Source organism: Humulus lupulus, chromosome 8, assembly GCF_963169125.1.
Source record: "Humulus lupulus chromosome 8, drHumLupu1.1, whole genome shotgun sequence".
Taxonomy (NCBI): Eukaryota; Viridiplantae; Streptophyta; class Magnoliopsida; order Rosales; family Cannabaceae; genus Humulus; species Humulus lupulus.
This window is the reverse complement of record NC_084800.1, coordinates 129,184,726-129,239,339: the sequence shown is the minus strand read 5'-3', so window position 1 is coordinate 129,239,339 and position 54,614 is coordinate 129,184,726. Positions and strand designations below refer to the sequence as shown.

Sequence of the window (54,614 nt, the reverse complement as noted above, 5' to 3'; positions counted from 1 at the left end):
TGTCATGGTCATGTTGCATATTTAATTTATTTATAACAATTAAACCATAATAATTAGGCACAATATATAATTCGTCCTTAAACAAGAAGGATCAATCAATCGAGCATGCCAGTTACTTGTACTCTAAGATCGGATCAATGTCAAAAGGTCTACAACTTGATAACCAGTTGATCATATAATAGCTTATAATATGTACAATATAATTTTGTTATAATAAGCTTAAATTTAGCTTAGTTGATTATTTAAATTAGTACTATATATCCTTTTCTTTTATGTAAAAAAGTTGCACAATATTTTATCGGTCATCTTTGATAATGATAGTGTGTTTATCAATTCGGTATCGGTACCAGATAGATGCCGATAATTTTTTAAAAATATCTCTTCTATGTAAAAAAGTGGGTAGATAAAAGAAATTTTTTATTTTAATCGTTTTTTTTTTTTTACTTAACTTGAACTAAATATTATTATATTTAACAAAATATCCTTATATTTAACAATTGATTGTAAATATAACTTAAACTTAAATAAAATTAAATAAATAAATAATTAAACAAATTAAAATACGATTTTTTTTTAATATTTTACAATGATAATTATTTAAAAATAATAAAATTATATATTTTATAACTTAAATAAAATTTAATTAAATGTAAGCTTAATATTATTATATTAAATATATAATATATAATCTTTTGTTGTGACTGCTGTTATCCAAAAAGCAGACGTTGATGACGTGACAGACATTTTTAAACACGTGGCTGACACCTGACAGAAGTTCTGTTCGACCATCGACCAGTGAGATTCCCCTGACATGATATTTGGATTTTATATACGACCAGCTTGGTTGTATACTCCGTATTTTCTGAGATAATATTGTACAATTGTAATCATATCCGAGATTATCTCCCATGATCCCTGATTATTCGATTATTTAGGAAAGAATATCTGTAACTAATTGATGTAATCCTCCTTGAGCCTATAAATAGAGGAAAATAGCTCAAGGAAAGGACTTTTGGGCTGATTTAAGTTTATACTTTACAAGAGAATTAGAGCTATTATCTTACGATTGTATTATTTATCCCTCTAAGGCTTGTGAAACTCAGAGAACCCTAGTTCTTTGATCACTCCTCTGAAAATTAATATCAATAATAACTTAAGTGGACGTAGGTCATTACCAATTCGTGGGGCCGAACCACTATAATTTGTTGTGTCATTTATTGTTCTTTCTATTAGATTTATTTCAACACCTTCCATCACATCAAGCATTTGACTCCATGTTAGTTGACTAAAACGAGGGTCAACATTCTTGTGCTTTCATTGAGAGCTTGAGACGAGGTTGTTGAAGCACTAATGGCAAAAACAACAAAGAAGACTGGGCAAACAGCTGGCGCTGCACCATCTCAACTTCCTCCTCCGAACATGGCTGAAAATGAGCCGCGCTTGGAATTTGATGAGGAAGAACTGGACTCCGAAACGCTGAGAAATACCCTGGGAGTATTGCAGGACAAATTGGGCAATCTGAGGGCCAGTCAAGAAAGTGATGCGGAGACTATGGCGCGACAGCAGCAAGAAATAGAGCGTCAGCTCTAAGAGTTGAGTGAAAGGCAGGCGGAGATGGACCGTCGTCAGAGGGAGGCCATGGCAGCCCTCGAAGCAGCCCTGCAATTGGCTAGGAATCAAGCTGCACCTGCCTCGCAGTCTGATCAACCCTCGAATGGGCCACCTCAAAGGGGTCCCATTCCTAGCCCTCTGATCCAGCCAACGAGCCCTCAAAGGCCGGAGCAACCACCAATGCCTCAGGATGATGTCCCACCTAGGGATCCTGAGATGCAACCCCCATCCCAGGCTGGTCAAGGCAATCCCCCACAACCAAGGCAGAATAGGGCCGGGCAGCAGCCCCGCAGTCCTAGGCGCCAAGGGGGTGAAGAGCCACACCCATCGAGCAGGGGACAACGTCCTTCTGGCAACAGAAGGAACTCAGAGATAAGCTCTGCGGTCAGGGGCCCCCCACGGCATGATAATGCACGGGGACCTACCGACCAGCGCAGGCCTCCCCCTAATGCTCGGGAAGTTCCAGCCCGAGGAGGCAACCGAGGGGACAGTCGGTCCCACCATAGCCAATCGAGGTTCAGAGATGGCCATGGCTACAATGAGGCTGACTCAAGCAGAGGGAATGCCGATCGAAGAAATGAAGAGAGAGGTGGAGGTAGAAGCCCACCACCTAGAGAAGACCAACAAGTGAGACGTAACGCTGGGGGGCAGCCCAGACAAAACAATGTCTTTAACCGGCTTGGAGCAAGCGAGCAACAGTGAAGAGACGAAGACTTAAGGGATATACTCAATGACCGCCGGGAACGACATGATGAGTACATTCCCCCGGCATCAGAGTCCCCGGCGATTCCTGAAGCCCTTCTGGCCCAGATAGATGCCCTGAACCAAGCAGTGCAACAGCTGGTCGGGGGAAGAACGTCTCACATCGAGTACGACAGGAGAAGGGGCACTCCTTTCGTCCAAAGGATTGTTGTGGCAGAAACTCCCAGCAAGTTTAAAATGCCCACACTTCCAAACATTGACGGGTATGGTGACCTGGTATCTCATGTCAACAAGTTTGAGATACAGGTGGACATTCAGAAGGTGTCTGAAGACGCTCGGTGCAGGATCTTCCCTACAACACTTTTTGATGCTGCACAGGAATGGTTTTGTAAATTCCCTCCTGCAAGTATTGTATCTTGGGAGATGTTCGTAAAGGAGTTTTACGGACAATTCTATGCGGGTCGTGTGCACCCAACTGAGGCAAACCAGCTGGTTGAGATACGCCAGCAAGAAGGAGAACCACTGAAAGACTACGTCCAGCGTTTTATGCGAGCAGCTGCTGGAGCCAAAACAGTGGGAGACGAAGGCAAGATGATGGCCCTAATTGCAGGAGTTAGGCGTCGTACGCCTCTTTGGAGTAGCCTCAGGAAGCATGGGGTTAAAACTACCCAAGAATTCTTGGATCGAGCTGATCGATACATCAAGCTCGAGGATGCCATTGCCAGCGAGGGAAAGACCCCAAACAAAGATAAGGGGACTGAAGACCCCGCCAAAGCCGCCAATGGGTCAAAACCCAACGGCAACGGTAAAGGCAATGGGAATGGTAACATCAAAAATGGGGGGAAGAGACCCCACAACAAACCTTCTACCTCCGAGAATAAGCGCGCTAAGGGCAACCATTATGAGCCACGGTTCACTAACTACACTGCCATTGTCAAGTCTCGAGCAGAGGTGTATCAGGCCACAAGTTCTAGTGTTCCTTACAAAAGACCCACTGTCATTCGAAAGGATATTTCGAAAAGGGATACCACCAAGTTCTGTCGTTTTCATAACGACTACGGACACGATACGAACGAGTGCAACCAGCTGAAAGATGAAATCGAGTTCCTTATTAGACAAGGACACTTGAGGAGATACGTACGGGACTCGGGGGCTTCCCAACGAGAGGCTCCAGGTGGCAACGAGCAGGCGCCTGCACGCCAACGCATGCCACCTTTGCAGCCTGACCCCGTGGCTGATACTTTACTCACCATCTGCGGAGGCCCGCACCTTGCGGGAAACAGCGAAAAGGCGAGGGAACGATATGCTCGGACCCTACGCCACGACCAGGACATCGAGATAATGACTGTGGAGGACCGGGCATCAAAGAAGGCTCAGTCAGAGGACGATGAAATAACCTTCTCTAATTGCAACGCCCAGCATGTTCGGTTCCCACATTCCGATCCGCTGGTCGTGGATGTTCAAATTACCAACATGATGGTGAAGAGAGTGCTAGTCGATATAGGAAGTTTAGTTAACATCCTGTATAAATCTTCACTAGAACGAATGAAGCTGTCCGTCAAGGACTTGGAGCCCTACAACCAAAAAATTTACGGTTTCTCTGGTGAGGGACTCGCTCCAACAGGGTCAATCAGGCTTCTGGTAATAGCAGGTACAACGCCCACTACCAGGACATTACTCACTACTTTCATAGTGGTTGATTGTCCTTCGAATTAAAATGCTGCAATTGGGAGACCTATACTGGTTGACCTTCGGGCTGTCATCTCAATATGGCACCTAGCCATGAAATTCCCAACAGACGCAGGGGTAGGATGCGTGTTGGGAAACCAGAGGGAAGCAAGAGAGTGCTATAATGCCTCAATTACTAAGGCCAAGAAGGGAATGTCGAGGAGCGCTCCCCCAGAGAGGTTGCAGATGGCCATTGATATACAAGCCCAATCAGGTGATGAAGTCACCAAATAGGGTGCTTCCCAAAGTGAGGATAGAGACTTGGATCCTCGCTTTGGGGATTTTGAGGAAGATGTTGGACCTATTGAGAACCTTGAGGAGGTCCAGTTTGATGAAGAGTTTCCGACCAGAGTTGTAAAGGTCGGCAAAAATTTGGAAGCAACAACCAAGCACGCACTGGTGGAATTTTTGAGGAAGAACCAGGAAGTTTTCGCTTGGTCACATAAAGACATGGCTGGGATAGATCCTGCAGTCATCAACCATGTCCTGAACGTCAACAAAAGCTTTCCACCCGTGCAGCAGAAAAGAAGGCTGCTCAATAAAGACAGATCGAAAGCCTTAAAAGAATAAGTTGAAAAACTAAAGGAGAATGGGTTCATCAGGGTGGCGTTTTATCCATCATGGGTCTCTAATCCAGTACTGGTTCCCAAGCCTAATGGCAAATGGCGAACCTGAGTGGATTTCACAGACCTTAATAAAGCCTGCCCCAAGGATTGCTTCCCACTCCCAAGGATCGACCAGCTGGTCGATGCAACTGCAGGACATGAGATCCTCTCTTTCATGGATGCATACTCAGGATACAATCAGATCAGCATGCATCCCCCTGACGAGGATCACACTAGCTTTCGAACCGATACAAGGCTATACTGTTACAAAGTAATGCCCCTCAGATTGAAAAACGCTGGTGTGACTTACCAGCGACTAGTTAACCACATGTTTAAGGAGTTGATCGGAGTAAACATGGAGGTATACGTTGATGACATGCTGGTAAAGTCAAAAAAGGCAGAAGGACATGTGAATGATTTACAAGAGTGTTTCAATGTTTTGAATAAATATCAAATGAAGCTAAATCCTCTCAAGTGTTCCTTCGGAGTAGGATCAGGGAAATTCTTGGGGTTCATTGTCAATTCAAGGGGAATCGAAGCTAATCCTGAGAAGATCAAAGCCCTGATTGATATGAAATCGCCAATAAAGATCAAAGATGTGCAAAGTTTGACTGGAAGGATTGCCGCACTCAGTAGATTCATTTCAAAATCGACGGATAAATGCATCCCTTTCTTTAATATACTTAGGGGCAACAAGAAGTTCGAGTGGACTGAAGACTGTGAACAGGCTTTCCAATCCTTAAAAGCCCACACGGCGCAGCCTCCTGTTTTATCAAAGCCTATAGATGGGGAAACTTTGTTCATTTACCTGCCGATCACCGAATATGCTGCTAGTGCGATGCTAGTAAGAGAAGAAGAAGGAGTACAAAAGGTGGTGTATTATGTGAGCAAGAGGTTAGTCGGGGCCGAATTGAGGTATCCTCCCATTGAAAGATTAGCCTATTGCCTAATTTTGGCCTCGCGGAAGTTACGTCCTTACTTCCAAGCCCATCCAATCACAATCCTGACTGAGCAGCCCCTTCGACAAGTTCTACAAAAGTCGAAAGTTGCTAGTCATTTATTGAAATGGGCAGTCGAACTCGGACAGTTCGATATAACATACTCACCGCGAGCAGCAGTAAAAGGACAAGTCTTGGCTGATTTCATTGCCGAGTTTACTTAACTCCCAGACAGCGAACAGAGTGAAAAGCCTAGTGCGCCTGAGACTCAAGTTGAAGCTCCTTCGTGGAAGCTATTCACTGACGGATCGTCCAACGAATCTCACGCAGGAGCAGGGGTGATATTGATAACGCCAGAAGGGCATCGATTTCACTGTGCAATTAGGTTTGATTTCACCGCTTCAAACAACGAAGCCGAGTATGAAGCTCTACTCGCTGGGTTAAGGTTGGCCAAAGACATGAGCATAAAAGTGTTGTATATTTACAGTGATTCACAACTGGTAGTGAATCAAGTCTTAGGGGAGTATCAAGCACGAGGGCTGAAAATGGCAGCCTATCTAAACAAAACCAAAGATCTGTTGGCACAATTTGAGAAATATACCCTCCAACAATTACCTCGAGATCATAATTCAAACGCAGATGCCTTAGCCAAACTCGCGAGTGCGAAGGATGCTGACACTTTAAATATAGTGCCAGTTGAACGGCTACGCGAGCCGAGCAGATGAAACCAATATGGAGGTCCGGTTAGAAGATACATGGATGGCACCATACTTGGAGTACCTCAAGTGTGGTGTACTACCAGCAGATAGAAACAAAGCCATGACTCTTCAGAGACAGGCTGCTAGGTATATACTGATCGATGGTGTTCTATACCGAAGATGACACTCCACGCCACTGCTCAGGTGTGTCACACCAGAAAAAGCTAAAGAGCTAATGAAGGAGGTGCATGAAGGCTTCTGTGGAGATCACGCTGGGGGGCAGAGCTTATCGAAGAAGATTCTAAGGCAGGGTTATTTCTGGGCGACCATGAACGAAGACTCGATGGAGTTTGTGCGAAAATGTGATAAGTGTCAAAGGTTTTCCAAGATCCCATGGGCAGCTCCTAATGAGTTAAAGCAGATGCAAAGTCCATGGCCCTTCGCAGTATGGGGTATAGATTTAATCGGGTCCTTGCCGACAGGAAAAGGCGGGGTGAAATACGCAGTGGTGGCGGTCGACTACTTCACCAAATGGGCCGAAGCTGAGCCACTCGCTACCATAACGACAAAGAAAGTGCTTGACTTTGTCATCAAGAACATTGTTTGTTAATGTGGATTACCCAGAAAGATTGTCTTAGACAATGGCACCCAATTTGATAGTGACCTATTCGCAAACTTCTACGAGAGACATGGGATCATCAAGAGCTTTTCTTCAGTTGCTCATCCACAAGCAAATGGGCAAGTCGAAGTAGTAAATAAGACATTGAAGGATACCCTGAAGAAAAGGCTCGAGGAAGCTAAAGGAGCATGGCCAGAACAGCTGCCTGAAGTACTCTGGTCGTATAGAACTTCTCATCGAACAGCAACACGTCATACCATGTTTTCCTTAGCATACAGGTATGAAGCTATGTTGCCAGTCGAGTTAGATCCGCCCTCACATAGAAGAATCACATATGACCAAGACCAGAATAGCCAATTGCTGATGGAGTCCCTAGACTTGATTGAGGAGAAATGAGAAAAAACCCAAATCCGAGTAGCTGCATACCAGCAAGAAGTCGCTCGATATTTTAACTCCAAAGTAAAAGAGAGAAAGTTCAACGTCGGAGATTTAGTACTTTGAAGAGTTTTCTTAAACACCCATGACCCAGCTGCTGGAGTATTCGGACCAAACTGGGAAGGACCTACCAGATTGAAGAAGTCTTTCATCCAGGCACATACAAACTTGCACGCTTAAATGGAGATCTTGTTGCGCGCTATTGGAATGGAGAACACTTGCGCAAGTATAATCAGTAAACAGTCCTTCTTAAAGGACTGGCTTGTATTAATTTTTACTTTTTACAAGTTTTGAAAAAAGGTTAGTCATGTTATACGACTAATCGCTTATAAGTGTAAGATCTTTCAAAGATCACTCGTAAAGACATGTTTAGTCCATTTAAATACGAGATTTAATTTTTTACAAGTTTTTGTTCATTACGTGTGTTGTTTTGTTGTATTATAAGTTTTGCATTTTATACCGAGCAGTAATGTTCGTACAGGTTGTGGTCAAGGCAAGTGACCAAGGACCTAAAGCTCCTCACTCACTTGGAAGGCATATAAGGCACATAGAAAGCAAAGCATACCAAGAGGTATGTAAACACATGAACAAAATAAGTGAAAGCATGCTACGGTACTTAGAGTATTTTTCAAAATTTATGTTTTGATAAATCAAACCAAAGTACTATGCTAAGTTCGGTCATGCGAATAGATATTATAATTAAACAGAAATATTATAATGTCAAAGGAATCCTTTTACACTGCGAGCAGTATTGCTCGGATGTAAATGTTAAATTAAAAGGTAAAGCTGTCCGTGCAGCAATATAAAAGTAAAAATTGTCTTAACATCATGACCTGTGGGTCATGTAAGGAAAAGAAAAAAGAAATAACATAATAACAGATTAAGAAGCAGCAGGAGGATCCTGGGGAGAATTCTGGTCGATTGCGTCTTCTGCAGCTTCCCCTCCTTCCATCCCCGTGGCCAGCGAAATCTCTGGGGAGGCAGGAACTCTTGCCCTTTCTTCAGCAGCCAACCAAGCAGCACAGCGAGCCAACTCAGATGTCCTGGCATCCTCTGGAAGGTAGCCAAAGTTGGCACTCTGATTATGTTTCCAGAAATCATAGAAACACTGAAGTGTTGCATTCTTGTACCTTTCCAGGTCTTTGGCATTTGTAAGCCTAAGCTACTCCACTTGGCTCTTGAGGACAGCGATTCTCCTGTCCTTCGCGAGATTCTCCTTCTGAAGCCTCTTGACTTCGCACCAGTGGGTTCGGCTGGCCTCTTGGTATTCATCTCTCTATTTTCTGGCATTTTCCAGAGAGGCTTGCTTCTCCGCCAGCTCCGCAACCAAGGAATCCTTCTGCTGGGTTATCACCTCCAGCTCCCCCGCGTGCCTGGCCTCCGCGACTTGAAGCTCCTCTGTTAGCTTCACCTCCCTGGCACGGGTCTGCTCGATGCTTGCATCCGCGCGGACACGAGCGGCCGTCATGGTCAGCATTGCCTGCAATCAAAGGATAAGAGTTCTACTGACTTCAAAAGGGAAAATCAGGACCATGAAAATAAAAGAGAAGAAGGATTACTTACACTGGCCACTTCGTTGAGAGCTCTATTGAGAATCTGGTCGACCCCCATTGTTTCCACGTCAGCCATCGCCTCCTTGCAGCGGTCATGCTTAAGGATGTGAGCAAGGCGATCCTTGGCAGACCTTAGGGCACGACCTGATAGTTTGGCCCCTGGGGGAACCCCCTCAGTTTGTTGGGTCTTGTTAGTAGGGGCCGGAGGAGAAGAAATCGGGGCAACAGGAGCAGGAGGAGGCAGAATTTCCTTCTCTGCAGAAGCAGGAGGCTAGGCAGTAGCTTGGTTAGAGGGCCCATCCTTCGAGGGATCAGTACCTCAATTCTTCTTGGCCGAAGGCGCCTGGCTGGACTCACCGTCGTGTTTCCTGGCCGATTTCCTCCTTCGGACCAAGGGAACCTCTTCCTCCTCCTGAGTGCTATATACGTCGAAAACGTTTGCAGAGGCCATTTCTGCAAAAGAGATCAAACATGCAGACAGTAAGCCAAAAGTAGATGACGAGTCATGTTACATCAGAAAAGAAATATAGAAAATTACAGAGTCAAATACCCGAGCTATTACTACTGATCGCTACACTATTGACTCTACTAGTCATACACTCACTCTCTGGCATGAAGAAGTATGGCCCTAGGTTTGGATCATATGTAAAATTTTCGTCCCCGTCGAATAAATGACAGGGAATTGGCAAGTTATCTAAGAGTGAAATAACAATACCGTTTTCGTCAGAGGATTCGTCTAAATCTACGACAGTCTCAGCTGCCTTTTGTTTTCCCTTTCCTTGAGGGGCAGAAGACCCTTCTGCTGGGGGAGTGCCAGTAGGTTCCCTGATTGTAACCCCAGTCGGTCTTCGTCGAGGAGGAGATGCTGGTGGTTGCTGCTCGGGATGATTTTCCTCACAAGTGGCACTTACTGCCGCAGGTTCCCTCACATCCTGGTGAGGGGCCAGGAGGCCAGCTAACCTCAAGTTGGCCTTGGTGACTAGAGACTTGACACTCTTCTCAATGTCCGTCATGCTGGACAGCATGGCAGACCTCAACACCATGTCTGGTGTTGGGTCTGGTCGTAACCATGGGCCTGAAAAACACAAGATGTTTCAGAAAAGTGCAAGGAAATTTGCTAAGTAAAAACAACGACCAATGGAAAAAGGCATTTACCTCCACGAGCGAAGGCCAAGTTATCCGCGACCATGTTAGGCGTGAGGAAATACTCCTGACTGTATTTCCCCACGTTGGAGATGTGGGTGGTGTCACTCAGGAAGGTTCGGGTGGTCTCCTGGTGACAAAAATGAAAGAACCCCGTACCAGACTGTTGGGGGTTGGATTTAAGGTCAAAGAGATAATTGACCTCGTGGGGGGTAGGCTCCGGCCATTTTTTTATGATTATAGAGGATATAGAGTGCAGCAAGCATTCTATATCCGTTGGGTGTAATTTGGAAGGGGGCGACACCAAAATAGTTTGCCACCCCCTGGAAGAATGGATGAAGAGGAAGGGTAGCCCCAACCTCTATGTGGTACCTCAACCAGGCCCTGTAAACTCCTCCAGGAAAATTTGCTCTCTGATCCGCAGTAGGGATTTTGAGAGTTACCCCAGTTAGGCCATACTTTCTGAAGTAGTTGGTCAGCATCCTGGGAGTTACTTGGCTAAGTGGGGAAAGATACCACTCAACATCAGGAAGAATTGAATGCCAAGGGCGGGCCCTAATTTATATGTGGGGGTCTGGAACAATGTTTTCTCGACCACTGGTTGAGGGAATCCCAATCTGCGAATCAAGACGGGCTGGAGAGTTTGAAGGGTGTTCAGGTTTTTTCTTCTTTTGGGCAGTGGACTTGACACGACCCATTCTGATTGGAGTTGGTGGGGTTCTGGCAGGAGAAATTCTAGAGAAAGGAATCTCGTGGACGCACTCAGCTGGCTGTTCTTCGCCCTCGAGCAGCTGCGCAAGAAGGTCGTTGTCGATCGGCCTCTCACCTCCCCACAAATCTGGCATTAAAATCTGTGGACAGAAAAATGGGGAGGTGAGGAAGAATAGCCTTAAAAAGTCAGTTAGAATAACGCTGCTCGTGCATAAAAGTCCAACTTTTATGCAGCAACATTCTTAAAAAAAACTAAATTTTTCATGCGAACGGTTTGAAAAACAGATCAAAAAGTGAAAGCAAACAAAATTTTCAATATTTTTTTTCTGAAAAAGCTTTTTCAACTTCAGTAAGGGCGGGAAAAACTCAGTTTTTCAACTAGCATAAAAATCAAAATTTTACTTCGATTTTACATCCTAAATTCATGATCTCGACTATCAAACTAATTCATAACTTATAAATGGATAATATACGCCACCATATCTAGCCTCACTCGAAAAATACCCTATTTTCATGCATCTTTATCCAAGAACACAAAGCAATATCAGAACCTAAAAAACTAGCCTAAATCGGCATGCACGGCAAAATGAAGGGCACAAAGTTCTGAAGCTTACCTATATGGAGATTAGGAAGTGCTTTCGAGCGTAGGTGTGCGAACGGCCGATTTCTGGAAAGTCGAAGAAAGTTCTTCAGGGAGATTCGGGGTTCTGACTTGGGAGTTCTTGACAAGAGAATAGCTTGCGTAAAGTGAAAAGAAAGTTTTGGAAGCTATATATTTTGTCTGAGATATGGAAAAAGAGATAATCATAAGTTCCTTTTTTTCAGGGCATGGGGAAGAGTGATAGCCGTCATAGGATTGCTTGGGAACTGAAAGGGCATGATTAGATGTGAGTAGATCACTTTTTCCGAGGGGGCATGAACTACTCTGATAGATTTGGTGGGGTAATGAAGAGTCGTTCTCCTAAAAAGTTTACTTATTACTGGTCGTAATAAATAAACTTGGGGGGCAAATGTTATTCAAAAAGCAGACGTTGATGATGTGGCAGACATTTTTAAACACGTGGCTGACACCTGGCAGAAGTTCTGTTCGACCAGTGAGATTCCCCTGACATGATATTTGGATTTTATATACGACTAGCTTGGTCATATACTCCGTATTTTCTGAGATAATATTGTACAATTGTAATTATATCCGAGATTATCTCCCATGATCCCTGATGATCTGATTATTTAGGAAAGAATATATGTAACTATTTAATGTAATCCTCCTTGAGCCTATAAATAGAAGAAAATAGCTCAAGGAAATGACTTTTGGGATGATTTAAGTTTATGCTTTACAAGTGAATTAGAGCTATTATCTTACGATTGTATTATTCATCCTTCTAAGGCTTGTGAAACTCAGGGAACCCTAGTTCTTTGATCACTCTTCTGAAAATTAATATCAATAATAGCTTAAGTGGATGTAGGTCATTACCAATTCGTGGGGCCGAACCACTATAATTTGTTGTGTCGTTTATTGTTCTTTCCATTATATTTATTTCAACACATTCCATCACATCAAGCATTTGACTTCGTGCCAGTTGACTAAAACGAGGGTCAACAACTGCCAAATTCAAAATCTAGAACAAATATAAACTTAAACAAATTAATTAAAATATGACATTTTTATGATATTTTATGGTAATTTAAATAATTAAATCATATTTATTTAAAAATAACAAATGCATACATATCATTTTTTTTTATCTTATGTGATATTTTACTTTTTATCAAGTGATTTGAGTTTTTTTTCTTCATTAAATTCACCAAAAGATTGCGAGATACATTAGAAACTAAAAATAGTTCATGTATGTATACAACTATCTACACTATGATTTTTTTTATTCTTATTGTATTTCTATTATTAATCTATTTTTAAATATTATTGTATTTTATATATATGTCATGTTGCTATGTAAATATATATATATATGTTAACGTTATGTTTAGATGTCATATATGTAAAGATTATTGATATAAATATTATATATACTATAGAACTATAATTCATTCTATTATATAAATATATATATATATTTAAAAAATAATAAACCTGATTTTATTAAAATTATAGACAATGTTTATAAGTTTAAAATTAAACCAACATACATTACACGTTGCTTCTACCTGGTATATATTATAAGCAGCTAAGTTTATAATATTTTAATACAAAACACATGAATACACAAGCTTGTATAAAATATTAACAATTATTATTATAACAAACTTTCCGAGAAATATCTGGTAGAAGATTACTATTTGTTTATATGCATTAGAATATATTATATGTATATAAATATAAATGCCAGAAGCTTTGGAGAATATATATATATATATATATATATATATATATCAATTTGGACGTTTCTACTTTAGATTAGCCACCTCCACAATATTAAAAGACTAAACACCATCTATATGTATTAGATAAACAGTTTTAGAATATTTTTATGTGAATGAGATAAAGATGTACAATTTTTTATATTTTATTCAGTAATTTTTTTGCTTGTAATGATATCATCAGTTTATATATTAAATAGTCAGTATGTATTAATACATATTTATGTAGTACGTACACATGCCTGTGCGTATGTAACATATATTATAATTTTTTTCGTCTATATATTATTTTTTTCCTAGTTAGAACCTGTATAATTTGTATCAACATCGAGTGATATTTTATTAATTTTTATTTTTTTTAAATATAATAATATTTTTAAATTAAACATCAAGTTTCTGTCCATTCTTACCCATGGAGTTTAGAAAAATCATATGGAAAAAATAAATTTACAAAGAATGTACATTTCCAAATACTACTAAATACTTTTTATAAATATTTACTTAATAATAATATTGTTAGGGACACTTATTTTGCACAAACTTAGCAGTGTGCGCTTCAAATGAGGGCAAAATTTGGTGAAACATAACCCAAAAATGTAATTTGTTTAATAGCTATTATATTTTTATATATTAAAAAAATGTAAATTTTTGTCGATATTGTATTTTATCTCATTACTTATATGGACTATGTGTTTTGTAAAATGATTCAAATAAATCTCTAAATCTGATTTTAATTAACAAAAAAATGAATATAATATTGTTGTTAGGTTGAATAATTGTGTTTTTATTATGATTGTTAGTTTGGTGAATTATTTATAATTTTAGTTCAAATTTTTTTTATCAAAATCAAATTTAAGGGTCCATTTGAACTATTTTATAAAACACAAGGTCCAAAAAATAATTTATCAAAATACGTAGTCCAAACAGATAATGAAACAAAACACTAGATCCAAAAATGTATAATAAAAAAAAAACCTAATTGTAGAATCAACAATATTGTGATACTAAAAGGAACGAAAATTATTATTATTATTATTTTGTAAAGAAAATTATTAGTCCTCATTAATATAATAACTAGTTAAAAAAAAGAAACATATCATTTATGTAATTACCTACTAAATGTATATTATTTACCCAAATTACACATTTTTATACGTTATAAATGTGAGTTTAATGGAAATTATAATTTTTTTGTTAGATTTAATATTTTTTTAATTATTTTCTAACACCGTTAATTCTAATGTCATCAAAATAAGGCAAATATTTTTTTTAAAAAAAGTAATAAAATCATCTAAATAAGGTAAATAAATTGACAAAAATAAAAATATAATAAATGAGTTATATATTTAAGTATTTAAATTACTCTATAAATTATGTTTACAAAACTATAACAAAATATTATGTGCTCAAATTTTTTTCTTCATTTTATTAATTATTTATTTTGTTATTTAACGTAATTTGTTCATCCAAAACATATATGTAATAGTAAAATAAGATATAAATATATATATATTTATATTTTGTTTTTTTTTCATTTTGTTTTTTTAATAGGAAATTACTTATTTTAACTCTTCTAACCATTAATTAAATAATATATATTTATAAAAAAAAAATAGGTTGCCTTTAAAAAAATATTAAATTAAATAATTAAAATTTGGTCAAATAAACTTTTTAAGTTCATAGTTTTAATTTATAATTTTTTTAATATTTTATTATATTAAAATTCATATGTATTTTTTCTAAAAAAATTATTTAATTTTATAACTAGAATGTACCCTATATCTTTATACATAAAACGTGTGTATATAACGATTTTTTTTTTACTTTTTTAAAACTATAGACAATGTTTTGGTTTTATTTTTAAAAAAAAATATACTCATTTCAATATTTTATAATAGGAAAAATACTAGTTTGGCCCCTATATTTTGATCGAATACTCGATCAGCCCCAATGTTTGGTTAAATGACAAAACTGACCCCATGTTTTGCAAAATGGAACAAAATGATGCCCAAAACCCAATTTTGGTCAAACAACTTTCAATATGACAAAAATACCCTCAGATTTGTGAATTGATGAATTTATTAAATAATAAAATATATTTTTTAAAATAAAAAATCAAATTAAATTAATTTTAAAATAAAATAAATAAATAATATTATTTATTTAATTAAAAAACTAAAACTAAATAAAAAAAAATCAAAAAATCGAATCTTTATTTCTTTCATTCGTTCTTCTTCTTCTTCCTCCTTCTCCTCCTCCTCCTCCATGTTCTTATTTTATAGGTACCTTGATTCCGGCGGTAAAGCCCACATCGACGACGAACATGGTGATTGACCAGATGCCGGACACCCTGAAGCATGGTTCACATCATAGGTGAGCTCACTCTGAAACCTCCTTCCATTTCCCAAACCTCGACGATTTCAGCTCTGGGTGTCCATAGCACAGGTTTATTATTAAAAATTTCTCATTTTGTTGGATGTGTTTCAAATCTGGTTGTGGTTGTTGGATGTGTATTTCATATCTATATATTTTTTTATTCATTTGTTGTAGCTACTTGATGTGGATCTAGACTGTATATTGTATATGCTTCTGGATGGGTAAAATTTGTTCAAGCAATCATAAACTATTGGTAACTTGAAACCGGAGAGCCCACATTAGTCACTGTTCGGCGAACACTCAGAATAGAAACGTTTGTCTTATAAGGGAACACAATTGAGATAGCAGGGTAGTTCAAGTCCGTTGGACCTGCGAGTGTGTGTTGGCAAGTTCTGTTCGAGTACTTGGCGAAAACTTCTAACTGGGTTGGAGATAGATTTTGAGTACAGAGGAACTCAAAGTAGTCCTGAGGCTCTATGTCGTAGACCAAACCCGAGTCAAGTGCTTTTCTTGGGTTTACATGACCCGCTCCGTGGTCATACAGGCTAGAAGGAATCATCGAGGAGGCGTCTTTAAGAGGATGAAGAGTTTTGTCGTTGACATAAGCAGTGGTCATAAAAGCTTATTTAATGGCGGTCGGGCTCCATTCGGGGTGTCTAGCCTTTAGCAGTGTAGCAATGCCACTTACGTGAGGACACGCCATTGAGGTACCAGACAATATGTTGAATTTTACCCTTCGATGATCTGTTGGTAAACTCGATAGGCCCAAATCCCTGGTTCAAGCGGTGAGAATGTTGACTTCGAGAGTGTTGATGCCGTTTTTTGCCAACAGTGAATTATGAAAATAGTTGGGATGGATTAGTGTTTAATGGTAAACCGTAATAAGAAAATGATACTTAAAAAATACTAGAAATGAAATATCAAGAACACTTGTCCCTATTTACGTGGTTCGGAGGTTAAAATCCCCTAGTCCACAAGTCTGTATTATAATGTATATCTCTCTATATTTTGACAGAGTTTTTTCATTACAGGAAAAACAACCCCCCTTCCCCATATCCAATGTCTTAGTATTTATAGAGAAAATCCTTGGATAGGCATTGGGGTCATCACGTTAATCCAAATCCCTCGTGTGTCCTGTCTCACACTAATGATAAATATTATAATTTATATTAAGGTATGGTCTAGTCATTAGGTAAAACTGATCATGGGTTGTCAGGGATGAACGGACATGTGATGTCTGATCATGCACGATTATCTTACGTGTCCGGGAATTCAAGGATTTGTGGACATGTAATGTGTGTCCACGCAAGTTTATATAACGTATCCAAGTTTATAAAGATCCAGGGAAATGGCGGATCTTTAGCGTCCCTCGAGCTGAGTGCAGCATCAGCTCGTGTCTCAGATGCTATACTTCATAAGTGTTTCCAGCTCGTGCCTATTGCTTTGTATTCATCAGCTCGTGCTATTTGCCTGGGGAATCGCACTGTCTTTACAGAGGAAATATGAACTTGTGGATCATCTATTACAGTTCTTGGCTAGCCAGCTGTATCCGAGTTGTCTAAAAGACTCGTGCTGAATTTCAGGACGTACATTTGCCCCTCAAGTCCCTGCTCGTGTTCTATGACGTCATTTTCTGACTTACACAGCGGGGACTTTTAAACTTCTGTCGCGATTATCCAGGTTTTCCCATTACTTGAGTACTGGACACGTGGATCGCCGCTATTGGCGTCTGTTCGAGTTTCGAGGATTGTGTTGATGGCCTGGCCAACTTTTTGCCGTCGTTTCATCTTTCGAAACACTGTCCTCGGATCTTGCACCAGCTTGATCGGACGGTCCACATCATTTTATGCCATTTACGTATAAATAAGGTTGGAAATTTCCAAGATTCACCGCCTTTCATTCGAAATCTTTCTACATTTTCTCTCTTCTGCATTTCCAAACACTTCTTCTTTCTCAGAAGAATCCAAAAACCATTTGTTGCAAAAATCCTCGGAAACCCAGTTACTCAGCTACTCAGGAGTCTTCCAGGAACTCTCCCCTAGAAAGTCTACTTCTTTTATTGAAGAACATACTGTAAGTCTCTTGGTTTTGAAGAAGCTTTTCTTTTACTAGTTTCAGTGTTTTTTTTTTTTTTATATCATGTTCATCCGCACTTCACCGTAGTCAATATTAGGTTGTTCTCCAAATGTTTTTGGCACATAGGCTTCGACTTAGGTTTATTAAGTAGGTCTTCAAATATCTCCAGAACTGTGACATTCATAAAATTGGGTAATTTCTGGGTAAACCTGGGCAATTTATGGCGAAGTTTAGGAAATATCCATTCAGGATATAGAAGATAAAGAGTTTTTAGGGTTCGAAACCAGGTTGCTTAGGGTTTACGCTTCTTGGGTGGTTTTGCTCTAAATCGTCCCCCAAGGAGAATAGTGGTCTGATTTTCTGACACACGGATCCCTAACACATCAGAGGTTTATTGGGAAACCTAGGCGTGTAGCGTAGGTAGCGCGTGGCATCACGCCGCGGGCTGAGATTACCTCAGCTTGTGTATTGAAAGCCTTACCCTTCCTTCATGCTTTCTTGCCTTTATATTTCTAGGTTGCCTACTAAGTGATTCATCATTCTTGTTCGTTAGGCGATCTAATGGCGCCCAAGAAGAACGTACCAAAGAAGAGTGCGAGCGGCGCATCATCCCAACGAGCCAACAAGGGAAAAGAGGTCGCCCCCGAGTCTCCTATTCCCCAGTTTGGCCTCGTGGTGGAGGAGGAGGTCATGGTCGGACCTGACGCAATCTTCGAGGTATAGAGGATTGTCTCCAAGGTCACGACCCAAGGAAGGGTCAACAAGATTATGCTGTCCCACAATATTGAGGTCGGGACTGGCGTCCTCATTGCTCGACCTCCATTTGAAGGGGAGTGGAGTTGCGCACCACTCCAGGACAACTTTGCGGCCTGGAGTGACAAGCACCTAAAGGCAGGGGCCTTCCTTCCCCTTGATCAGTACTTTGCCTACTTCCTCCATTATGTGAAGTTGGCGCCCTTTCAACTCCCCCCGAGCTCGTACTGACTGCTGGCGAGGTTAAAGTACCTTTTCCTGAAGCACGAGTCGGAGGTCCCCACCCCCACGAACATTCTCTACTTTTTTTGCCTCAAGGCCAGCCCGGATCAACGAGGGCGAGGTGATGGGTTTTACTACTTTACCTGATTCCTGAACTCGCTCACAGTCATCGAGCTGCCCAGTCATCCCAACGACTATAAAGATCAATTGTTTATGTCAAATGGGTTTTGCAACTGCGAACATCGATACTTCAACCGTCTTTGTAAGTCTTCTTTCCTTTCTTAGCTCGTGAAATTATTTTCATCGTATATCATAGTCTTCTCGTGTGTATATTAACTGAGTAGTATCTTTGTGCAGCCATTTTTGCGAAGACGGCCAAATCTTTGACCCTCAGGGGTCAATATGATACTCTCTCGAGGCTCCCACCTAGCAAGAAGGATTACCGCTAGCTCGTGTCCGATGACACAATGTTGGCGTGTAAGCTAATAACCGAAGGTCAGACTCTAGCCTTGAGAAGAACTCGGGCTAACTTCCCGATAGTCCGCGAGCTAGCGCCTATCCTCGAAGGAGGTGCTGAAGCCGACGAAGGCGAAGAGGAAGAAGAAGACGAGGTACCCTTCATGCGGAAGAGGCGAGCTCCCGAGGCTGCTCGGGACCTTGATGAAGAGCGAGCTTCATCGGAGGCAGCATTCAGCCCCTCCGGCCAAGGTAACCCATACCCCTTTAGGGACTTAGATAGGGCTATCGCCGACCTTAGGCTGGTTAGGTTTAACCCAAACCAGCTCGTACATCGCCACCCCAATGATCCTGACCATAACATAACCTTACTTCAGTGCGTTGATCACTTAGTGTTACGCCACGACATGGACCATCCTAGGGGCACTGTAGTTGTAGACAATACCCTATCCTTTAGGTCGGCCCTTTTTGAAGAGTATGAGACTAACCTTAGGTCATGGCCTTCCCTACTCCAGGGTATCCTTGCCCCTGGTCTTAGGCAATACGTAGAGGAGTCCAGCCCTGAGGTAGAACCTGAGCCTGAACCTCCCCTAATCCAAGAAGTTGTAGACTTAGGCTCCCCTTCTCCTATAGCGGTTCCAAGGCCGGAGGTCATGGCAATAGACTCCTCCTCTAGCTCAGAGGGTAGGACTTTTTGTTATATTCTATACATGTATGCACATTTTATGCAAACTGATGACTTTGTATGTATATTAACGTCCTTCCCACTCTTTTTTAGGCGAGGAAATGGCACAACACGGGATTCCTGATATCCGCGCAATTTTCCAGGAGGGAAAATCCAGCTTCAGGCCACTCGTAAAGAATCCCCGACCTACACCAAAAAAGGTGCCTCCTGCTGCAAGGATGATCTCCAAATCCTCGACTAAGGGGAAAGGCCAAAGCTCAACAGCTCCAGCTGCTGCTACTCAGGAGAAAATGGTTCCGCCTCCACCTCCTCCCCGATTTCCTTCTGGCCCTTCTCGGGATCAGGCAGCATCGGCCAATCCCCCAGCTCCGGTTGTCCCTGCCACTACCGTACGCATCCCGGTCAATGCCCAGGACCTGGAGAAGAACCCAGACACCTTTCGGGGGACTATCTATGAGAGAGCGAACCATACGGTGGAGCACTTTTACAAAGCCAATCCGAAGGATCTGAGGCTGATCGAGGAGAGGAGCCTGGAGAACGTTATGGAATTTGCGTTGGGGATGAACCTTATAGTAAGCCCACTTTCCTTAGTCGAACATATTCTTTTGATTTTATCCCAGTATGCATCTAACTTGCTTTCTTACTCTTTGCAAACAGTCCTGGCTCAGTACCGTAGTATAGCTCAGGCTAGGGCCAGGAACGAAGAGCTTAAGGCCGAGTTCCAGACCACTCAGGTCGCCCTGACCGCTGCCCAGGGCGCCCTCACAACTGCTCAGCAAAATGAATTAGGTGCCAAGGCTGCCCTAGCAGCGGCTCAAGAGGGTGAGCAGGCTACAAAGACTTCCCTAGCTGCTCTTCAAGCCGAGGTTGCGGAGGCCAAGGCCAAGCAGTTGGAGGCCGAGACTGCTACTAAGGAGGAAAAGGCGGCCTCGATATCCTCCATGGAGAGTATGCTATATCACTGCTGGGCCTCCAACCAGGATGGCAACTTCTCCTTCCTGGGCTCCGAAGTGTGGGATCCCTACCTTGAGAAGTTCAAGGCTCAGATTCAACAAGAGTCGTCCGAGACCGGGGAGGCCAACACCGCTGGCGAGCAGGAGATCGAGGAGGTGACGTCCTCGGAGCGCCCTGGAGGGTCCTAATTTTTCTTTTGTCTTTCTTTTTTTGTAAATATTTGTCATTTTGGCTCGATACGAGGTTATTCTCCTCAAGACAAGTTATTTATAATTAGAATACCTACTTTTTTATCCACCTATCTTTTCCTTGATTTTTCTTATGTTTATCTTGTGCATTCAAAATCTTAGGAAATGACTTTTAGATCGGGATAGATATTTTAATTTCAGTTACAAGAAAAATTAATGTTTGATTTATATCCTACCTATTAAGTATCAGGCCTTGGACCCAGTTATATCCGAGATTTTGAATATTTTAAACTTAGTTCTTGTTAGGTTTTATTGCTATCCTGAGCTTCTAAGGAAGCCATCAGATCTTTAATTTTGCTAACTTCTAAGTCGTGGGTCTGGTCATGTCCAGTATTTTTAATCAAAACTTAGTTCGTGCTAGACTTATTGACACCTCGTATTTTATTAAAAGAAAACATCGGTTTATCAATTTTCCTAACTTCCAAGTTTTGGATCTGGTTACGTCCAATATTTTTAATTAAAACTTAGTTTGTGCTACACTTATTGACACCTCGTGTTTTCTTAAAAGAAAACATCGGTTTATCAATTTTACTAACTTCCAAGTTTTGGACCTGGTTAAGTCCAGGATTTTTAATTAAAACTTAGTTCGTGCTAGACTTATTGACACCTCGTGTTTTCTTAAAAGAAAACATCGGTTTATCGATTTGCCTAACTTCCAAGTTTTATCCTTCTCGAGTTGTATGCCCCCCAAGTAATCAGAAAGTGAGCTTTCTTGGTTGCTTGGACAAATGTTATCACACGAACTAGTACATAAATGAATTATATGAAAGACAACAAGTACATAATGATTCCTTTATTTCTTAATCAAACAGCTTTTATAATTAAGCCTCACTTAGATGAGTGGTATCATCATTAATAATACTTCTTTAGGTGCATAGCATTCCAAGTCCGTGGGACTGTTTCTCCATTAAGCCGAGCTAACTTGAAGGTTCCCACATGTAATACCTCCACTATTTGATAGGGTCCTTCCCAACTCGGACCTAAAGCACCATCTTTGGGGTCCTTACTTGCCAAAAATACCCTTCGGAGTACCAGGTCGCTTAAACCAAAGACATGCCTCCTGACCTTGGAATTAAAATAACGAGTGATTTTTTGTAGATAATGTGCAAGCTGTAGATGCAAATCCTCTCATTTTTCATCAATTAGGTCAAGAGACGCACTGAGTAACTCATCATTTCGCTCCTGGTTGAATGTTTGGATCCTGTGCGTGGTTATCTTCGTCTCGACGGGAAGGATGGCCTCACTTCCAAAGGTCAAGGAGAAAGGGGTGTGCCCCGTAGAAGTTCGGTGGGAGGTCCGATACGCCCATAGCACCTGCAGGAGCTACTCAGGCCAGACTCCCTTGGTCTCATCTAATCTCTTCTTAAGGCTCACTTTGAGGGGCTTATTCACGGCCTCGACCTGCCCATTGGCTTGTGGGTAGGTCACTGAAAAGAAACTTTTAATTATGTCGTGCCTCTCACAGAATTCAGTGAAGAGATCACTATCAAGTTTAGTTCCATTATCCAGTACAATCTTCTTGGGCAGTTCGAATCGGCACACAATACTCTTGACCACAAAGTCGATGACTCTTTTTGAGGTGATTGTTGCCAGGGGCTCAGCTTCTGCCCACTTCGTGAAATAATCAATGGCTACCACCACATAGCGAACTCCTCATTTCCCCTTGGGTAAAGCTCCTATAAAATCAATCCCCCATACCACGAATGGCCATGGGGATGAGATCATTTTTAGCTCGACTGGTGGAACTCGGGCGACTGTGGTGAACCGCTGGCATTTGTCGCACTTTCGAACATAGGAAATGGAATCCTTTGATAAAGTGGGCCAATAATATCCCTGCCTTAATATTTTTAAGGCCAAGTTTTGCCCCCTAGCATGATCCCCACAGAAGCCTTCATGCACCTCCTGCAAAATAGTTTTGGCCTCCTCTGGCAGAACACATCGTAGAAGAGGCAAGGAATGGCCACGTCGGTACAGCGCCCCATCCACGATTGTATACCTTGGAGCCTGATAGAGTATCCTCCTCGCGTCTTTTCATTCATTGGGAAACTTCCCTGTTGTAAGATACTCTATTATGGGAGTCATCCAGGTCGGCTTGATGTCGATCATCTCGACCTCCATTGCGTTTCCTGCCACGCTTGGGCTTTCCAAGAATTCCACCGGTATTATGCTCAGAGTCTCGGCTTCTTTGGAGGTAGTGAGTTTCGCCAAAGCATCAGCGTTGGCGTTCTGCTCGACAAGGCCATATTCAAACTCTGATAGCTCTTTCTTCACTTTGGCTAGGTAAGCCGCCGTCTTGGCCCCACACTCTTGGTATTCCCCTGACACTTGGTTTACCACGAGCTGGGAATCACTATAGCACTGGACGGCCCTGGCCTTCAATTCCTTTGCCACTCTAAGCCCAGCCAACAGAACTTCATATTCGGCTTTGTTGTTGGACGCCTCGAACCCGAACCGTAGCGCGGAGTGGAATCGATGCCCTTCTGGAGAGATCAAAATGATCCCTGCTCCGGACTCATTTTTGTTAGATGAACCATCCATGAAGATTCTCCACAACGCCTGTACTGGTTCTCTCAAAAGCTCCTCCTGAAATCTGGTGCATTCAGCCATGAAATCAACCATGGCTTGGCTTTTGATCGTAGCCTGTGGTATGTACAGTATTTTGAACTGGCTAAGTTCAATTGCCCATTTTAAGAGACATCCTAATGCTTCAGGTTTCTGCAATACTTGCCTTAAAGGTTGGTCGGTCATGACGTGAATTGAATGGGATTAGAAATACGGCCTAAGCTTCCTGGAGGTTATAATAAGGCAGAACGCCATCTTTTACATTAAGGGATACCGCGATTCAGCTCCGAGAAGTCTTTTGCTTATATAATATACCGGTCTTTGAACCCGGTCTTCTTTTCGGAGCAGCATGGCACTGGCTGCATTTTCCGTAACAGCCAAATAAAGAAAAAGGGGCTCCCCCACCGTTGGTTAGACAATACTGGTGGCTCAGCCAAATGTGTTTTTAAATCGAGAAATGCTTGCTCGCACTCCTCAGTCCATTCAAACTTTTTATTTCCTCAGAGCAGGTTATAGAATGGCAAATACTTGTCCGTGGATTTAGAAATGAACCGATTAAGGGTTGCCACTCTTCCAATCAGACTCTGGACATCTTTACGCGACCTGGGTAATGGCATTTCTAGTAACGATCTGATCTTGTCAGGGTTTGCCTCTATCCCTCTAGTATTGACTGTGAATCCCAGAAATTTTCCTGATGCCACTCCGAAAGTACACTTCTGGGGATTTAACCTCATGTTATATCCCCTTAAGATCTCAAAACATTCCTTTAGATCGGGAACATGGTTATCGGAAGCCTTAGATTTGACCAGCATATCATAAACATACACTTCCATGTGTTTTCTAGATCTGATCAGCGAACATTCTGTTGACCAATCGCTGGTAGGTAGCCCCGGTGTTCTTCAGCCCGAAGGGCATAACTTTATAACAGTAAACATTTGTTGTAGTCATGAAGCTAGTATGCTCCTGGTCCGCGGGGTTCATCGTGATCTAGTTATATCCATAATACGCTTCCATGAAGGACATGAGCTCATACCCCGCAGTGGCATCCACCAACTGATCAATCCTTGGAAATGGGAAGCAATCCTTGGGACAAGCTTTGTTTAGGTCGGAGAAATCGATGCAGGTCCTCCATTTTCCATTTGGCTTTGGGACCAGGACAGGATTTGCGACCTAGATTGGATATTTAGCCTCGCAAATAAACCGGCATTTTAATAGCCGAGCTACTTCTTCTTTCAGTGCCTCAGCTCGGGTTGTACCCAAACGCCTCTGTGTTTGGGATTTCGCAGGCATGCTTTTATCCAAGTTCAGGGTATGCATGATCACACTCGGGCTTATCCCTACCATGTCTTCATGAGACCAGGAAAAAACATCTAGATTCCCTTGTAAAAAATTTATCAGCTCTGCCTTCCTCTCATCACCAAGATTTTCCCGAGCTTAACGAATCTTGAAGCATCTCTGGGATTAATGTTTACTTCTTCGAGCTCTTCAATAGCTCGGAGCTCAAATCTATCTTCGCCTACTCGTGGATCGATATCATCACTTGGGGCAGTATCCCTGCCACTGGTTTGCTGATGTTCTTCCACTCCAGGAGCAGTCCTTACTTCCCGGGACTCCTCGCCTTCGTCCTGTATGGCCATTGTTTGCTGCCCGGGTTGTGATTTTCCCTTCATGGAAATGTTGTAGCATTCCTTGGCAGCAAGATGATCGCCTTGGACAACACATATTCCCGTAGATGAGGGGAATTGATCACAAGGTGGCGAACAGATGTTATGGCTTCGAACGCCATTAACGTAGGTCGACCCAAGATTGCATTGTACACGGTCGGACAATTGACGACCACAAACTCGAGAGGCTTGGAAACAGTTCGTGGTCCTTCACCCAAGATTATCACTAACTCGATTGTTCCGATATCTGTCGATCCCTCACCAAAAAACCCATACAGTGTTATGGAGGTGGCCTTTAGCTCGGTCATAGACAACCCCATCTTTTCTAGTGTGGATCTGAATAGTAGGTTCACAGAACTTCCATTATCCATTAGTGTCCTTCTAACCCTCCGATTGACGAGCTAGACGGTTATGATCAGAGGATCGTTGTGCGGGAACTGGACATGGCTAGCATCTTCTTCAGTAAAGCTGATTGGTTGTTTCTCCAATCGTTGTTGCTTAGTTAAGCGCTGCTCCAGGACAAACTCAACTCCGTTGTGAGATCTCAGCTCATTGATATACCTCTTGTGGGCACCTCTGCTCGTGCCTGCCAGATGAGGACCTCCAGAGAAGGTTGTTATTTCTCCCCCTGTTATCAGAGGAAGGGTATCTTGATTCACCTGAGCTCCGATCTGATTCGCTGGGGCCTCGGGAGCTGATGGAATAGTTTGTCCAGCGAGCTGACCAGGAGTTACTTGATTCCAGGCATACTGAGCCAATGGTCCAGACCTGATGAGCGTCTCGATCTCATCCTTCAAGTGTCTACAATCATCAGTGTTGTGACTGATGTCATTGTGTAATTGACAAAATTTCGAGGGATTTCTCTTCACCCTTTGATTCTTTAACGACTCTGGCTTTTTCCACGGAAGGCGGGCAGAATTCACCAAGAAGATACGCTCTCTAGTATCCGTGAGGTCGGCATAAGTCGTATAGATCGGCTTAAACTTCTCCACGGGCTTGTTTTTCTTTAAACCGCTTTGGCCGCCTTCACCATTTCCCTTCCTCTTGTTATTTCCCCCTTGGTTATTCTGGGTAACGGTTTGGGTCGTGGCTGCAACATCTGTTACCGCTCCAACGGGCTAGGTAGGGACTTGGCTGGTTCCTGCGACCGAAGCTCGTGCTTCTTCCAAGTTGATCCACCTTTGAGCCTTGTTCAGGAACTCATCCACGGTGTTCACTCCCTTTCTTTGGAGTTCTTGCCATAGGTCGCCCCCAAAAAGAATTCCCGTTATCATCGCCATGAGCCTAGAACTTTCATCCGCGTCTCTATCTCGCGCAGCAACATTGGCAAACCTACTCAGATATGCTTTTAGAGGCTCTCTGGGTTGCTACTTTACATTTGCGAGGGAGTCCGCCTTAATGCGAGCCGCCTGAGAAGCCCATAATTCCCTCTTGAAATCAGCGGAGAAACTTTTCCACGAGCTGATAGAATGTTTCTTGTATTGCTTGAACCATTGCCTAGCCGACCCGACCATAGTGGAGGGGAATACAAGGCACCTCAACTCGAGTCCAATATTGTGGGCCATCATCAGGGTGTTGAACATTCTCAAGTGGTTAGATGGATCTCCATCTCCATCGAATTTTGATAGATGGGGCATTTTGGAAACTCGGCGGGTATGTTGTTGCTGCGATGTTTGGGGCAAAAGTTTGAGCTCATCCTCTGAGTCATATTCGTCTTTTTCCTTCTCCGATAGGAGTCTTTTCAACAGCTCCTCCATCTGGGCTAACCTCTTGAGGGTTAGGTCGTTGGTTCCCTGGTTGTTATGGGGCTGTTCAACAGCTACCATCTGGCCGTACGCATTTGGTGGGTTATTGTCCCTCCAAGCTCGAGCTTGGTTTGGTGGGACATTCCCGTTGTCATGTACTTTGGAAGGGCCCCCTCGTGGTGAGTGTTACTGACCCCATCACGGTATGGATTTCTCCTTTGTGAATTTAGGCGGTCTCGTAGATCGGTCTGCGGATCAACTTGAGGGCTCTGAGTTGAACTCAGCAGATTTCTCAAATCTACGCTGGTCCTACCACTTCAACGGCCCTCAGTCCAATAACTTTCATTAGAGAAACTTAGAGCTTGCGGTTGAGGATGAGGATCTAGGATATTTCCACGTGGTCGTGGGGCATAAGTAGGGGCAACGGGAGGAGGATTCCTCCTGCTGTCCCTATAGGTAGGAACGTTTCGAGCGGAACGAGGTGGTGTTGGATACCTTATAGGAGACGGGGGATGCCTAATTGGCGAGGCAATTCTTGTCCAGTCAGGACGTACCAAGTTAGCCCGCGCATGCTCTGCTCCGCCATTTCTAACTCTCTGTGCTTAGCGATCTGATCGTGACACAAGGGGGTCGGCTGGAACATTACGTCTTTGTCATGGGCGCTTCCAGGCGTATTCAAAGGTGGCACTAAACTCGGAGTCAAGGTCCTAACCGACCGACTGACTTGCCGACGGCCCTTGGGAGGGCACCAAACGAAATTTCTTGGTGATCATGCGCCATGGGCGCAGAACTCGGGGTTGAGGTTCTAATCGATTAACTTGGTCTGGATCGACTATCCCGGCAGGACTTATGAGTCCCACCTTGCCTCTTTCCGACATTAACGTCGGTTGCAAGAGGGGGTTGTCGAGCCAAAACCTCCTCGATTTGTTTGTTTGCTTTGGCTAGATGGCTCCTTAACTACATGTTTTCCAACTCTACCACAATCAAGTAATCCGGGTTTGGATTTGGCGGTAATGATGCTGAACTACCAGTGTCGTTGTGGCCCATCAGTTGTTTTCCCGACCGTTGCTAGATCTCAAGGTTTTGTTCATCGGAAACAACGGTATGGTGAGCCTCCTTCCCACCATGCTGATCCATTTCATTGTCGTGTCTCGAGCGAGTAACTACCATGATGAAGTTTGATCTGAATCTTTTACAATAACACTAATCTGCAGCTCTCAATGAAAGCACCAAACTGTTGACGCGATTTTTCACCAACAGTGCATTATGAAAATAGCTTGGATGAATTAGTGCTTAATGGTAAACCGTAATAAGAAAATGATACTTAAAAAATACTAGAAATGAAATATCAAGAACACTTGTCCCTTTTTACGTGGTTTGAAGGTTAAAATTCCCCTAGTCCACGAGTTTGTATTATTACTGTATATCTCTCTATATTTTGATAGAGTTTTTTCATTACAAGAAAAATAACCCCCCTTCCCCCTATCCAAGGTCTTAGTATTTATAGAGAAAATCCTTGGATAGGCATTGGGGTCATCACGTGAATCCAAATCCCTCGTGTGACCTGTCTCACACTAATGATAAATGTTACAATTTATATTAAGGTATGGTCTAGTCATTAGGTAAAACTGATCATGGGTCGTCAGGGATGAACGGACATGTGATGTCTGATCATGCACGATTATCTTACATGTCCGGGAATTCAGGGATTTGTGGACATGTAATGTCTGTCCACGCATGTTTATATAATGTATCCAGGTTTATAAAGATCCAGGGAAATGACAGATCTTTAGCGTCTCCCGAGCTGAGTGCAGCGTCAGCTCGTGTCTCAGATGCTATGCTTCATAAGTGCTTCCAGCTCGTGCCTATTGCTTTGTATTCATCAGCTCGTGCTATTTACCTGGGGAATTGCGTTGTCTTTACAGAGGAAATATGAACTTGTGGATCATCTATTACAGTTCTTGGCTAGCCAGCTGTATCCGAGCTATCTAAAAGACTCGTGCTGAATTTCAGGACGTACAGAGAGCTACCAAATCTGTTTTGAGAATCTCAAACATGAGAAAATTAGGCACTCTTGATGAAAATTCTGCCACCACTGGAGATGGCCTAATCCCCACATGAGTTCCCAGAAATGCTAGATTGGTCGTGGCTTTAGGGTTAGTTAAAGTGTAACACTTTAATACTTTTGCTTCGTTTTCTCCAACAGTCGCTGCTGGAAGAAGGTGGAAGTCTGCTACCAATTCCTCGTCGTTTGTCGCCGTGTTTGTCAGAATCATTCCAACTCCTCCGGTATCTTTTACCACCTGACCCTTCTAAACTCAAGGGCTGATTCCAAAATCACATATCACAATTTTTCCAGCAACTTTATGCCTTTCTAAAGTCCCATCCAAGCATAACGATCCCGGATGAGGGATTTTGAGTTATGATTTGGTAAATTTCTAGATTTTGAATATGAGGATGAACTTAGATATGTCGTGTTTTTATTATTTGGTTTGAATATGGGTTTGAAGGATGAACACAAATATTTTTGTTTTAATTATTTGATTTGATTTTAATTTTAATATTGTTTTTCATTAGATTTTGATTAATTTAGTTAATGTTATAAGTTAATTATTGAATTTGATTTTTAAGTTTAGTATTTAGGTTTAAATTTAATTTTTGTTTATGATAATTATTTTAATATTGTAATTTATTAAAATATGATTTTTTTTTAAATTTTATATTAATTTTTTATTATTTTCTATTAATTAATTATAGAAAGTATGAGCATTTTAGTCCTATTGAAAAATTAGTTGACCAAAATTAAGCTCAATGTATCATTTTGTTCCATTTTGATAACCAACAGCTAGTTAGTTAGACAATTAGTTGGTTTAGGCTCCAATTTTGTTATTTTAGTTTTCAGCTTTGTAACTGTAATAACAGATTGCTTCTCACTTATATGAGCCTTGATGTATATAAATACAACTTTCTACCTCACAATGCTCTGTAATTAGCAAGCATTGTTCTGAGGCTTTGTTCTTCAATTCTTTTCCTCAAACCCATGTCACACAATTCCTGCCTGATTTTGGAGATGATGTCGGGTGGTATGTTGACACTGGAGCCACAAATCATGTAGCTTATGCAATGGACAATCGTGACTCAGCCACTCCTTACACTGGCCAAGAATCTGTTGCAGTTGGAGATGGTAAGAAATTAATCATCTCTCATGTTGGTAAAGCAACTCTTTCTCCCAATTCAATTAATCCTTTACAATTGAATTATGTGTTGCATGTCCCTTCTATTACCAAAAATTTAGTCAGTGTCTCCAAATTAACCAAAGATAATGATGTTTTCCTAGAATTTCATAAATCTTGCTGTTTTGTCAAGGACAAACAATCGGGTGCTGTCCTGCTCAAAGGGAAGCTCAAGGATGACTTGTACCTGCTAGGAGATGATAGCTCCAACCTGTCTCACCACTCCTTAGAGTGTCATCTTGCCACATCCACCTTTGATCATTGTAATGAGTCAATTCAATGTAATAATAATTGTACTCAAACTTCTTCTGCAGTTTCTCCATGTAATCAAATTTCCTTCAATAAAGACAGTACTTCCACTCATGTTGGTTCTTTATCTCCTACTGTTCTTAACACTACTTTACATAATGATATCAATCTGTGGCACTGCAAATTAGGTCATCCAGCACCTGCCACTCTAAGTAGAATTCTATCTCAATCCAACATCTCTCACTCCCTTAAACGCCTAAAATTCTGTAATGCTTGTCAGTTAGGTAAGAGTCACAAACTCCCATTTTCCTTGTCATCAAAAAGGGCATCTCAACCTCTTGAACTTATTCATACTGATCTTTGGGGTCCATCACATGTGGTGTCCAAAGATAACTACAAGTATTACATTCTGTTTCTTGATGATTACAGCAGGTTTTCTTGGATATTTCCATTAACCTTGAAATCTCAGGCCTTTGAAGTCTTTATCAGTTTCAAAAGTTTGGTTGAAAAGAAGTTTAATCTGCCTATTAAAAGTGTGCAAGCAGATGGAGGGGGTGAATACAGACCATTTGAGAAGTTTTTAAAGGATCAAGGCATTAAATTTCAACTGTCATGTCCTCACACACATGAACAGAATGGAAGGGTTGAAAGGAAGCACAGACATGTGACAGAAACTGGTTTAACTTTGCTTGCTCACTCAGGTTTGGATATGAGCTATTGGTGGCATGCTTTTCAATGTGCTGTTTACTCCATTAACAGATTGCCCACTCCTGTTATTGGAAACATGAGTCCTTATGAGTGTTTGTTTCAACAATAGCCCGATTATACTATCTTGAAGCCCTTTGGGTGTGCCTGCTTTCCCCACTTACGGCCTTATGCTCATCATAAGCTGGAGTTCCGATCTGAGGAATGCATCTTTTTGGGATACTCTTCAAACCACAAAGGACATTTCTGTGAAAATGGTGAAGGCAGACTCTTTATTGCCAGAAATGTAGTCTTTAATGAGACTTATTTTCCTGCCTCTTCCAAGTGCAGCACTCAACAGGTACCCCCTATTCATTCAACCTCTTTTCCAACTGCCCAGTTTTTTACCACTGATGTTCGTACTGGTACTCATGATGTTGTGTCTTCTGCTGTTGTATCTGAGTCTCAAACCTCCGCAACTCCACAAGCTGCTGTTTCCAACTCAGTATCTGCACAGGACTCATCTTCCTCAGATGCATCTAATGCCTCCCCTGATTCGTCTCAATTACCTCACTCCACTGATAGCAGAACCTCTATTTCACCAGTACACGCAGCTGCGACTAATTCTACAGCTTCTTCCACCTCTGCTATTCCTCATGCTGCAGCACCACCAAGGACTCACACCATGACAACCAGGTCCCAGCATGGTATATACAAGCCTAAAGCTTATTTTTCGACCAAACACAAGCTGGCTAAGTCTCTTCTGCCTCGTGAACCAAAGTCCCTGAAAGCAGCTCTTAATGACCCTGCCTGGAATGCTGCAATGAACACTGAATTCACTGCTCTCAAAGCTAATGGAACTTGGACACTTGTACCATATGAGCCTCACATGCATCTGATAGATAACAAATGGGTTCATAGAATCAAACTCAAGTCAGATGGCAGCATTGATAGGTTCAAATCAAGACTGGTTGCCAAAGGTTATCTACAAGCACCTGACATTGACTATGCAGAAACCTACAGCCCTGTAGTTAAACCAGTAATAGTGAGAATGGTTCTCACTTTAGCCGTGACATTCAACTGAGAGGTTAGACAACTTGATGTGTCCAATGCCTTTCTTAATGGAAATCTTCAAGAGACTGTTTATATGACTCAACCAAAAGGGTTTGAAGATCCATCCAAACCCAATCATATGTGTCATTTACATAAAGCCATCTATGGTCTTAAGCAAGCCCCTCGAGCTTGGAATGATAAGCTCAAAACAACTTTGGCTGCCTGGGGTTTTACTGCTTCAAGGGCAGATTCTTCATTGTTCATCTATGGTACTGCTCACAACTTAGTCATTCTACTTTTTTATGTAGATGACATCCTCATAACTGGTCCTAATACTCAGCTTATTACCAAATTTATTGCTGATTTGAACACCTACTTTCGACTAAAAGATCTTGGCCAGGTGCATTATTTTCTAGGTGTTGAGATTCATAGAGATTCAGATGGCATGTACTTATCTCAGAGCAAATACATAACTGATCTGTTGGTCAAGGTTCAGTTAGAAGGTGCCAAACCATGTTCCTGTCCTACTAGCACAGCTCACAAACTTTCTCTGTCTGAAGGTACTCCATTTGAAGACAAAACACTTTACAGAAGTACATTAGGGGCACTGCAGTATTTGACTCTCACAAGGCCCGATGTTGCTTTCATTATAAACAAGCTATCTCAATTCATTCATGCTCCTACTAGTGTACATTGGGAAGCTTGTAAAAGGCTGTTGAGATATTTGAAAGGCACACTGTCTGAAGGACTTTTGCTTCGACCAGTTTCTAGGCTATCTCTTTCGGCCTACTCAGATGCTGATTGGGCCAGTTGCCTTGATGACAGGCGTTCAACAGGTGGGTATGCTGTATTTTTTGGACCAAATCTCATCTCTTGGTCAGCTAAAAAGCAGCAAGTAGTTGCTAGATCATCAACAGAATCAGAATTTCGTGCTCTGGCTAATACTGCAGCAAAACTCAAGTGGCTTCTCTCCCTCCTCACTGAACTTCAGATTACACTTGAAGACATTCCCATTATATGGGTTGATAATCAAGGTGCAGCTGCCTTAGCTGCTAACCCAGTTTTCCATGCCAGATGCAAGCATATTGAAATTGATCTTCACTTTGTGCGTGATCAGATTTTGCGACATGAAATCTCGGTTCGATATGTGCCCTCTGTTGATCAGATTGCGGATGTTCTTACTAAGTCTCTACCTAAGGACAGATTTCAATATCTTAAGAACAAACTCAAAGTTGTACACACCCCTTTTCGTTTGAGGGGGGATGATAACTAAGAGCTAGTTAGTTAGACAATTAGTTGGTTTAGGCTCCAATTTTGTTATTTTAGTTTTCAGCTTTGTAACTGTAATAACAGATTGCTTCTCACTTGTATGAGCCTTGATGTATATAAATACAACTTTCTACCTCACAATGCTCTGTAATTAGCAAGCATTGTTCTGAGGCTTTGTTCTTCAATTCTTTTCCTCTTGTTTTCTTGATTTCTTTGTGAAATCTTACACATTTTATAAAATATATGATTCGTTTTGTCATTTAACAAAACATATAATTCGTTTTGTCATTTAACAAAACATAAGGTCGATCGAGTATTTGAGTTAAACACAGTGGCCAAACTGATATTTTTCCTTTATAATATATGATTTTGTTTATTTATTTAAAATTTATATAATAATTAAAAAAATATACTAAAAATAAATTAATATATTTTTTAAATAAAATTAATTAACAGGATGTTTTTACATAGTATATTGATTAACTATCGACAGCAAAAACAATTAGAAAATCCAGTGCATATGAAAAATGTTAATTACTACACACACTAATAATTAACATGTTTCTAACTTGCATTTAAATCTCGCAAGAGCATGAATGTAATATATATTGTATAAAATATATATAATATGAAATGTAAGTGATGACGTCGGGCTAAGAAAAAAGGGAAAAAAAATAATTTTAAATAGCAAAAAGTATGAAAGTATAATATATTGAAAAAGAAGAAGTTGGCAAAAACCACAAGTAATTGATGATGTGTATGCTCATGCGTGTAACGGTGTCTGGCCGCAGAAGGAGCAAGCAGCCAGCCGCGTTAATTAACTGCCTTTCTTGATTAATGTTATATATATAAATAAATAAATTGTTAATTTCGACTATCCTTTTCAATTTTCTATAGCTCACATAATTTCTCCCACATAATTAAAAAAGTAAATTAAAATCAATATCCCCAACTGATCTTAATAATGCCACTATACTTCAAACTTCAAAGTCCGCGTTTATTTGAATTTTGAAATATATGTCCCAATAATTTGAAAACGAGACCGAAAATAAAATGAGGTACAAAAAAAATATGCATATTTTGTAATGTTTAATGAGCAAAAGAAGTCCAAAGAATGGGTTTAAAAAGTCAACAGATTAGTATTATGACGCATTTGATAAAAATGATGGTCCCTATAAATATTTATATATATATATATGGGATGTGTATATAATGGGCCCATGGTATAATGGGGACCATGAAAGTGTGTGTGACACACACTAGCAGCAAGTGGGAAATTTTGACTTGGGAGTGTCTAATTGACTTGTATTATTACCCAAACCATGTTGAAGAGGCACAATCTAAAAGCTTTTAACATCGCTCATTTATTGTAAAAATTGAGGGCTTTTATTTCTATGTTGGAGTTTTTTCTTCTATGTATGGAGACATATCACCAATCAAATATAATTATTTATTTATCATTCATAATAAAACCACTGAATGTGAACGTACGTACGAACAAGCACACCACCACCCTAACCTCTATCACAAATTTCTTATTAATAAATGTTGCCATGTAACCAATTATGGCATCATACAATAAATGTACATGTGTGTACCGTGTATAACCTCCTCTTAAAGAAAAAGAAACTATTTAAAAATAAATAAAAAAATTACAAGAGTTGTTATTTAATTTTTCATTTAATATTTTGTCTACTCAAACTCATTATATTTTCAAACATCATGCCATTTATTTTATTTTGACTTATATTAGCGATGGTTTCTTTTTATCAAGTTGTTAATTCATGAGTGGTTATTCATCTGTTGAAAATTATGATGTAATTTAATAAAAGTAAAAAAAATGTCTAAATAATGGAAAATTGACAAATCAGCTCGTGAGAAAAAATTTATCAGTCGGTAGAGTTTTTTTTATTAATAATAATTTTTTGTGAATTTATTAATCTTACCAATGATGAATACATTACCGATGAATACATTACTGTATATGTAACGTCAAGAACTAGCTTAGCAGCCCCTAATTCCTCAAGAACTAGCTTCAATTCCACTAAGGTTGCCTATAGGATCAACACTTCTAGAGTTCTCTTTTTAGAGCTAAGTGGAGAGAAGAGAGAGCAAAAGGGAGGAACGTGAGAGTGAGGTTTTGCATCAGACTTTGGCTAAGTTTGAGTTATCTCTTGGCAAAAGACCATAATGCCCCTACCTTAAAAATTTATCCTTTAAGTCCCCAAGTGCAAAAAGGTCATTTGACACCACATGCTAAACCTCAAATTCCACTTAAAATTCTAAATTAATCCCACTAATCTTCAAAACAATAATATTTTCCCCCAATCATAACTCATACTCTAATACCCCAAGTAATTCACCAAATTACTAAAATACACCTAGGCTCACCCCGAGCCGGGTATTAATCTCTTATGTGACTTTTCTTCGAAATTGCTCACTAGGATCGCCTCGCGCCACACATCTAAAAAATATTCACATAATAATGTGGTCCCACTCACAAAGCACATATATTTACAAATATACCTTCAGCGGGTCAAAATTACAAAAATGCAATTTTTAACAAAAATAGGCCTATAAGCACACTTAATATACTTAAACATGCATGAGTGGTCATATCATGATATAACTCATAAGATTCACATATATATATATATATATTTACGATTAAATCAGACTAACATGCAAACATCCAATTATGCCCTTCTAGCACAATAATCAAGGCACTAAGCCTTATTAATGAATTTGGGATGTTACAACTATCCCATCCTTATAAAAATTTTATCCTCAAAATTTATCTAAACAACTTGGGATACTAATCCCGCAAGTTTGATTATAATTCCCAGGTTGCCTTCTCGACTTTGTTGTTCCTCCATAGCACTTTAACCTAGGGTATAGTCTTGTTCCTCAAGACTTTATCCTTTTTATCTAAGATCTGTACTGGACGTTCCTCATAGGACAAGTCTGTTTGTAGCTTCAGATCCTCATAACTCAATACATGAGTTGCATCTGATACATACCTCTGGAACATCAATATATGAAACACATTGTGAACTTCTGACAATGCCAGAGGTAAAGATAACCTGTAGGCAACCTGACCAATCCTCTCCGAGATCTGAAAAGGTCCTACAAATCTAGGGCTCAACTTGACCATCTTCCCAAACGTTTTCACCCCTTTCAGAGGCGAAACTCTAAAGAAGACATAGTCTCCCACTTGGAACTCCATATCTCTGTGCTTCGGATCTGAATAAATTTTTTGTCTACTTTGTGACGCGAGCATCCAAGCTCTAATCTTTTCTATAGCCTCATTGGTCCTCTAAACACCTTTAGGACCCAAGTATTTCCTTTCACCCATCTCATCCTAGTAAATGGGCAATATGCACTTCCAACCATACAAAATCTCATAAGGAGCCACTCTAATGGTTGACTGATAGCAGTTATTGTAAGAAATTTCTATCAAAGGAAAATACTTACTCCATGAGCCTTCAAAGTCCAAAACACATGCCTGAAGCATGTCTTCCAATATCTGAATTGTCCTCTAAGACTAACCATCAGTCTGAGGATGGTAAGTTGTACTGAATTTCAACTGTGTACCCATAGCTTTATGTAAACTTCCCCAAAACTTAGAGGTAATGATGGCGTCTCAATCTGACACAATTGACCTAGGACTCCCATGGAGGTGTATTATCTCTTTCACATAAAGATCAACATACTGATCCACTGTAAAGTTCGTCCTTACTGGCAATTAGTGGGCTGATTTTGTATACCGATCCACAATCATTCATATTGAATCATGCTGACCCACGGTACTGGGCAACCCAATCACAAAGTCCATAGTGACATCCTCCCATTTCCATTCGGGAATACCCAAAGGCTTAATAACCATGCTGGTCTCTGGTGTTCAGCCTTGGCCTACTGAGACGCCATGCACTTTTCCACATATTCAGTCACATCTTTCTTCATCCCAGTCCACCAATATAAGGTTTTCAGATCCTGGTACCTCTTCGTGGTGCCCAGATGCAAAGAATACGGTGTAGTGTGAGATTCATCTAAAATCTCTCGTCTGATAGCAGAGTCCATCGGAACACAAATCCACTCCTTGTACTTCAACAAACCCATTTCTGAAACAGTATAGTCCTTAGCCACTCCAGCTAGGATGTCCCCCTTGTGGATCATCAATTGAGGATCACTCAACTAACCCTCATTTATCCTCTCCAAAAGAGTAGACTACAAGGTGATGTTGGATAACTCACCCTTCACCAACTCTATCCCTGCTTTAGTCATATCTTCTGCCAACTCTTTCGATATTTGCTTCAAACTGAATAACTGTCCCGGACCTCTTCGGCTCAAGGAATCTGCCACCACGTTGGCTTTCCCTGGGTGGTAAAGAATCTCGCAATCATAATCTTTCACCAACTCTAGCCAACGCATTTGTCTCGTGTTTAGATTCTTTTGGGTAAAAAAATTGTAACGCCCTATTACCCAGGAATCGTTACACTATATTTTAAATAGCGCTAAACTCGCTAAATGAGTCATTTGACCATAACCGTATAATTAAATATGATTAATGAATTGGGGTTAAAATTTTTGGTAAACATGTACAATCGTTTCACTAAAATGTGTTACTTCCATACATGGGATCCCAACTACATTCGAAAAGGTTAATTAAAATTAAAAAAGTTACAACCAGCCAACCTAAGCGGCAAAATAGGGTTTGGCCCTAGTTTCTCTGAGAAACCTCAGTCATGGTGGTCGAGCAGCTGCATATGTACACATTGTCACCGAAGCTCTCCAACTCAAGGATGGTCCAGCTTTCTTTTCCCCTTACCTGCACCATATAGCACCCGTGAACCAAGGCTGAACAAGAAACTTAACATGCTCATAAGTAGTTAATAACACATTACCAAATCATAATAACTGTGCCTAGCAGTGATAACCCTACTCATGCATGCATACCATTCATATAAATGACTATATTGTCATATGGGGCCAATAGCCCAAGATAAATGGTCAATGCATCATACTGAGACTCGTTGCCCAAAATACATGATTAAATAATCATACTGAGGCTCAGCGCCCTAATACATGATTAATAAATCATACTGGGGCTCAGATCCCTAGGATATGGGACTAATGAGTCACCCCGAGGCCCTTTTTCCTTATCCTCTGTATAACCAGCGTTGGAGCTGGCCCAACGTACCTGGTGCTATGCCGACCTTGACTTATAAGTCAATGCTTTCGACCGGCACTCAGCGTGCTAATGCCGTTCTTGACTCATAAGTCAATGCTTTTTGACCAGCACTTAGCACTATTATTGTCCTTGATTCATAAGTCAATGCTTTTCTCAATCAAATAATGCAGACAAGCATATATTACATGTCAAGTATCCAGATACAGAGCATTCAACATGCTTAATTAACGATCGCTTGCATAATCATAATCATGCACATTCTCAGAGGCCCATGCTCTGATCAAATTTATATTCAACATTTAGGCCAAGCCCTAATCACGTACATCACGTATTGGGTGTAGTTTTCTTACCTTTGGTCCAAGCACAGGTTACGAATGAACGACCCTTGAGCACGATTCCAGTTCTGAGCCCCTAGTGATAACCTCGTCACAACATAATATAGAATCTCATCAATAATGAGAGAATAAATGCTTCTGGACCGAGTCCTAGCCTCTAGGACGTTGAATCCTACTAAACTAGGTAGTATGATAGATCTCGGGCCCTAAGGTTTGAGTTCCCGCACTCAAAACACTTCATTGGCCAAAATTATCTATTTGCGCTGCGGCCCTCCCAATTAGGGTCGTGACGTCCCCACACTTAGGGCCGCGAATCTCCACAAATAGAGAGTCCAGCCAAAATTCTCTGGACACGAGCTGTGACGTAGCTCCACAAGCGCCTCGGCGCGATAACGGTTCAGAGAACCGCCCAGGCTCTTGGGTTCATGAGGGTCACAACGCCCATGAACAGGGCCGCGGCGTGATCCTGCGAAGCCAGCTTCCTCTGATCCAAATCCTCATAGAACTCAGCCCAAAATCCCACCAAACCCACAATTCAATCTCACAACATCCCTAGAATGCCCCAGGCAACAAAACCCACCATTCAAATGGATCAAAAACTCACTAAATCATAAAATCCAAATCAATACTTAAGAACTCAAACACTCAAAACATAAATCTTGGATTACCTCTGATTAAGTCATTTCCTAGATAAATCCTCCGGCTATCAAGCTTCTAATATTCTCTAGAATTGTTATGACTCTAACCTTGCTTGAATCCAAGCCCTAAAACTCGAGTGTCCTTCAAAAATGTTATCGAGCGTCAAAAAGGAGAATGGGAGAGAGAGAGAGAGAGAGAGAGAGAGAGAGAGAGAGAGAGAGAGAGAGAGAGTATTTGAAGGTGTTTTTGTTTCTGTCAGGTTAGTTCAAGCTTAAGTAACCTTAAGCAAATCCCAGGCTCGGGATACCCCAAAAACGTCCCCGAGGGCAAAATAGTCAAAATTCCCTCCTGATCTCACTATCTCCAAATATATCCTCAATTATTTATTCTGATTACCCAATATCCCAGTAATGTACTAAATACCCAAAAAACCCCTGACTCACTCCGAGTCAAGTATTGGTCTCGTTGTGACTTTCCCGCTAGCCTGCTCCCTAGGATCGCCTCGTGCCGAGTAACCCAAATATATCCACATAATGATGTGCTCTCACACATATATCACATATATGTTAAATATACCCATAACGGGCCAAATTACGAAAATTTCCCTTTTAATCAAAAATGAGTCCCCATGCATATTAATACACCTAAACATGCATATCAAGTCATATTATAATATAACTCACATAATCATATAATGATACACATATATATATCACATAAACACACAATATCCATAATTTTCCATCCTGGCACCCTAATCAAGGCCCTAAGCCTTATTAGGTAATTTGGGACGTCACAACTATCCCCTCCTTACAGAAATTTTATCCTTGAAATTTTACCTGAACATCTCGGGATACTGATCCCGCATATTTAGCTCTAATTCATAGGTCACTTCCTCGACCTCTCTGTTTCTCTATAATACCTTAACTAAAGGTATGGTTTTGTTCCTCAGGACCTTGTCCTTCCTATCTAAAATCTGATATGGCTGCTCCTCATAGGATAACTCTGCCTCCAATTCCAGATCCTCATAACTCAACACTTGAGTCTCATCTAATACACATTTCCTCAACATGGAAATATGAAATACATTATACACTGTCCAGAGGTAAGGTCAATTAGAAGGCCACCTGCCCAATCCTCTCCAGGATTTCAAACGGTCCTCAAATCTAGGGCTCAACTTGCCCTTTTTCCCAAATTTCTTCACCCATTTCCATGGTGAAACTCTAAGGAAGACATAGCTCCTAGTTGGAACTCCACATTCCTGCATTTCAGATCAACATAACTTTTTTGTCTACTCTGAGAAGCGAGCATCCGAGCTCTAATCTTTTCAATAGCCTCAGTGGTCCTATGAACTACCTCAAGACCCAAATATTTTCTCTCACACATCTCATCCAGTGAATAGGAGATCTACACTTCCTACCATACAACATCTCATAAGGTGCCACTCTAATAGTCAATTGGTAGCTATCATTATAGGGAAAAACTCTATTAGAGGAAAATATCCATTCCAGGACCCTTCAAAGTCTAATATACATGCTCTCAGCATGTCCTACAATATCTGGATAATCCTCTCTGATTCACCATCAGTCCGAGGATGAGAAGTTGTATTGAAATTCAGCTGTATACTAATCACCTTCTATAAACTTCCCCAAAACTTGGAAGTAAAAATAGGGTCCCTATCCGTCAGGATAGACCTCAAAGTCCCATAAAGGCATACTATCTCTCTCACATCGAGATATGCATATTGGTCAGCTGTATTACCATCCTCACTGGTAAAAAGTGAGCTGACTTTGTATACCAGTCCATAATGACACAGACTGAATCATGCTAGCCCACTATCCTGGGCAATCCCACCATGAAATCCATCGTGATGTCCTCCTACTTCCACTCTGGAATACCCAAAGGATGTAACAACCTTATTGGTTTCTGATACTCTACCTTGACCTGCTAATAGGTCAGTCACTTTGCCACGTACTTAGTTACGTTCCTCTTCATCCCAAACCACCAATATAAATCTTTTAGATCCTGGTACATCTTCGTGGTGCCTGGATGTAGAGAATAAAGGGTAGTATGAGATTTATCCAAAATCTCCCGTCTAATCCAGTGTCCCTCGGAACACAAATTCGATCCTTATACCTCAATAAACTCATGCCTGCCACTATATAGTCCTTAGCTACTCTAGCTAAAACATCCCCTCTACTATTTTCCTAACTGTGGGTCACTCAACTGTTTTTCTTTGATCCTCTCTAAAAGAGTAAACTGAAGCGTAATGTTGGCCAATTGACCCACCAGTAACTCTATTCCAGCTATGGTCATATCCTTCAATTAACGTGATGCATAGGCAATCACCTTTTCTGTCTGCATAAGGACACAACCTAAACCCTGTCTCAAGGCATCACCATAAACCATAAACTTGTTCTGATCTGTAAGAAGACTCAGAACTGGAGTTGTACTCAATCACTGCTTGTGTTCCTGGAAGCTGTTCTCACACCTATATGGATGCAAACTTCTGATTTTTGTGTGTCAGTTTTGTCAATGAGTTAGCACTCCTTGAGAACTCTTCCACAAAATGCATTTAATACTCTGCCAATCTAAGGAAACTCCTAATCTCTAAGGCGTTCCTTCGCCTTGGTCATTCTCTGACTGAGAGTATACAGAAATATCATCGATGAAGACGATCACAAAATGATCTAGATAATCTTTAAACACTCTATTCATCAAATCCAAAAGTGTTGTCGGGGCATTTATCAATCGAGAAGACATGACTAAGAACTCATAATACCATATCTGGTACAAAAGTAGTCTTCTATTTATCCTCCTCCCTGATCCTCATCTGGTAATAATCAGATCGAAGATCTATCTTGCAGAATACCATCTTACATTGTAACTGAACCTTTAGTTCCTACAGCTCTGCTGGAGCTGTCCAATATGGTGCCCTAGACACTAATTCCATCCATGGCACCAACATTACAAGAAAAATCACTTTCAATAAGACTGAAAAAGTATTATTGAATATATACCATAACACTTTTCGACGTGTTAATGAAAGCGGTGTTATCGTAGATCGGAGCACTTTGCATAACACTTTTTCATAGTTATAAGTTGTATTATTGTATATTCTATCATAACACTTTTGTTGTGTTATTTTAATAAATAGACAAGTATTTCCTTGTGTTACTTATAATAGTTTATATAACAATTTTTTCCACTTATAATGTAGTATTATAGTATTATTTACAATAACACATATTTGGCATTATTTCATACTTTCATAGTTTTGATATGCTCAAATTATTGTTGTTACTATGAGTATACATAATAGTTTTCTCTAACTTTGACAAATATTATTTTAATATTATACTATACATTGTAGATATTTCTTAATGCCAACATTACAAAAAATTAACAAAGTGATACTAAAAATAAAATGAAAGCAACTTTTATAAATTAATTGAATAATACTACAAATATTCAAGTTCCAAATGGTGAGCCTGAGCACAATAAAATGCTTCAGGTCATTTTACATCAATAGGAACTCTACCTATTAGAAATTTCAAAAGGACCACCCCATAAATATTAAAAAACTATACAATAATTTTTTTTTTGGTGAATAAGAATCAATATATTGCTCAAAATCAACATGTACAAATCCATCTTTCCTTTGTAACTACTCCTAATCCCCTTAACCGTATACTATACTAGGATGAGGAAGGCCTTACAATTTTGAGAACCAATCCCTATCTGTACAACTTGCCTTTTTTGGCATGAACATATACATTCTCATTTTAATATCTCTTTTAATTACCTCCACTGTGTGATTTACATGCCATAGTTTTTGAGACCATAAAACATCATTTCTCACTCTCCAAATATGGTACATTAATGCGACAACTACAGCCGTGAGAAAGTTCCTTCTGGTTTTGCTCAAGTGCTTCACCTTGGTAATCCACCGAAACAACTGTGCATATTGGTCTGCTTGGGCCTGCCAACTTAACCACTTCTTCACTGCCTACAAACAACACTTGCTATATGTGCACTTAAAGAATAAATGTTGAATATCTTCATTGCTAGCTCCACATAATGAGCAAGATTGATCCATAAGGCCATTGAATTTGGTGATTTGTTCTCTGGTACGGAGTCTTCCTAACATAACAAGCCATCATATGAATCTATGTTTAGGGATGTTGAGTCTATTCCAAACTACACTCCTCCAATGAACTTTGGGTGGAGACCCAAAAAGAGTATCATAGCCTGCTGTAATCTTATATTTCGTTGCAGTAAATGATGCCATATCCATTTTGGCTATGAAAAGATCTTTAACAGCAACAAGTTTTCTCCAGTACCAACTACAATCTAGTGGATTCCTATATGTCCACCAATCTCTTTTAGACAGATAAACAATATGAACCCATTTAACCCACAGATTATCCTTCTTGGTTGCAATAGCCCAAACATACTTCCCCATAGCAGCAATGTTCCAATCAATGACATTCCTGAATCCCAAGCCTCCAGCTGCTTTAGGAAAACTGATATTAGTCCAAGCCACTAATCCAAGCCCCGAATGTACCCCCAATCCTTTCCAAAGAAATGCCCTGCAAATGCATACAATATCTCTCAACAGTTTCTTCGGAAGTATCATTATTTGAGCCCAATAAGCATGGATGGACAACAGTACATAATAATCAAAGTAACTCTACCCATATATGATATATTCCTAGTACTTCACTGTGTGATTTTTCGCATCATTTTCTCTAATATTATCCCACATTCAGCAGCAGATTTTTTTTTGAACATATCAGAATACAGAGATAGCGATAAGGAACCTTACTACTGGTGAAGCCTGATACATCCAACACCCTTCGAGTCTCATTCTCACTCATACCACAGCAGTAAATTTCAGATTTGGTCACATTAGGCAAAAGATCTGAGCTCCCAGAGAAGAGTTTAAGCCCTTTAAGCATCCATAATATTGAAATATAATCACCATGACTAAATAATAAAATGTCATCCGCAAAACAAAGATGATTCATCTTTAGTATTGCACATCTGTCATGAAATTTATAGCTAGGCATAGATACCACTTTGAGCATAATGCGAGACAAATATTCCATACCTAGTACAAAAAGTAATGGCAACATTGGATCACCTTGCCGTAATCCTCGTTTAGAGGCAAAGAATCCATGTAATGATCCATTAATCATCAGAGAAAACCTTGGTGCTCTAACACAGCTCATAACGAGGTTGATAAACTTCTGAGGAAAGTTGAAGGCAGTTAGCATCTATTCAATAAAGTCCCACTCAATGTTATCATAAGCTTTCCTTAAATCCAACTTCATCATACAACTCGACTTGCTATTTTTCCTACCATAATGTCTCACTAAATCTTGGCAAATCATAATATTATGTGCTATATATCTCCCATGAACAAACCCCCCTTGATTTTCCGCAATCAAATCAGGTAGTACCTCTCTAAGCCGTGAGCAAATCATCTTGGAGGCTACTTTATATAGTACATTACAGCAAGCAATAGGTCTAAAATCGCTTACAGTATAAGGACATACAAATTTAGGGATAAGAGTGATAGATGTAGCATTGATCTCCTTAAGAAGCTTACCTGAAGAGAGAAAAGATAAAACTGCAGCACTAACCTCCGAGCCAACTAAATGCCAATTATCCTGATAGAAAGAACTACTGAAACCATCTGGACCAGGAGCTTTCATACCTGAAATGGAGAACATGGCTGCCTTAACTTCCTGTGCTAAGAATTCAGTGGACAAAATACTATTATGCACTTCAGTAATAACATGACCTAAATTCACGATGGCCTGCATTACCTTCCTCCTCTGTTGCATATTAAACCCCAATAAACTTTGATAAAATCCGAGGAAAGTATCCCTTACACCATCTGGAGTATCTACCCAGCTACCAATTTCAGATTTGATGGACAAAATTCTATTCTGTAATCTTCTCGCTTTCAAGGAGGCATGGAAAAAGTGAGTGTTTTCATCTCCATTAAGTACCTATACTGATTTAGCTTTTTAAGCCAAAAAAGAAATGTATGCTTTATGAAGATGAGAAAAACGTTCACTATCTAACTTCTCTTGCTTCAGCAAACCAGAGTTAAGAGGATCTTTAAGCAATGCTCCCTGTGTCTCCAACAACTGAATCTTTGCTTGCATTTCTGCCTTTTGTAAGTCCTGATATCCTTCTCTGTTAATCTCTAAAAGGACCTATTTTAACCTCTTCAATTTTGTAACCACCTTAAACATCTCAGTACCATAAACAGGAGCCCTCCAAGAAGTACTAACTCGGTTCTCATATGAAGTAGCTTCCTTCCACATACGAAAATAGCGAAATGGTTTCTTCCCCAAAGTCATCTCAACATAAAAGGAAATAATAATAGGACTGTGATAAACAATGCCTTCAGGAAGAAAAGTTGCTTCAGACTCTTGAAATACATCAGTCTACTTCGAGTTAACCATTGCACGATCAATCTTTGAACAAACCCGCTCATCATTCTGCTGCTTGTTATTCCAAGTAAAATAACATCTTGAAAATTTTAGATCCTCCAACTGACAAGAAATCATACAGTCTCGGCATGATGTGGCTGCCATTTTCCTGACTTTTTTGCCTATTCTCTCATGCTGGTATAGAATCTCATATTGATCCACGAATAAGCGAAGATAGATCCGAGCTCCAAGCTATCGAAGAAGTAAACGTCGATCCCAAAGATGCTTTGAGGGTATTTTAGCTTGGGAAAAACCTTGACACTGAGAGAAAGGCAGATCTGGTAAAAATTTTACAGGAAAATATAGATGTTTTTGCTTGGTCCGATGAAGACATGGTAGGGATCAGCCCGAGTGTCATCATGCATACCCTTAACTTGGACAAAAACTTGCTTGCGAAATCCCAGAAATAGAGGTGTTTGGGCACGACCCGAGCTGAGGCCCTGGAAGAAGAAGTAGCTCGGCTTTTAAAATGTGGTTTTATTCGCAAGGCTAAATACCCGATCTGGGTCGCCAATCCTATCCTGGTCCCAAAGCCAAATGGAAAATGGCGGACTTGCATCGATTTCTCTAATTTGAACAAAGCATGTCCTAAGAATTGTTTCCCCTTGCCAAGGATTGACCAATTGGTGGATGCCACCGCAGGGCACGAGCTCATGTTCTTCATGGATGCATACTCTGGATATAACTAGATCGCTATGAACCCCACGGACCAGGAGCATACTAGCTTCATGACTCCGACCAATGTTTACTGTTATAAGTTCATGCCCTTTGGGCTGAAGAACACTAGGGCGACCTACCAGAGATTGGTCAACAGAATGTTCACTGATTAGATTGGGAAAAACATGGAAGTGTATGTTGATGATATGCTGGTCAAGTAAAAAACTGTCGATAACCACGTCTCCGATCTGAAGGATTGTTTTGGGATCCTAAGGAGGTATAGTATGAGGTTAAACCCCCAGAAGTGTACTTTCGGAGTGGCGTCTGGAAAATTTCTAGGGTTCATAGTCAACACCCGGGGGATAAAGGAGAACCCTGACAAAATCAGATCCCTGCTAGAAATGCCTTCGCCCAGGTCGCATAAAGATGTCCAGAGTCTAACAAGAAGAGTGGCAGCCCTTAATCGGTTTATTTATAAGTCGACTGATAAGTGTTTGCCATTCTATAACTTGCTCCGGGAAAACAAAAAGTTTGAATGGACTGAGGAGTGCGAGCAAGCTTTCCTCGATCTAAAGACACAGTTTGTCGAGCCGCTAGTATTGTCTAAACCAACGGTAGAAGAGCCCCTTTTTCTTTATTTAGTTGTGACGGAAAATGCAATCAGCGTTGTGCTGGTCCGGGAAGAGGACCGAGTTCAAAAGCCAGTATATTATATAAGCAGAAGACTTATCGGACCTGAATCTTGGTATCCTCTAATGGAAAAGATGGCGTTCTACCTTATTACGGCCTCCAGGAAACTTGGGCCATATTTCCAATCCCATTCAATCCACATCATGATCGATCAACCTTTAAGGCTGGTACTGCAGAAACCTGAGGCATCAGAACGTCTATTGAAATTTGCAATCGAGCTCAGCTAGTTCGAAATACTATATGTACCCCGAACTACGATCAAAAGCCAAGCCCTGGCTAATTTCGTGGCTGAATGCACTAGATTCCAGGAGGAGCCCTTGAGAGAACCAGTACATGCATTGTGGAGAATCTTCGTGGACGGTTCATCTAACAAAAACGGGTCTGGAGCTGGGATCATTTTGATATCCCCAGAAGGGCATCCTTTCAACTCCGCACTGCGGTACAGATTCATGGCGTCCAACAACGAAGCCGAGTACGAAGCTTCATTGGCCGGGCTTAGAGTAGTGAAGGAGCTGAAGGGCAGGGCCATCCAATGCTACAATGATTCCCAGCTCGTGGTAAACCAAGTGTTTGGGGAATATCAAGCACGAAGGACCAAGATGGTGGCTTACCTGGCCAAAGTGAAGAAGGAGCTGTCCGAGTTTGAATATGGCCTAGTCGAGCAAATCCTACGCGAGCAGAATGCCAATGCTGATGCTTTGGCTAGACTCGCTACCTCCAAGGAAGCTGAAACTCTAGGCATAGTACTAGTGGAATTCTTGGAAAATCCGAGCGTGGCAGAAAGTGCGATGGAGGTGGAGATGATCGATATCAGGCCGACCTGGATGACTCCCATAATAGAGTATCTTACGACAGGGAAATTTCCTGATGAACGAAAAGACGCGAGGAGAATAGTCTATCAAGCTCCAAGGTATACAATCATAGACGGGACGTTGTACCGACGTGGCCATTCCTTGCCTCTTTTGCGGTGTGTTCTGGCAGAGGAAGCCAAAACTATTTTGCAGGAGGTGCATGAAGGATTCTGTGGAGATCATGCTGGGGGGCGAAACCTGGCCTTAAAAATACTAAGGCAGGGGTATTATTGGCCAACTTTCTCAAAGGATTCCATCTCCTATGTCCAAAAGTGTGACAAGTGCCAGTGGTTTTCCACGGTCGCCCGAGCTCCACCAGTCGAGCTGAAAATGATATCATCCCCATGGCCATTCACGGTGTGGGGAATCGATTTAATTAGAGCCCTGCCCACGGGAAAATGAGGAGTTCGCTATGCAGTAGTGGCTATCGATTATTTCACGAAGTGGGCGGAAGCGGAGCCCTTGGCAACAATTACCTCAAAAAGGGTTCTTGACTTTGTAGTCAAGAGTATTGTTTTCTGATTTGGACTTCCTAGAAAGATTGTATCAGACAATGGAACTCAGTTCGATAGCGATCTCTTCGCCGAATTTTGTGAGAAGCATGGCATAATTAAGAGTTTCTCTTCGGTGGCCTACCCATAGGCTAACGGGCAGCTCGAGGCCGTGAACAAGACACTCAAAGCGAGCCTTAAGAAAAGGTTGGACGAGGCCAAGGGAGTCTGGCCCGAGCAGCTACCGCAAGTGCTGTGGGCGTACCGGACCTCCCACCGAACTTCTACGGGGCACATCCCTTTCTCCTTGACTTTCAGAAGTGAAGCCATCCTTCCCGTCGAAACAATAATAACCACGCACAGGCTCCAGACCTTCAGCCAGGAACGGAATGACGAGTTGCTCAGCGCGTCCCTCGACCTAATTGATGAAAAATGAGAAGATTCACAGTTACAACTCGCACATTACCAGCAAAAAATCACTCGTTATTTTAATTTGAAGGTGAAGAGGCCTATCTTTGGTTTAGGCGACCTGGAACTTCGAAGGGTCTTTTTGGCAGGCAAGGACCCCAAAGATGGTGCTTTGGGTCCGAGTTGGGAAGGGTCCTATCAAATAGTGGAAGTCATACAGGAGGGAACCTTCAAATTGGCTTGACTTAATGGAGAAACAAATCCACGGACCTGGAATGCTATGCACCTAAAGAAGTATTATCAATGATCGTACCACTTGTCTATGTAAGGCTTAGTTATTAAAGCCATTTAATTTAAGAAATGAAACAATCATTGTGTATTTCTTGTGTTTTTATATGGTTTCATCTACGTGTTAGTTCAGGTGATAGCGTTGGTCCAAAGCAATCAAGAAAGTTCACTTTCTGATTGCCTGGGGGGCATATAACCAAATAAGAGGATTAAAACTTGGAAGTTAGTAAATTGATTAACAAAGTGTTTTTTCTAAAAAACGTGAAGTGTCAATAAAACTAACACGAACAAAGTTTTAATTAAATATCCTAGATACAACCAGGTCCGAAACTTGGAAGTTGGTAAAATTGATTAACCAAGTGTTTTTTCTAAAAAATGGGAAGTGTCAATAAAACTAACACAAACTAAGTTTTAATTAAATATCCTGGATACAACCAGGTCCAAAACTTGGAAGTTGGTAAAATTGATTAACCAAGTGTTTTTTCTAAAAAACACGAAGTGTCAATAAAACTAACACGAACTAAGTTTAATTGAATACCCTGGATACAACGAGGTCCGAAACTTGGAAGTTGGTAAAATTGATTAACCAAGTGTTTTTCCCAAAAAAACACGAGGTGTCAAAAAACTAACACGAACTAAGTTTTAATTAAATATCCTGGATACAACCAATTCCGAAACTTGGAAGTTGGTAAAATTGATTAACCAGTTTTTCTAAAAAACGCGAGGTGTTGATCAAACTAACACGAACTAAGTTTTAATTAAAAACATTGGATACAACCGGGTCTAAGTCCTGATTCTTAACAGGTAGGATATAAATCAACATCATTTTTGGTTAGGACCAAAATTAAAGTATCTATCTCGACCTAAGATTCACTTCCTAAGGTTTTAAATGTATAAGTCATGAAGCATAAGAAAAATCAGGGAATAGATAAAAGGTAGATGTTGGAATTATAAATAAATTGTTTCGAGGAAAATAACCTCATACTGAGCCAAAAGCGGCAAATTTTTACAAAAAAAAAAGGGTGTAAAAATGAACAAAGGAAAAAGAAAATTAAGCCCCTCCTAGGCGCTCAGAGGACGTCACCTCCTTGATCTCCTACCCGCCAGCGGTGGAGGCTTCCCCAGTCTCAGACTGCTCTTGCAGTGCCTGGGCCTTGAACTTGTCAAAATAGAGATCCCACATGTCAGAGGGAAAAAAGGAGAAGTTGCCTTCTTGGTTGTAGGCCCAGCAATGGTAGAGCATGCTCTCCATGGAGGATTTTTGAGGCTGCCTTCTCCTCCTTAGTAGCAGCCTCCGCCTCCAACTGCTTGGCCTTGGCCTCTGTGAGCCCGGCCTGTAGGGCAGCCAGGGAAGCCTTCACTGCCTACTCGCCCTCTTGGGCCACCACTAAGGAAGCCTTTCCAGCCTGCTCACCTTCTTGTGCCGCTGTCAGGGCAGCTTTGGTGCTTAGTTCGCCTTGTTGAGCAACTGTGAGGGCAACTTGGGTAGCAGATAGGGCGGCCTAAGCGGTCTGAAGCTCGGCCTTGAGCTCTTCATTCCTAGCCATGGCCTGAGCTATGCTGCGATGTTGAGCCAAGACCGCCTGCAAAAAGCAAGAAAGTAGTTAGGCACATACCAAGATAGAATCAAAAGAGTATGTTAAGGAAAGTCGGCTTATTGTGAGGTTCATCCCCAGCGCGGATTCCATGACATTCTCCAGGCTCCTCTCCTCGATCGCCTTCAGGTCCGTCGGTTTGGCCTTATAAAAGTGCTCCATCGTATGGTTCACCGTCTCGTAGATGGTCCCCCAAAATGTGTCAGGAATTTGCTCCAAGTCCTGAGCATTGGCCGGGATACGTACAGTGGTGGCAGGGATGACTGGAGCTGGAGGATCAACCGATGCTGTCTGGTCCCGAGCAGGACCAGAAGGAAACCGAGGAGGAGGTGGAGGCAGACCCCTTTTGTATTGAGCAGCAGAAGCTGGAGATGTCGAGCTCTGGTCTTTCCCCTTAGCCGGGCATTTGGAGGTCGCTCCTGCTACAGGTGGCACCTTCTTAGATGAGAACCGAGGCTTCTTTACAGTCGGCCCCGAGCTGGATTTCCCTTCCTGAAACATCATGCGGATGTCGGGAATCCCTTGTTGTGCCATCTCCTCACCTGAAAAAGAAAGGGAAGTACATAAGTATGTGTACAAATCCTTCAGTCCACAAAGTATGTATGCATGTGTAGGATATAACAAAGTCCTACCCTCCGAGCTAGAGGAGGAGTCTACTGCCATGACCTCCGGCCTTGGAATCACTATAGGAGAAGGGGAACCTAAGTCTATAACTTCTTGAATCAGGGGAGGCTCGGGCTCAGGTTCTATCTCGGGGCTGGATTCTTCCACATATTGCCTAAGCCTAGGGACACCTTGGAGAAGGGAAGGCCACAACCTAAGGTTGGTCCCGTACTCTTAAAAAAGGGACGACCTAAAGGAGAGGGTGCTGTCTACAACTATAGTCCCATAGGATGGCCCATGTCATGGCGAACCACTAAGTGATCCACACACTCGAGAAGGGTTATGTTGCGGTCGGGGTCATTTGAGTGGCAGTGCACGAGCTGGTTTGGGTTAAACCTAACTAACCTAAGTCCCTAAAGGGGTACAGGTTACCTTGGCCGGAAGGGCCGGCTGCTGCCCCCGATGAAGCTTGTTCCACGTCTGGGTTCCGAGCGGCCTCAGGAGCTCGCCTCTTTCGCACGAGCGGCACCTCGGCCTCTTCTTGCTCTTCATCATCATTGGCCTCAACACCCCCTTCTGGGATGGACACTAGTTCGCAGATGACCGGGTGGTTAGCCCAAGTCCTCCTCAAGGCCAGAGTCTGGCCTTCAGCAATCAAGTTACACGCCAACATTGTGTCATCAAACACGAGCTGGCGGTAATCCTTCTCTCTGGACGGAAGCCCCCCCAAAGTGTCGCATTGACCACCAAGGGTCACGGATTTGGACGTCCTCACAAAAATGGCTGCACGAAGATACTCCAGTCAGTATACACGCGAGAAGACTAAGTACGAAAAGAATAATTAAGTGAGCTAAGAAAGGATAGAATACTTACGAGGACGGTTGAAATATCAATGTTCGCAGTTGCAAAACCCATTCAACATAAATAACTGGTCTTTAAAGTCGTTGGGGTGGTTGGGCAGCTCGATGACTGCGGGTGAGTTCGGGAGCCGGGTCAGATAGTAGAACCCGTTGCCTCGTCCCCGTTGATCTGGGCTGGCCTTGAGGCAGAAGAAATAGCGAATGTACGCAGGGGTGGGGACCTCCCACTCATGCTTCAAGAAAAGGTACTTCAGCCCCGCCAACAGCTGATACAAGTTCAAGGGGAGCTGGAACGGCGCCAACTGCACATAGTTGAGGAAGTCGGCGAAATACTGGTCAAGGGGAAGGAAGGCCCCTGCCTTTAGGTGCTCATCACTCCAGACCGCAAAGTCATCCTCGAGTGGGGCGCAGCTCCGTTCCCCTTCGAGCGGAGGCTGAGCGATTAGGACGCCAGTCCCAACCTCGATATTATGGGACAGCATGATCTTGTTGACCCTTCCTTGGGTCGTGATCTTGGAGGCTATCCTCTCCGCCTCGAAGAAGGCATCAGGTCCGACTACGACCTCCTCCTCCACCACGGGGCCGAACTAGGGGATGGGAGATTCGGAGGCAATCTCTTTGCCCTTATTGGCTCGTTGGGACAATGAGTTAGCTACGTTCTTCTTGGGCGCGCTCTTCTTGGGTGCCATTAGCTCGCTTATCGAACAAGAACGATGGAACTCTTAGTGGGCGACCTAGAATTTTTATACAGGCAAGAAATAACAAAGACTGAGGATTCTAACACACGAGCTGATGCAATTTCAGCCCACGGTGTGGTGCCACGCGCTACCTATACTACGCGCCTAGGTAACCCAGCAGACCCCTGATGTTTAGGGATCCGTGTGTCAGAAAATCAGTCCACTACCCTCTTAGGGAAGCGATTTAGAGCAAAACCACCCAAGAAGCGTAGCCTCTAAGCAACCTAATGTCGAGCCCTACAAACCTTTCATCTCCTACATGTCGAATGGGTGTTTTCTAAAAAAAAAAAAATTACCCAGTTTATGAACATCACAATCCTAGATATATTTTTAGGACCTACTCAATAACCCTAAATCGAAACCTAAATACCAAAAACGTTTGGGAACAGCCTAACGTTAATGACGGTGAAGTGCAGATTAACATGATAAAAAAGGAAAAGAGAAACACACGAAAACCAGTGAAAGAAAAGCTTCGGCAAAACAGAAAACTTACAGTGTATTCTTTGACAAAAGGTGTGAGCAACGTAGAAGGAGAGTTCCTGAAAAAATCCTTGGTGACTGGTTTTCCGAGGGTTTTGGTGATGGTTTGTTGGGATTTCTAGGATTTTATGAGAAAAGGAAGAAGGGTTTTTGAAGCTCAGAAAAGAGAAAAGGAGGAAAAGTTTCGAATGGAAGATGATGAACACCAAAAATTGTCAGCCCTATTTATACGTAAAAGGCATAAAGAAACGTGAACCGTCCGATCAAGCTATTTCGAGATGCGAGGGTCATGTTTTGAAAGATTAAACAACAACTAAAAGGTGGCCAGGCCATTTAATGCAATCCTCGAAACTCGAACAGACGCCAATCGCGATATTCCACGTGTCCAGTACTCAAGTAATGAACAAACATGGATAATCGCAACATAAGTTTAAAAGTCCCCACCGTGTCAATCAGAGGATGACGTCATAAGACACAAGCAGGGACTTGGAGGGCAAATGTACACCCTGATGTTCAGCCCGGGTCTTTTAGATAGCTCGAGTACAGCTAGTTAACCAAGGACATTACTAGATGATCCTCAGATGGATATATCCTCTGAGAAGGCAGTGAGACTCACTGGACAAATAATACGAGCTGATGAATACGGAGCAACAAGACACGAGTTGGAGACGCGTATAAAGCACTGCATCATGGACGTGAGCTGGCGTTATGTTCAGGTCGTGGTACTCTGACAATCTGCCATATCCAGGAGCCTTTATAAACCTGAGTACGTTATATACAAACATGCGTATCAGACATCACATGTCCGTTTATCCCTGAATTTTCGGACACGTAATATAAACGTGCATGATCAGACATCACATGTCTAATTATGCCAGACGACCCATAATCAATTTTACCTAATGATTAGACCATACCTTAATATATGT

At 41.3% G+C, this 54,614-nt stretch overlaps 1 pseudogene; it reads right to left on the bottom strand.

The window, feature by feature from the left end:
- Positions 1 to 15,745: 15,745 nt before the first annotated feature.
- LOC133796054 (subtilisin-like protease SBT1.3) lies at positions 15,746 to 29,277 on the bottom strand (annotated as a pseudogene).
- Positions 29,278 to 54,614: the final 25,337 nt, after the last annotated feature.